We start from the raw sequence: 72,089 nt of genomic DNA, 5'->3' as shown, positions 1-72,089 counted from the left end.
GAGCTAGATGCAGGGCTCGATCTCACAACTGTAAGATCATGACCTGAGTTGAAATCCAGAGTTGGCAGATAAGTGATTAAGCCACACAGGAACCCCCTGAAATATTATTTTGAATTTGTTTATTGTTGATTTCTTCCCCTTCAACAGATGTTTCTCACATCATGGGCTTTGTCTGCTTTGTTTATTACACTGACGTTTGTTAGAATATTCCCCTATTACCTAGTGCTAAAAAATAGTTGATTTAATGAATGAAAGAGCTGATTTAATGAGTAAATGCAAGAATGTGAAAAAAGTCCATGTGCATGGTGGTGGAATAAGAGATCTTAAAACTTCTTTGCAGGGTAGTGTTCAGAGCAGTAGATATGTGTAGTTTTGTGTTTCTTTTTTCTATATTTCTGATATATTCCTATCATATTTTCATAAAGAATTGATCTTCTTCATATCTTTTCCTAATCAGTATAACAATAAAAATAAGACATATATCTAAGAACTGGAAAATGGTTAAATGAAGTATAAAACATGAAATTAATGAACTGTTTTGCGACCCTTAATATTGCAATTCCAAAAACTGTAGCATTAAAAGCAGTCTTTACTACATAATATTTTCTCATTGGAAATCAGGAATTATGTATGTGCAACCATGTAAAAAATTATTATGTAAAGCCAATGTGATTACAAATTTGAAAGAATTTAGTGTGAGAAACAGATCTGTAAAGTATTTTTGACCAACAAATACACCCCCACTGAAAATAGTTTTATTGGGAGACAAATTCTACTAAAGAAATCATCTGTTTTCTTTCCCTTTTCATGGGCCATTAATAAAAATAGTGGGAGAATAACTCTGAGGATTTGGTGCTATCTTCTGTTCAAGAGTCTCTGCTCCAGCATAGTTGGGTTCCACAGGGAATGCATGCACAGCTGGGCCACTTTCTTGGCTTCCCTGAGGCAGTTCTAGAACTATTAATATAGTTGTGGTTAGCTGAAAAGGCAGTAGATGATAATAAAGTCAGGTCAGCAGCTTCTGATGATACAGGACAAGTAAGATCAAGGATAATACAACCACTTCAGTGTCTCACTTCATCACTAAAAGTATGGAACATGGGACACCGAACACTTCATCAATGTCAGCAGGGTCAGAGAACAAAATAGCGTTGAAGATTCAAATGTTCTCTAAGGCAATAGGAGGGAGGAAATAATGGGATGCTGATTAGTATCTTCTATGAAGGAAATTCCTCATAAAATTGACAAGATGCCATAAAATTGTGGGTTTTTTTGTTTTGTTTGTTTTGTTTGTTTGTTTGTTTTGTATCTTTCTCCTTATTCTATCAATTCAGGTCCCAAGTGCCACAACACCTTACCTCTCTTTAGAATTCTCCTTTTCTCCAGCAGCTTTACACTATTCCCATCTGATCTTGTCTCTAGGAAAGGCAGGCAACCCACCTGAGGTTTTCTGAGGGTAAATAATGGCAGTGAAAACAAAAGACATAAAAGTAGCAGCCCCTTGACCTCCTATTTAGTCAAATCCTAGGGCAAAGCACAGACATCAACATTGTTATGTACAACAGAATCAAGGATAACCCAAGTTATTTAAATATTTTTTAATCAAAGATCTGATAATGAAGAATTCTAGGCTGTGATACAGAAACACCTGGAAAGAGAGGGGTTGTATCAGTTTACTCTCTTTATCCAATTCTGTATCCTCAGGAAGGCTACCTGCATATGTCATATCTGCAGTGCATAATTATTGTTGAAGTGAGAAGCAGGGACTTTGTGATCTACTGAAAAAAAGTCAGTTCCTATAGTGCCACAGTGACACAAAGAAAACAATTCCAAGCAAGTATTGTACCATGTGGCTTCTGGGGAAATGGACTAGATGACAATGTCCCAAATAGAATCCAGGCTGCCTGCCTCCTTCATGTTCTTACACCTTACTACAAAAAAATCTAGGGGCATCTGAATTGCTCATTCAGGCCCTCATCACTAAGTCTCCAGAAGAAAAAGAAGACCAAAAAATGGTGAGACCAAGGGTTGATGAGTATGGAAAGATAATCTACACAAAAGAATAACCTCTTGGTAGCAGAGCTAATGGGCCAAATAATTCTCTAATGTGAAATGTTATGTGGAATTTCATGCTAAATATTTTAATTGCTAATTTGTGTTTGTAAATTTGCTTAATTATCCATTTAGTTTTTCTTAACTTTGATAGAATCTTATCAGATTTTGCCCTGTTTTAAATAGTATGCTCTTATTTTTTTTAACTGTCCTGCCAGATTCCACTTTTTAAAAACTTTCATTATTTTCTTATTCCTATTTTTCTAGAGATTATTGTTGGTGTTATTTTGAAATTCTCAAAATACTTCTTTATTTATTTCTCTTTTTTATCATTTATATAATAAAACCAAAGAAGTCTATGATTTTACTACAAACTAAGAATCGGAATTGGCCATCCAGATGACAATGTTCTCATATTTTACAATTTCATAGGACTGTATTTTGAACTTGATTTACTCTTTCATTGAAGAGCTGCTCTGAAAAGCAAATTTAATTGCACAGCGATGGGTGTGCTTTACTTACCCTTTACATACTTCTGTCTCCTTTCTAAACTATTGTATTTGCTGAAGTAAAACTAATATTCAAAATACATATTGAACTGTATATATTCAGCCAATTTCCAATTTCATTACCAAGTAATTTGAGATTTCCTTTTTTGTCTGTTGTCTTATTCATTCTCAGAGAGAAAGATCAGCCTATTCTCAGTAGTTGCTAACTCCAAAATTGAGTGATATATTTATTATTCCCCCACCCCTCTCTTTCTGCCATCCTACAAGCTACTAGGGTCTAATGACAAAACTATTTTGGACATTATTAGGAATAATATAGATCTTAGAGAAACCATAATCTTTATATTATATACCCACAGTGACTTATCCTACCTGATATTCCATACAAATGTGAATCATTGAACTTCCAAATTGTTTTTAATTCTATGCTTTAACTTTTCAAGCTCCTCATAAGTTAACACCAGGGGAACCTAATCTCATGCAGGGAATTATTTTTTAAATGTCAGAATTATTTTCTGAAATTGCTACAGTCAATATCTCCATTTTACCACTAAGGACACTGAGGCAGAGAGCGCCATAACCTGAGGGGCAACACAGATTGTAAGTGGCTGTTTTAGGATTCAAAACTGAGCAGTATGACTTGAGAGTAGTTGTCTTAAATGGTACCATTTATTGCCTGTCTTAGAATTTTCCATATGCAAGAATATTCCATCTGCACCAAGACAGTGTGACATATAGGACAATAAAATACATTTAGACAATCGGATATATGAGCAAAGAGTTAACCTGGTGCTTTCAAAGCAGAAGGTACAAAATCACATGTCAGCCAACAAAAAGTGGTCATGTAGTTCCTGACACCTGACAACCCACTTGTTTGGAAAAAAGAAATAAAACAACCAAGGGAAAAACTCTCATGATCCTGAATAACGTCACATTGAGAGAGGTACTCTAGCTGCAGAAGAACTTGATAAAAGGCAGAGAGGGACGAAAAAGAAAAAGGACTCAGTTTTATAACAAGGCAGGTTTCCTGTAGCTGTCTTGGAAAGTAGCCCGGGGCTATAGCACAGGTTCACAATTGCTTTGTGCCATGAGTCAAACTGCAGGCCCCGTGAAGCTAGGCATTGGTGAAGTCCAAGTTGTCCTAGTGCAAGAAACACTCATGTTTAGGGGGAAAATAGTTCCTTCTATTCTTGAGCCACTCCTTTTCTGGCTCTGGCCTCGTCTGTGTTGTCACTCTCTTGTCCTTACCTGTTGCAGTCACTCCCACCTTTTGCTTTCACGTCTGTGCCAGCCTCCTGTCTCTCCAGAAACTCTTTCTGGCCACCATTCTTAGAGGTCTTTCTCCTGCCAGGAGCCTCCGGTTGTTCCCTTTCCCGACCTTACTTCATTGTCTATAGTCCCCAGTAAAGAGAGGAGGAGTCCCGGGAGAGTTGACGGTGTTTGGACTCTCCTTTTAGTAGTGTACGAAAGGATTTCCCCCAAAGCAGTCCTTTGATGAGCTATTCCCCCCAGCTATGGCCCCTTTTATTTCCACAGGCCTTGGGCTGTCAGCTTGCTTTCCAAGACCTTCCTTACACTCTCTCAGCAAAGATACAATGTTACAGTATTTATGTTGAGGGTCAATAAGGAAACTTACTATGCTATGTTTATGCAAGGCATTGAACATCTCTAAAACAGGTGATAGAAAATGGGAGCCATGGAGGATAAGCAGTATGAGTTGCACGTTCGTGCCCCCCAATGAGGTGTTAGTGTGCCAGCACACCCTCAGTCCTGGGCATGGTGGGGATCTGCTCTGTGAAGCCAGCCTGAGGAGAAGTGGTTGAGCTTTGGGAGCTACATGCCTGAGGCCTGTGAACTCCAACTCTGTTCGTGGTCTTTCCCTGTGGTTCACAGTCTAGCAACGACCTAGCATGTGCAGCAGCATTTACTGCAGGCAACATTCTCCAACCTGCAAGAGACCACCTGCCCTTCCTACTCATCCCATCCAACTGGGATCTTCTTCTTCTAGCTTGCTGTACTTTAGATACCATTAGGATTTACCACGTTTCAGTAAGTTCTACTACTGAGGCTGATGCATTTTTAGGAATCTTAGATGAGTTGGCAAAGGTTCATATTTAAATATGCTAATTACTGGATGGTGTAGAGAGTGGATTAGAAGGGTTTGTCAGATGGTCTGGGTTGCTGGGATCCTTGTTCACTTTTTCATGTATTTTTGTTTTTTTAGTAGTAAAGAAACAAGGTTTCTAGCTTATGCTTTCCCTTACCCACTTATTGAAATATATATTTTTTATGTTTATCTCCTTTGAGAGAGGAGAGAGAACTCACATGAGTGAGGGAGGGCCAGAGAGAGAAGAAGAGAGAGAAAATCTCAAATAGGTTCTGTACTTCAGTGCAAAGCCCAGTGCAGGGCTGGAATCCGTGAACTGTGAGATCATGACCAAGATTTCAACAATCAGCATGGCTTGACATGAACCATGAGATCATGTCAAGGTTTCAATATTCAACCAACCAAGTCACCCAGGCACCCGTTAATGAAATAATGTACTGAATATGTTCCTTTGTCTTCCCTCCACAATAAGTCATTGAGAGCCTTAAGAAGGTATTTCGCCCGTAATATCAAGGAGAAAATTCTCTCTTCCCATGTACTTTATTTTGGAAACAGACACAATTTTCTTATTCATCTAAAGAAACTTCTGAGCTGATCTGGAAATGAATATAAATAGTAATTCTTAGGCAAATAAAAACAAACAAAATATTAACATTTTTTTTTGTTGTTATTTTACTTGACCCTGGTAGGGACAGAGATACAGAACACCAGCCCATGGAACAAAATGTGACTATTTGGCCAGACTACCTATGATTCTCCAAATTCTGTGAGATCAAGAAAATTATGTGGTCCATCCCAGTTCATTATAAGATGGGAATCATTTACCTTGGATCAGGGACAAGTGGGGCCAGAAGACACAAGCACAAGCCAGTGTTCCAGGTCGCCACATCGACTATCACTCCTAATACCTCCACTTCTCCCTCAAGTCACATCTATTGTCCCATAATAGTTACTTATGACCAGCTAAAGGAGAAAGAAATAAGTCTAGACTGATTGAGTAAAATAGACTGCCTCTACACTACAGTAGCACTCAGGAGTGTCCTTGGCAGATAAAAGTGAAGGGAAACGCACCTGAGATTTGGAAGTTCCAGCAAAGGCAAATGTGCCCAATAGTTACAGCTTCAGGAGGTGTACCCGATCATCCTTTGGTGTTTAAAAAGAAGTGACCTGCGGTAAGAATATATGTAGACTCCCAGAAATTTATGAAAGACTAATTGGTCAGGAGGTTGGACAGAGAAGTAATGAAACACTGGACAAAAGCGTTCCGTAGAAGAGACATACAGCTGACCCAAAGCAGAGGACACCCGAGTAAAGGTGTTTGTGTTTACAGTTAATATCCACCAGAGAGCTTCAAGCATGGAAGGAGCTTGAAACAACCAGTTAGGCAGAATGGTGTGGCCAGAAGTCTTCCTGTCATCAGTCACCCTCAGTGTTGGAACAAGTGTGAAACGTATGCAGTAGACATGAGGGTAGAGATGGAAGTTGTGCATGAATCCAACTGTGTGGGTCCCCACTGTCATCATTGCTGCTGAATGTGCAGCCTTCCAGAAACAGAGCTGATGTGGACACCAACCAGCCACTTAGTGTCAGGTTAATTACAATGGACCTCTTTTGCCCTGAAAGAATCAGCAATTCATCATGATTGGAGATGATTGTATTCAGTCAGTTACTTTATGGAATTGCCTTCTCTGTTTTTAGGACCTCAGCAAACAAAAGTAACTGAAGGTTTACAAAGTAATTGATCCTCCCAGATAGGATCTCATCCAACTTTGTAGCGGTGGAGGTGCAACTCTGGGCTAGTGGTCATGGCACCTGTTAGTCTTCTTACATATCACATGACCCAGATGCTGTAGGCCTACAAGGGATGGAACAGCCTTGGAAGGTGCTGCTGAATTGCTAGTTTGGAGGTGATACCAGCGGAGATTGGGTGGCTTCCTCCAGGAGACGGCAAATGCCTTAAATCAGCCGATGGAGGTCTGTAGTGCCCCCAGATCAGGTCGGATTTTTTTTTTTTTTTTTTTGCTTTTGAACGAAACGTTCTTTTCTTGCCTCAAAATATCCTTTCCTTTGCTCCGAATATGCGGTCATATAAGAGGCAGAATCAGGCACTTGTGAAGTTACATTTTATTAACTTCAAAAATGGTTTCATTCTTAGCCATATCTTGATATGCTAAATATACTAATGATCTCAAAAGTCATACTTTTAGGTTTAATTATTAAATCTACCTTGTAAAACTTCTAAATAACTATTTCTTTTTTTTTTATTATTATTTATTTTTTAATATATGAAATTTACTGTCAAATTGGTTTCCATACAACACCCAGTGCTCATCCCAAAAGGTGCCCTCCTCAATACCCATCACCCACCCTGCCCTCCCTCCCACCCCCCATCAACCCTCAGTTTGTTCTCAGTTTTTAACAGTCTCTAATGCTTTGGCTCTCTCCCACTCTAACCTCTTTTTTTTTTTTTTTTTTTTTTCCTTCCCCTCCCCCATGGGTTTCTGTTATGTTTCTCAGGATCCACATAAGAGTGAAACCATATGGTATCTGTCTTTCTCTGTATGGCTTTCTAAATAACTATTTCTAAAGTTATTTTTATTGTTTTGGTTTCATCTATTTTTATCAGCATTTGTTCCTTCTCTAACTTTTAACGTCTTGAAATCTGGTATTGTATTTTTATTTCTTCTTTTAAAAAAAGTTTAGGTACTTAAGACCATAATTCTGACTGGGAAAAATATATCTAATTGAAAGCCATATATATTCACATGTAAATTTCAGTTTCATGAAACACATTAATTGATCTTTGCTTTTCCAAATATATGAGGAAGCAGATTCCAAGCTCCGACCTGTCAACACAGAGCCCGATTCAGAGCTCAACCCATGAACTGGGAGATCATGACCTGAACCAAAATCAGATGCTTAACGGACTGAGCCACCCAGGCACCCCGGGAATTTTATTTTTTAATAGATATGTAGAAAAAAGAAAACATGCCTGGGTTGGGCACTAATCTAAGAAAAATTTACTCATTAGTTTCAGCATGTTTCTGTGTAAAAATAATGAACTCTATAATGGAGAAACAGGTGTGATATTCATAACTCTTTGCTTAAGAACTAATAGTCCTTTGAGACTTAATGTCCTCTTAGCTAAATTGGAAATGATAAACCATATCTATTTGGGGCCATATTTAAGCAAGATAATGAATCTAAAACACTTAGCAAAGTGAGCTATTGCATCTTAGGCACTTAGCACAATGCAACTTTGTGTTTTCTAACCCTCCCCTATATCCTAGGAAGCTGTGTTTCTTTGTCCTTGGGGCTTGGTAACCTCATAGCAGGCAGTTAAGTCAAGGCATGTGCTTCAGATTCTGTGTCTCCCCCACTCTCTGTTCTTCTATTGCTTGCACTCTGTCTCTCTCTTTCAAAAAAATAAATAAAAACTTAAAAAATTCAGAAAAAAAGGGGTGCCTGGGTGGCCTGTAGGCCAAGCATCAGACTTCGGTTCAGGTCATGATCTTGCAGTTCATGACTTCAAGTCCTGCATCGGGCTCTGTGCTGACAGCTCAGGGCCTGGAGCCAGCCTCGGATTCTGTGTGTGTGTCTCTCTCTGGCCCTCTTCTGCTCACACTTTGTCTCTCTCTCTCTCTCTCTCTCTCTCTCTCTCTCTCTCTGTCAAAAATAAATAAACATAAAAAAAAGAAGGCAGGGCAGTAGTGGACTTTGTAAAAGGACAAATGATGACCCTACTATGGAAAGAGATCTTTGCCAGGATATTTGGAAGAACCTCAGATAGAAGCTTGCCTTTGCGAACTATGCACAATTTGTCCTTGACCACAAACCATCTCAGAGGCTTTTATTTGTTGGTTGAGGTATGATCCCAGTTACTGTGTTCATTCAGAGCAGAGCAAAAGGAAAAGGTTCCTTTGCTATTGACACTTAATTCCAAGGTATTTTCCAAATTCAATTTAATGTAACATTAATAATGTAGTGATTTTGCCCATTTTTTAAAAATATTGTTTAAGTTTATTTATTTATTGTTGAGGGAGATAGTGCAAGTGGGGGAGGGGCAGAGAGAGAGAAAGAGAGAGAGAGAGAGAGAGAGAGAGAGAGAGAGAGAGAATTCCAAGCCGGTCCTGCACTGTCAGTGTACAGCCTGATGCAGGGCTCGAACCCACAACTGTGAGATCATGACCTGAGCCAAAATCAGGAGTCCGATGCTTAACCTACTGAGACACCCAGGTGCCCCTGATTTTGCCCATTTTATTCACATTGCTCTATCCCAGTGTTTTTACTGTGTCTGGTAGTAAGAGGTGAATAAATATTGAATGAGAGTTATTAATTTGCATAATATAAAATGAATTAGTTTCTCCTTTATTTGGAGATCTTGCAGTAAAGGTCATGTAGAACAATTTTACATCTGAAGAAAGACATAGCACAAGTTCAATTTTAATGAAATTCAGGATGAGTTCTTACCATTGCTATTGGAGAATTAATAGAATTTGTTCAGTGGTAGGTATCTTTATTTACAATCAGATTGTTAATCTTTTAAGACATTGGCTTTTTGAATTATTGATTCTATAGCACAGTATATATAGACATACTTCCTCTTCCAGATTTTCTTCTTATATTTTATTGTTTGGCCTTTTGGATTAAAATTGAAAATAAATCTGCAGTCTAATTTTTGTATATGATGCGATGTTGGCATTAAGATACACTTAGGAGTATTTTTCCTCCATACAAATATCCAGTTTACTCAACAACATATGTTAAAAATAGCATTATTCTCTATTGCACTGTGTGGCACTTTGACATATCTAGACAGTTGTCCATTCTAGATTTCGTGTTTATCACATTGGCCATTTTCAGAATATTTGCATCAAAACCACTTTGACAAAATGGATACAGACTTTTGCGTGAAGCACAGTGAAGCCTAGTAAGAGTACAGAGGTTGGCTTTAGTCATTTGAGGACCTGGAGGTATATTACAGAGTAAGGGAATAACTATGTACAAAACTAATGTCCTCATACTGAAAACACAGAACACTTGCTTCAGTTAAAAATCTCCTAAAGACATGACATAATTTATATTAGTGTGTCTGTTCTTCTTAGTTGCTACAACTCATCAGGGGTCTTTATTGGCATCCTCTGTGTAATCTCTGTTTGAGAAGTTCAGAGAAGATAGAATTTACACCTAGGACTAAGTGTTTCTTTATGGGGAGTCATGGAACATTCTGGCTAACATGATTGTCTTCAATTTGCTTATATTACTGTTGTAAAGTTAATTGCATTTCAAAGGGATTTTTGGAGATATGATAATGTTCTACAACCCTTTGAACACTGACCAGAGTTATAGATTGACCTGGCAAAGTGGCTGGCTTAGAGGAAGAAATCAGATGAATAAATTTAGGGCAAGAACATTCCAGTTCTAGAAGGTTAAAGCATCATAGAACCTGCTTGGGATTCTCTATATCCCTCTCAAAAACAAATAAATAAACTTAACAAAAAACAAAACACTTTTCCATTTGGATTCATTGACATCATACTTCCTTAATCCTTTTATTGCTTCCTTTTCAGGCTATTTTTGGGGATTCAACTGCACCCTGTTTTAATGTTCAGGGTTTTTATTTAGCATACTTATATTATTTCCTTTACTTACTCAAGTTGTCTGCTCTCATAATCTCAAACACCATGTTTATGACCTTGATTTGCAAATTCAGTATCCAGCTCTACTCTTCTCATCTGATACCTGATACCTATATCAAACCCCAGGCTGGATATCTCTCCTTAAATGTACCTTGGGCAGATCACACACGTAAAAAAGAATATTTCTAACACAAATGCCATTCACCCACACCTTCCTTATAACAGGACATTGCTATAGGATCTCTGTAGTTTCTCATTCCAAAAACCTCAACATGATTGCCACTTCCATTTCTCTTATCCCTGACAATCACCAACCTTATGACCCCATCCATTAAACACATTTTATATACACTCACTTCTTGCAACTCCTGGAACTGACCCTTGCTCAGTCACTACTCTATCCTTTTATTGAGACTCTTTTATCTTGTCTTCTGCTGTCAAGTCTTGGCCTTCTCATTATTTGGTACAGGACTGATGTTCTTAACATAAATGATTGATGATTTCACCATTCTAATTGCAATACATTTGTAGTCACATGTTGCCCTAAGTATTAAAACTAAATTACAATCTCATCTTTTCTAACCTCGTATCTGTCTGCTATTCAGTTTTTACAGCTGAATCTCTTAGCCATTTATTCACCTGTTTTTCGTACAGTCCAGTGTATTCACAATTTTGTTTTTCTCTTTGTTTTGCCTGAAAATTCTTTTTCTTATATTCCTCAGGTTATTTATCATCAATCTTCAAGCCTCAATTACATATTACTTCCTCAGGGGAGTCATTACTCAAGTCCTTGTATTAGATTACCATCCCCTGTCAGGCTGCCTGTGCACTCTTCATTTCTGAATAGCATTTCTCAGGATGTTAATGTCAAAGTTTGCTTAATAATTTTTGTCTGTGTCACCTGTTAAACTGAAGGCGAATTGCTGATTTTGCTCCCCACTGTTTTCCTGTACCTGAGCAGTGTCGTGTCTAGCATTGTGTATGTGACATTTGGGAGTACTTACTAAACTCAGTATTTTCAATGGATATTTATCAAAGTTCCAGAGATACCTCAAATGCAGTGTGTTCAACATAGCTTCCACCATCTTATCACATAAATAATATTCTTTCTTTGTCACCATCTCATTGTACAACACACCATTGACTTGACTTCACAATCCAGAAACTTGAGCATCAACTATGAAACCACTCTGGTCGCCAAGCCATAAACAATTATTAGGTGTGCTCATAGATCCTAAATATTCTCATACCCCTTATCATATTTCAGTTCTCACAGGCACCATCAGTTCTTAGTTGTGCTTTTGCTATAGTTTCTAAACTGTTCTCTTACAGATTTATAAAGAATTTAAAATGCCATGAAGAAATGCTAATGATAGAATGGTACAAAACAATGTAAAATGAAAAGTTTATATGCACTAAGGTCATGTCTTCATGGCACGGACAGACTCTAAGAAATAAACACTTGGAATAGAGGGATTATATATCTTTTAATTCCAAAATTCTTTAATGGGCTTGCAGTAAGTCACTAATGGGGAAAAAATAATAAAAGTGGGGGAAGGCTCAGCATCATAGTTTTAGATATTCCTCAGGTCACCTTTAGGAATGAAGAAAGTCCAATTTCATTGTGTCCTGTATTTTGATATAATGACCAATTGACAGAATAAACTAAACAATAGTCATGATTCCAAAATTTTAGGTAGACACGTGTCTAAATGGATGGACATGTGTCTAATGCATTAGAAAGCCTCTTGAGTTCCTTAATAATCAGGTATCATAAAAGACCATAAAGTTATAACATTATTATTCAACTTGTAAGTTGTTGCACACATGGGAAGTAGCATTACTCTTCTGATCTTAAAACATTCTTGCTGGTCAAACCCAAGGGTTTTACTACATTTTCAGGGAACACCACTTCTTCATCCTGCTTCGGATCTGCTGGGTCTTTACACTGTAGATGATTGGATTCATCAGGGGTGGAAAGAGAATATAGATATTGCCCATGAGGACATGGACCGAAGGGGTGAGATGCTTTCCAAAGCGGTGCACCATGGTGAGACCAATGATGGGGATGTAAAAGACCAGGACAGCACAGATGTGGGACACACAGGTCTGCAAGGACTTGAGCCTCTCCTCGCGGGATGCAATTGCCAGCACTGTGTGCAAGATGAAAACGTAGGAGATGAGAATAAGCACAGCGTCTAACAACAAGGTACAGATCACCAGAGCCAGGGCATAGAGGCTGTTAAAGCGGATGTCAGAGCAGGCGAGCCGGAGCAGGTCCTGGTGCAGGCAGAAAGAGTGGGAGAGGATGTGAGGGCGGCAGTAATGGAAGAACTTCAGGCGAATGATGACGGGGAGAATGGACAAAGCTGCCCTCATCAAAATGGCCACCATGAAGTGAATGACTCTACTGTTAGTCAGGAGGGATGTGTATCTCAGAGGATTGCAGATTGCAGTGAAGCGATCAAAGGCCATGGCAAGAAGGACCCCAGACTCTATGGAGGACAGACCGTGGATAAAGTAAGTTTGGGCAATGCAAGCATCTTGACTAACTTCTTGGTTGAGCCCCCACAGGACCCCCAGCACCGTGTGCACTGTGGACAGCCCCATGCACAGGTCAGTGAGGGCCAGCATGGCCAGAAAGTAGAACATGGGCTGGTGCAGGCTGGGCTCTGTCCGGATCACATGCAGCACCATGCAGTTTCCCAGGAAAACCAAGGTATAGATGGAGGAGAAGGGAATGGAAAACCAGGGATGGTACTGGTCCAGGCCAGGGAACCCTGTGAGAATGAATATTGAGGTATTGATAATGGAAGCAGAAGAAACAGGCATGATTATTTGAAGGTAATGTTCAAGACGAGATCAATATTTACTGACAGTTTTGTCAAACTGTCTGCTGTGTGGGGGCAGTTGAGTCTAACACAGGTCCTCACACTGTAGCACAGGTCAAGCTAACGTAGACGCCAGGGAAGCCCCCTCTCCAGGAGGAGCTACAGCACAGGACGGTCTCACAGGGAAGCTCCTTGGTATCAGGTCTCAGGTTATGGGAGCAAATCAATGTCCTGACCGTTGTGGGCAAATCAGATCATGCCCTTCATTTGCTTTTAGTCCCTCTGAGCCGCTTGCAGGACACACAGCAGGTGACAGTGGCAAAGCTATTGAGAGCATAGGGCTGCTCCTGCTCTGCTGTCCCGAGGAAGCCTCTGCACGCTGTCCTGTGGCCAGTGCTTGTGGCACAAGGAGTCAGAAGGCTCCGGTTTATGAGGAAGGAATGAGAGGATTGTGTGGACCGGGTGGACCCAGGCTCCTGGGAGGCACTCTTCCCTCTTGGTGGCTGATGCAAGTGGAAGATTCCACCTGGTCACTGCAGGCTAGTGGCTCCCTGGGATTGAGAGGACTGGGTAAATGGCAGAATTTTCCAGATCTTTGTCAGGGAGAGAGATTCACTGGGTCGACTGAAAATTCAGTACCTACTCTAAAGGAGATGGAACGAGGTAAACAGGGAGAAAGGGTGTATCAGTATACCAAATAATTTTGAGTCTCCATATCTATCTGAATCAATAAAAATGTTTATATAAGGCTTATTTATTTCTTCCCCAAATTTCACCTTTATTTTTCACTGAATCCTTAGTAAACATTTCTCCATTTTCTGAGCCCCTCAGAAAGGGTAACAATTGTGAAATATACCTAGAGGACTCTGTATAACATAGACCAATGATTTTGAGGAAAAAGACTGCCTCAACCTTATCCCAATTGAGGGAAAGGAATACTCTTTGGTCCAGCTGTCTCAGAATTCCTGTCTCACCTAAGGACAACAGGGACCACCATTCAAAGATTGTGCATTCTAAGCCAGAGAGGGAAAAAAAAGGAGCCTGGTGGTGGTAGAGGGGGAGGAAGACCACTGTGGAAATCCTTGTGGAGGTCACTCCTCTGAGAAACAGACCCAGTAAAATCTCAGATGCACTAAGATGTAGTTAGAAGATTATTGTATGCTTGCCTTCTCCATCTAAGGTCCCTTATCAGCAACCCAACAGTGGCCCAATGAAATAACAATTGATCACAGCTAAAAGATCTGAAAAATACAGATTTTCTCTAAGGAGGAATACATTGGAAAAATTAACGTCACAAGGGGTACGAAGAATGGGGACAATAGCTTCTCTATAGCTACAATAAACACAGCTCAGCTTCTAGCTGCTACAAACCTTCAGTTTGTAAAACACACATTACCTGCAAAGTACAATCAAGAGAAGTACAATAAAAAGAGGTATGCCTGCATATTGGTCTATATTATCCTTTTCTTGTAATGTCTTTGTCTGGCTTTGGTAGAAGGGTAATGCCTTTTCATAGAATGAGTAATAAAGTGTGCCCTCCTCTTCAGTGTTTGAAGAGTTTGAAAGGATTGGGCAATATAATTTTTAAGAGTATCAAATTCGGTTTCAAACTGACCTCATTACAAATCCCAGTTGTGCCACTTTCTAACAATGTGATCAATTACTAAATATCTCTAAGCTTCAGTTTTCACCTAAGAATAAAAAGTATTAGATTTTCATCATTTGAAAAATATAAGAAATATTTATAAATTACTTGGTATATTTTTGCCATTTATTTAATTGCTCAATAATTGATTAGTTGTCAGAATTTTGTCATGCAATTCATGTGACAGGCAATTCAGAAATATACCACTCATTATTTAATTTATCACCTCAACAATTTGTTCCTAATTTTTTATATTCCAAGCACAGGGAATGGAGCAATGGCCATGTTCTTAATATATCTTCTCTAACCCTTCTGTTCCATCTAATTAAAATTAAAAAATATATATTCATGTTGAATGTTTTCTCTGTCCATTTAAGCACAATTTGGGTCATTAGTCAACTAAATATGCTTAATTAAGTTTTAAAATAATTGCTTTTTAAATAATTTTTTAAAAAATTTCTAACAAGCAAACATGTCTTCAGTCACCTTACATACTTGCTTTTCTGAGTTTAGTTATTATCCTCAGCTTTCTAATATTTTATGCCTAAGAATGCTTCATGGCTCTTACCATATGAAATTTAACACTTGTCCTGTGCCCATATGAAAGTGGAGGAAAGGAGAAGTATAAAAGTTTTGCAAAGCAACTATTATTTTTTGGGGAAGATAGCCAGTTTGTCTCAGACTAAAGAGAGATAAGTATTATCCTCTTGTCTGGTACTTCTGTAGAGCTCCTTTCTTCTCTCATTCTCTATCTGCTCTCTTACAAAGGGTGGCTCATGGCACACCTTCCTGAAGGAAAACTCAAAAAGTCTCAGCAATTTCCTCACTTGGTGAGTTTAGGTAGCTTTTATCAGTGTGCCTTGGGCTCCTTTTGGTACTTTTTTAATGTATTCAGAGACAAAGAGAATATATGCTAATTCTTAATCTACCTGGAGGGAATTATCTGAAAACTTTTTGCAATATACCTTTGAGGGAAATCTAAATATCTGCACCATATAGGTCTACTGTTCTTGTTATAGAGATTTGGGAAGGGAATTTTTATTTCCATACACTCTGACTTCAATTACAGAATGACTATTATTACATTGTGTTTTCTTATATCTGTCCATCTATCATCTATCTATCATCTATCTATCTATCTATCTATCTATCTATCAAACAGATCCTTCTGTTCCTCACATGAATCTCACTTCTCTGCCTCCCATTTTCAGTTTCAATAGTGACTAATCACCCCAGATCAGAGTCCATGACATGGAAGGGTGCTTTGCTATTGGGTGATTTCCAGTTATAATCAACTATTTGAGCCAGGAATATTGTTCCAATGGTCTCCGCATTGTCCAGCTATTTGACTGTAGAAAATTAGTTTCTGAGACTTTTTCTGCATGGCTAAGCAGACACTTAGCTATTGGACCAACAATGAGGCCCTTACGGCAGCAAGGGACCATTCTATGGACAGGATTCTGTAATTCAGGGTGGTGTGCTGATAGGAACATATACCCGCATTAGCATGACTACTACTACTTTTGCATTTGAAGTAGTAGAACTGAGCTTACCTTATTGAAACTATCTGTTATGAGACTTGTGAAGGAACAATCTCTTCACTCCCTTATCCTTCTTGGAGCCCATTAAAAGCTAAATACTTTCTCATTGACTTAATCTTGATTTCTTCAGTGTTTTATTCTCTGGCCACTGCTTATTCTTGCTTCCCTTGAAATCCTTGGGCAATAAAGTCCTTGTCATTGTTTTAGCTATCACCTGTATACTAATTATTAACACATACGTATTTGAAGTTCTGACCCTTTCCTGAGCTCTAGTTCAGAGCTATATATTTAGCTATTTTCTGTACATAATTGTTTAATTACCTACAGAAAACTCACATTAAACAATGCAGAATAGAACTCTTCATCTTTTTTTTTTTTTAATTTATTCACTCTGTGCATGGGGGGGGAGTGCATTATTTACTTTGTGGGGAGGGGGTGAGACACAGTACATGGGAGGGGCAGAGAGAGAGGGAGGGAGAGAATCTCAAGCAGGCTCCACTCAATACAGAGCAATGAGGGGCTAGAACTCACAAACCATGAGATCATGACCTGAATCAAAATCGAGTCCGATGCTTAACTGACTGAGCCACCCAGGTGCCCCTGAACTCTTCATCTTCTCATCTATCTTTATTTATAGTGCCAGTAAAATATGCTATCATCTATGGTGAGGAAGCATAAGGCAAGCTGACACCCTGCAATCCACTCCCCACCCCCAGGTGGGATAAGTGTGATATTCCTCAGGCACTCTTGGCTGCCCAAGAACAAAGGAAATGACAAAAACAAATGGTTAAACTGATAAAGTCTCCATCAGTTTACAAATATTTTAGTAAATTACAAGAAAAAGGCGATCTTATCAATAACCTAATCTCCGGAATCTCTCTACTGCTAGAGAGAAAAACAACCTTAGCTTGACAATAGCTAGGCCTCCAGTAATCTGTGAGTCTTCTTTAATGGAAATCCCTTTAAGAAACATCCTCTTGGGGCACCTGGTGGCTCAGTCAACTAAGTGTCCCACTTCACATCAGGTCGTGATCTCATGGCTGGGCTTGAGAGTTAGAGCCCTGCCTTGGACTCTGTGCTGACAGCTCAGAGCCTGGAGCCTACTTCAGATTCTGTTATCCCTCTCTCTACGCTCCCCCCCCCCCGCCCCCCCACTCACGCACTGTCTCTCTCTCTCTCTCTGTCTGTGTCTCTCTCTCAAATAAAATAAACATTAAAAAAAGAAAAGAAACATCCTCTTGACTTCACTTCCTCCAACTCCAGGGCATATAAACAGTCACTCTTCACAACCCCAGTGCAGCTCTTTCTGCCCAAAATTATAATTTTGTTGTTTTGTATTTTGTGTTGTAACATCCATCCACTTACTACTTCCATCCCCCACTGTATCTCTAAGTTGCCCTCTTAATCTATTGTCAGTGCAAAAGCTAAAAGGGAAGGTTTTACAAAGTATGCACAAAGAAGTAGCCACAGCATTCAGTGCACAAGCTATAGCAATGAAATTCACATGTTTTATTTTCAAAGCATCCTTCATTTACAGTTACGTTCAAAACTGATGAGATTTTTAGAAAAAGCCTACAGAGAAGATAATTTTGCTTGAAATTTTTTTCATTCTTGGTATTTAAAAATATGTGTTGAAAAAAATATGTGTTGGTAACTGTGACCAGTTTAAGAGTTGGATAACCTTACCATTCTTGAAATTTCTATTGAGATGAGAAAAACAGCAAAATCCTAAAATTCCCTAAAAGCAAAATTAAGAAGTCCTCATAGGTTTGATTCTCACATACCTGGAATTACATTCATTGCCTGTGAACATTTCACCCTTGCAAGTGATACAGGCTGGCTTTGTCGGAGGACTCAGAGAGTGGGTCCCACAGTACCAGCCAAAAGGGTCATTGGCTTTGCACAGGATAGAGATCAAATGTGAGCTGGTAGGAAGTGAGAGCAGTTTATTGAAGACAGAGAGAGTGCAGATACAGACAGAACTTCTGGGAGACTCAAAAAGGAAAGGAAAGTGAGTCTCCTTTTTGCTTCGGGTGTGGGTTTTTATTGAGGGCTGTGCTTTGGTGCACGTGTCTTCTCAGGCATCTGGAGTGCTTAGGGGTTCTCCATAAATCATTTATGCCCTGGAGCCAGGCATCTTGGTGAGTCAGTTTTCTTGGAAAACGTTCATGACAACCCACCTGGTCACCCCTTCGATGTCATCTATTGTGCTGGAAGCCTCCAAAGAAATCATTAACTCCTCCTTTACAAGGAGGATCTACATTATCTGTTTCATAAAGTGTGTGTAAAGTCGGGGTATAGGTCCTAGCAAGAACAGAAGCAGGAAAGGTAGCAAAAAAGCAATTTTTGTGGAGTCCTTTTGGTTTGCCTGTTTCACAAATGTAGCCCCCCTCCCCCCCACAATCATTCATTTATTCAGCAAATACTAACCAAGTACCTAATGTATAGGAAAGGGCTACCTTCAGGAAAAGGGATGCAATCTTTAGCAAGAGAGAATGAATGCCTTTCTTCGTGGGGATTATTTTTAGTGGGGATTTTCCAGAATGCTTCTAATATAACTGAATTCCAAATATACCCATCACTCTATTTGTCAAAAATTCTTTCTCCTAAACTCTGAGGCAAAGCCCTCATGTGCATTTTTATGCATTTGTAAAGTTCCTAAGTTGTTCTTTCAAACGTTTTCTATTTAAATTGGTAGTCCCCTTCGAGTCTTAGATATCATGAGGTTTTCCTCTAAAACAGTGGCTGTATCTTAAGTTTCATTTGTATTTCCAAGGTCAACAATAGTGTATTTTACAGAGTAGGTGCTCAGTGAATTTTTGTTTTATTGGAAATAAGTAAAGGAGAATGTGGTTATTTTTTTCCCATGCGTGAGAACTTCATAAAAAGACTGTGCTGTCTCCTTGTTACATTATTCTCCTCACAATGGTATTTTATATTAAATGGCTCATTACACAACAACGATGACTTTCCCTCTCTACCAAAGATTTAATGAGCCTGAGGGTCTCTGATGCCAGCCCCACCCAGCCAGAAGAGGCTTAGCATCCTCAGCCAGATCTGCTTGGTCTTAATGATGAAAACCGCTGGATTGACACCGAAGGCGTGAGAAAATGAAGATAAGAGAGCAGCACACGGCTGGAAGGGGAAGCCCCCTTCCCAAATCTGGATCACGGACAGGCCAATCACAGGCGTGTAGAAGAGCAACACAGCACAGACGTGGGAGACACAAGCATTGAGGACTTTGAGGTGCTCAACATTGGAAGCAATGGATAGCATTGTTTGAAGATCAGCCCATAGTAGAGCACAATGAGCACCACAAAGAGACCATAGGCACTGTTGATGTGGGTTTCCGCACAGGCCAGCTTCATGACATCTGGGTGTAGGCAGTAAGAGGGGGAAAGCAGGTGATTCTGGCAGTAAGGCAGCTCCTTCAGCATGATGGGGGCAGGGACGTGGAGCCCGATGCTGTGCACCACACTGGCCAGGCCCAAGATGGCAATGTGGGAGCTGGTGAGCATGGTGCTGTAACGCAGGGGGTTGCTAATGGCCACAAAACGGTCAAAGGCCATGGTCAGCAGCACAGAGGACTCCATGATGGAGAAAGTGTGGATGAAGAAGAGCTAGGCCAGGCACATATCCACCACCACCTGTCTGAGACCCAGCATGTAGAAGGGGAGCATGGTGGAGGGGAGCGTGGAGGCAGACAGGCCCAGGTCAGTCGCTGCCAGCATCGACAGGAAGTAGTACATGGGCTGGTGCAGAGTGGGCTCTGACTTCACCACCTACAGGATCAGGCTGTTCCCTGCCAGAGAGGCTACATACATGGCACACAGAGGGATGGAGAGCCAGCTGTGCACAGCCTCAAGGCCTGGGAGCCCTGCTAGGAGGAAGGAACTACCAGTGTGGTTGGAGTCTGACATGGTGACCCAGCAGGCAGAGTTCCAGGCAGAAATGCCACTACAGGCCCTGAAATCAGAGGAGTTGCTGCGTCAGAACCTCCACCATGAACCAAGACCTTGCAGTGACTCCCCAGAGTGTTTCCCTGACAACCCTGGCCTTGTGATTTCTGAGGTCTTTCCCCCAATTCCTAGATAAGGGCCCTTAAGCAAAGGTGAGTTTGAATTATAAAAGGAAATCTTATAATCATGGTGAGCCTGGCTCGGGAACCACACAGCAAAATTTACCACAAAAATCAGAGTTTGAAACATGGATCTAGAAAGGGTCTGAGACAATATTGGTCTCAACTCTTCACTATATACATCCTGGGATGTGAACTCTAGATCCCTATGTAGTTAGTGTGTCTGATCTGGGAGCAGAGTACAGGTCCCTCACTTCCTGTCAAGTTCTCCTTCACACTGTCTTTAAATAGGTACTTCAGGGTGGTGAATATCCCAATCTTGCAGACTGACATCTTGTTTTAAAATTAAAACAATTCAAAATAATTCCCTTTCACATGTTAGCCCACCTGTGTGAGCACACAAATACAACTTTATCACCCACATGGTTTAAAGTGTCAAGCTATGGCAAAAATTCTAGATATTTTTCCAAATATGAGTCATTCTCCAATCGACCTGTGTCTGGGGAACATTAAATAGTATGATCTCTAACTCATAGAAAATTAAAACTACCTTGAAGCTTATCTGTAATTTTTTCAGCATTATATTGATGAGCATATAGAAATCAGAAAAAGATATTATGTGTGGAGGAATCAGAACTTAGATCCACTGATAAAGTGATTTCTGGAAAAATACAATAATGGGGGACTACATTTTCTGTCTTTGCTGTGTTCACTCCCATGTGCTTTAGCTCCTGTTTCATTCCCTGCCAGTTGGGCTCCCTCTTATTCCATCCATCATGATTTCCATTTTCTGAGAAAGCACTCAAAGGACTGTCTAAAAGCTTTTGCCTTTCCTCCTAATCATAAACAAAGGAGGGAGATTTCTGGAGTATCCCAGGAGTACAAAACTGAAGAATAATAGCCAACAAGGACAACTTAATTTTTAGGAATCTTAATCATACATTCAGAGATTTGTTATGTTTGGTCTTTTTCCAATGATATGATTTTTCATTTTATTGCTTTTTCTCTCATGTATTTGAGAATAATCTAGTATTTGTTCCCCTTTCTAGGATTTCCACATAATAATGAATTATGTCACTTTTTCTTCAGCAGGTAAAAATGTGCAAGTGTAATTTATTGCTTCCATATTTCACCTAAAGTAATTTACAGAATGTTCTCTGATATTTGATTATAAAGCATCTCAACCCTTAGAAGTTAGATCAGTTTTTCCAGATTAAGAAACTTAATCCTTAAGAATTCAAGTGTATAACTTTACTCAAGTCCCATCAATTGTAAAGGAGAATCTAGGACTGGAAAAAATTCTCTCTGACTCAGTATCTTTTACTCTGGATATTATTGTTTGAATGTAAAGACAAATGCCAGCTATTAACAAACATATCAAGACATTCACAAACCTTATCCTTACATCTAAGGAAATAAAAAATTCCCATGAATTTCTGTGCTTAAAAATTTCTTATTAGGTGGCCATTTCTGGTTTTCCTCTTAAAAATTTCCTATATGATGGCCATTTCTGGTTTTCTTCTTCTAGTTTACTTTATTTCCTCCAGATTAAATGCCCTCATTTTCATTCAATAATTAAACCATCTAAGGAACTGTTCTAGACACAGATATTAATAAGATCCCAATAATAAGGGAAGCATGAATCAATATTTCAAGTATGTGAAGAAAATAAAACAGTGTGGAAAGAGAAGGGCATATGATTTTCAATAGTGAGTTTAGGTGAAAGTTCTCTGAAGAAGGGAGAATTGTAGACAGGGCAAAACAGAAAGAGGGAGCAAGACTGTACCTGTCCGGGTGAGTGAGTTCTGATTGGCAGGGAATGTATGAAGGCACATCACTAGAAACCTGAAGTTGTTAGTGCACAAGGTAGCTATGAGATAGGTATTTGTTAAAGCTGGAATTGTGATAGAAATAGGAGAAGTTAAGATAATAGAGATAACCTTCCAGAACCAACACGATTACTTAAGAAAACTGCATTTCACTTGACTGGGAGTGGGGAGGTATTTTCTTCCGTGCTTCAGCACATACACCTAGTGGCTCTGACAGTGTGGACTCTGGGCTGGTGGCATCAGCAGCACAGGACAGCTTGTAATAAATACAAATCATTAGGTTCCACCCCCAACTTACATGCCCATCAGGATATCTCCAGTTGAAGTCCAGCATTTGGTGTTTTAACAAACTCTCCAGGTGATTCTGATGCAAACCAAAGCCTGAGAATCACTGAGGCACATCGTTAGTTATAGTATTTTTTTTGTAAGCAGATGAGTGCTGTCGGAAAAGCAAGGAAGCAGGAGAGAAGCAGAGGTTATGAATTAACAGAAAAGGGACATTCTTAGACAAAGAAAGAAACCTTGTTCCCCAGTGCTAAGAAAATCTGCAGTCTGCTAAATTCTGCTGCTGTTGGAAGCTGAACAGACTGTTTTAGCTCTCTATATACAGATGTATGAATTCCTAGTCAGTTACTGACAGAGGAGCGAGCGTGAAATAAGACGGAGAGATTTTTGAGGACACTGGGAAGAATTGTGTGTTCAAATTAAGTGTTTGAATGCCACGTATGAATTCTTCATCCTGTGTTCATGCTGCACTGTTTCTTTAAAATTAGAAAACGATCTTTAAGATTTTTTTTTTAACAGACTGAGAGTTCTCTCCCTTAACCCATAGATTTCAAATGTGGAGATAGAAACAAAATGAATGGACATAGTTTAAGCATAGTCATAACTTCTGGACATTATTTCACTTAGCATTTGAGAAAATGGACTTATTAGAAAAGGCCCTGAGGTGCTCATATATGTGGAACATATTATTTTTGTATACTGCATTAAGCTGACTGTGCAGAAGAAGAAGAGTTTGGTGAATTCGTGTGTGTGTGTGTGTGTGTGTGTGTGTGTTGTGTGTGTGATAGTTTTTCTTAATTTTTAAGAAATACTTGTGGAATGAAAGGATTTTGTGGTAAGAAACAGAAAAATATAGGTGAAAAGGCAGGGCAACTGGTTTCTGGTCCTGGCTTCAGCACGAAACACTGGAAAACAAAAACCAAACAAACTTGAGCAAACTTAGACTTAAGCAACAGCTATTTATCCAAAAGTAAGAATGCACTACGAGAGGGGTGCTAGGGTGGCTTGTCCGTTAAGTGTCTGACTCTTGATTTTGCCTCAAGTCATGATCTCACAGTTCATGAGATCAAGCCCTGTGTGAGGCTGTGTGATGACAGTACAGAGCCTGCTTGGGATTCTCTCTCTCCCTCTCTCTGTCTCTACCCCTCCCCTGCTCCTGCACACATGCTGTCTCTCAAAATAAGTAAATAAACTTGGGGAAAAAAAAGACTGTGCTGTGACCTCCTTTACAGAAACTGTTCCTTTTGGCTTGCCAGCAGATTTTCAATCAGGTATCAACCTGCAGCATCATGGAATAAAGTGGGGAACTATGGAATAAAGTGGTGGTTCCTAACACCAATGTGTTTTCTTCTGGAGTCACATTTGGATTCAGATTAATACTAAGTGTTAACAGCCAATATTCTGCAACGCCATTAATAAGAAATAAGAGAATAGATGTACACAAAGGATTCTCCTCTCATACCATATATCTACACTTACATATACAGTGCTGATTTCACTTTTCCTATTGTCTAAATAATGGAATAGGGTGAATTGTACCAATTCTCACAGCATACCAATCTCGTAGGTTTCTCTGATGATAAACTAAGACTGGGTGGATGAGTTCCTAGTATTCTGTACAGCACTTAGAAAATAAATAATCATTGTTAATATGTGTGTGTTCTTTAGTTTTTCCTACCTTTACTTACCATGCTCAGAATTCAAGGAGCTTTTCCAAATAGGATTCTTCAAAGATTTAGAAGTAATTGCAATTAACCTTGATCACTCTGGATTTGTCTGTTCACATCATCATTCTGTTACCTTCCATCATACAAATAGAAACAGACTGCCTTTTCAAACTGTCTTCACAAATGAGGAAATTTCCATTCCTTTCTGCTCCTCAAACTTTTCCTCATCTCAGCATGTCTCCCTTAAGGGGCATAGAATCCATCTGCCTAAAGTCTTAGGAAAACATAAATCAGGCTGTATTTAAGGCATTGAAGATATATGCTCGTTACCAGCTCATCTCCTAATTTTCAGCCGATCTCCTAATTTCCCATTTATTTGGTTTTATCTATTGTGACAGCACATTTGAGGAAACTTATCCAGTAGCTCCCAGATGGTACCCAAAGATAAAGAATATTTTTTCTCCATCTAAATCTTTAATACTGTACTTTTTCAGGGTCTTAAAACATATTAACTCTATTCTTAGATGAGCACTAATAAGGAACCTTGGCAAATGGCTTTCCTCCCAAGCCCCGTGTTCCTGGCTCACCCACAAGGAGGACATAAGAGCTGAAGACATTTCTCACCCTCCTCCAGGGTACATTCCTGGATATCATCCCTTGATGAACACAGTGGGCAGCATGGGCTTTGGAGTGCAAATACCTTTAACCATGTCACTGCCAAAGAAGTTTTGCATTGCCTGTAAAGAAACTCCGTCGTGATTGGAAACTCTTTGGTCCTGTCCAAGTCTGTCTCAGTTTCTGACTCTACTTGTATTGTGACTAAAAAGTAATTAACTGCTCGAGAGTGCAGGCTTCAACATCAGAAAGACCTGAATTGAACCTCTCAGTTTCCTTACCTGTGAAATTGAAATAGTGAAAGAAACTAATGTACAATGTTGTTGTGAGGATTAAATCAGGTACTCCCTTAGAAAACTTACAACAATGTTTCTCAATACTCAAATAATTACCTATTATTTTATCATTATTTTTCCATAATAACATTGTGGGTATTTAATATGATAGTATATGCGAACCATCCGCTATCATTCCTAAAAAACAAAACAAAAAACAAAACAAAAAACAAAAAAAAAGCCCGCACATTAAGCACTTGATAAATGTGGTGATGCTGATGTTGATGTACATACAAATACAACAAAGAAACTTTCTCTTGTTGCCACAGAAATAATAAGAGTTGAATGCAATGAAGGACTTTCTATCTTTGAGGAAAATAGAAATAGAAAATAGAAATAAACAGAACAGAAACAGGTTTAGCCACAGCATTGAAAACCAAGGCCGACAATTCATACTTGACCCAAAAAATGTTTTGTAAAATTCTTTGTTTCACGATACAAGTGCAAAACAAAAAATTGCAGTTCGTTGTGAACACATTTGTCAAACCTTTGAGTATGAATGAAAGAAAATCGTGAGGTTCCCAAAGCTTTCAAACTCAACATTATAGGTCATAAAGAAGAACTGGATGTTGAACATATTCCAACAAATAAACAACTGTAACTCTGGGCAAGATATATAAAATATGTCAGGCATTGTAAAACAGACAGTGTAGAGCTGTGGTTCCTTGTGATAAAGGAAACAGGAAGTGAGCTAGATATCCATGCAGGTTCTCTGCCAGATGGTGCTTTATAAGCTCAGCCAAGGAAGTTGAATGCAAATTGAGGGCAGCTCTCTACCTACTGGAGGGAGAAGACCAAAGTGATTTTAGAGAGTGTGAGGGGTCAAAATTTGGGGCACCTACTGGATATAAAGAAGTTGAAGAAGGAAGGAGTCCTAGAAATCTACTTAGGTATCCGTTTGAGGTTTTCACCAAGTACTAAGCTGCAAATTCATGGGTCAAGATTCCAAAAAGCTTGGCAGAGAACATCTCTGAGACAGAGTGGGCTGTAAGTTGCATGGAAATTCTGGAGGTCATTCAGTATTGGGACAACTGGAGTTCCAAAAAGGGAGAGTGGACAGAGCTCTTTGAACACCTTGGACATTGACATGAAATCCTAGAAGGGCCATACCATAGGAATAGGAGTATATGGTATGGTTTCTGATTTCATGAAATTGATTCAATATCATGTGTTCCTTTGACATCTGAAACTGGGAGTGCATCTAAAAGCCTAACAATAGCTGCCCTGCTCTTCCCAGATATGCCCCACATCCAGTGGACAAGGGTCCCCTCCCAGCTCGTTCCCCTAACAATCAAATATGCTGCACTCCAACTAATGGCTTTCACCTGCATGTAAACCCATGAAATTATTCAAACAAACCACTCACATTCTCCTTTGGGAATGAGAGGAGTAACCCCATCTAACTGTTACTACCGAGCCTGCCTCTCATGGCCCTTTGTTTGTTTGCTTTGTCCCCAAGTGTAACCCAGGTGTGCCCCTGGTGTGCAGTTTCCTCCTTCCCCTAGTCTATGAGTATCTATGTCTAATAAACTGCTATCAATTCTATCTTTCCAGCATCAAGTACCATGCTTTCATCTATTTCCATAACCCTACAGTAGAAATCCCTTTCTCACCAACAAGGCGAATAGCAGGAAATTAGGAGAGAATACTGTAACCAAAGAGTGAGGGCTAATTAGCATCAACCCTAATAAGGCATACAGTCAAGATGCAAAAACATTAACATGATCCTGCCTGCCAGCTCAAATCAGATTCTCTTTATATAGGATAATGTGACCCATATTCTCAATAACATAGCATATGCAATGCCTATGGGCACATTAAAAAAAGGCAAATAAAAAGTAGGAAGATAATCAGAATAAAGTAAAACAGCTAATAAGAAGAGATTCAGGATGAACAGCGATTCTAGAATTGGAAGAAAAGAGCCTTAATAATTTTGAAACTAAATTTATGTATATAAGGGATGAAATGATGAAAAAAATATATTATAGATAATGGTATCCAGATTTCTCACTGCCAGAGAAAGAAATTAACAAATAAGAAATCATATTTTTAAAGTCATATGGGAAAAAAATCCTTGAAATTTACAATTCTAAACTACTAAAATTTTAGAGATAAAATATTAAACATTTTCAGGCTGAAAGAAAATGATGACAGGTATAAATTTGCACATATGCTAAGGGATACAGAGTATTACATGTGGCAAATGCGAAGGGAAGTATATGCAAATTGTGATATATCCACAGTGAAATATTATTCAGCAATAAAATGGAATAATATAAAAACAACTCAAATAGAACTCAATATACTTATGCGGAGATAAAAAAGCCAGACTGCTAGCAAAAAAGCATATACTTTATGAATACATTGATGTAAAATTTTAGAAAGATGTACACTAATCTGTAATAACAAAATCATCTCAGCCTTTGACGGGTTGAGTGGAAAAATGTACCGGGGAAGAAAAACAACAGGAAACTTGGGAGTAGTGTGTACGTTCATTATCTTGAGATTGGTGATGATTTCATGGGTGTGTATGTGTATTAAATTTATCAAATTGTATACTGTAAATATGTGCAATTTCTTATATGTCAATTATTCCTCAATAAAGACATGCATGTGATATTAATAGATTTTGAGGAGGGTTACCCAACATAACAGAAAATGTGGTGGTATGCTAACAAAAGGCATCTTCAGGGGCGCCTGGGTGGGTCAGTTGGTTGAGCATTAGACTCTTGAGTTCTGCTCAGGTCATGATCTCAGGGTCATGGAATTGAGCCCTGAGTTGGGCTCGCTGCTGTGCATGGGACCTACTTAATACTCTCTCTCTCTCTCTCTCTCTCTCCCCCCCACCCGCCTCCGCCACCCCTCTCTACCATTCACTCTCTCTCAAATTAAAAAAAAAAAGTGTCTTCAGCACCTTGACAATAGAGCTATATGTGTGGGGTGGGAGCAGTAGAGTGGTAGCAGAAGAGGAAGAGCATTGGATGTTGCGATTAGAGTTACAAAATGAAGTAACAGTCAGATGCCAGGAACTGCCAAGTGTTCATTAGGCGCTTCAACTTTTATTGTGTTTCTGGAATGCAGGATCTGTTGAGAGATGAAGTCAAATCACAAGGGCTTTGTATGTTGTGCTTATATATTTCATCTTTCCAGTCCCCACTTAAAATTCGTAAGTTCAAAGAAGTATCCTGAAACTTCCATCATTCCAATGGACCCATCCTTCTTGTGTCCTCACCGGAAGCTGTGCTGTCTGTTGTCAGAGCACCTGTGACTCACTGGGGAATTATATGCTTACAATTCAATTTTCCCTGATGATTTAAACTTTTCACACTGAGCTAGAAATATTCTATTTTGTTTTCTTTATATTTTGAATAGGAAGTGGCCTAGTATAGATGAATAAATAATACCGAAATGAATGACTCTGTAGGAGAGAAATAAAATACTGGTAGTATGTTTCTTTTCTTTTCATCTCAACATTATAAATAACTTTACAAGGTGTTCTGATCCTAAATACTAGCACTTAGGTAAAAGTCTTAGTTGACTTAGCACTGGTTATGTTTTTAACAGGGCAATTCTATCAGAGAGGTTAGCTGAAGATTTAATCCAGAAAGAAAAAGACCATGATAAAGTGAACAAATCAGTTTCTCTAGCTTTGACTTGTTTATGAAAGCCTAGTCAGTTCTTTTAAGAATCATCTTCCAGGAGGTCTACTTTGCTTATTTTGTCTAATATTCCCTGAAAGATTGAGAAAAAAATTAAGTTCTACATGATACCTATCATTCAAAAATTATAGCATGCCATGGTAAGTTTATGAGAGCACAGAATATCTCTTGTATTTATTAGGAAGTGAGGAACAGCTTTCACTTCATTCAGAGAGCTGAAGAATATTGGAAGCTGTGTCCACCTTTCATGTATCATGGAGCTTAAAAAAACCTGAACTGCCAAATAGTCACATTGTAATACATTTTATTATGGTAATTCAGGTATTTGTTTCTTTAAATGTATTTAAAAGTTCTGTAGCTCATTTGGTGTGTATTTTCCAGTGTAACACACATCTAAAGTTATTACATAATTCATAAAAAACATATTTTGATTTTAATATTTGCCAAATTTTCAGAAAATATACAAAGTAAAGCCCTCTTGAGCTAAAGTTTATAAACCTCTAGATTTTTAGTTGGAAGATATTTTAGATGTCTTTGAATTCCACTCTTCTAATCTGCTTGCTTTTTCATGTAAATGATACTCTTTCAAGGGGCTGACAGTTTCCTCTGTAATAATCTGAGTCTTTCACAGGCTGATATTGATTTTTGCAGAATGAGCAACATGTTTTTTCTCATTAAATAGGTGCTGTTTTAAATGGTATATATTTAAATACATAATATATTTCAGTCAGTTTTTTAAATAATTAATCAACATCAGATGGAAGCTGTATACTCTGTTTCCTCTCAGAGATGGGTTCAGTCAGCAGGCTGATTACCAAACCAGTATTTTATCTCTGTGATTCAGAGTTTTTTTAGGTGGACATCTTCAGAATGCATGCCCGAATCTCTTTGGTTTTAACACTGTAGACAATTGGGTTGAGCATTAGAGGAACAAGAAAATGTAGATAGGAGAGAAGCATGTATATACCTGAGCTGGTAGCTTCTTTTTCCCAAAGTGATGGATCATAGACAGGCTGACCAGTGGCGTATAAAATAGTAATACAGCACAGCTGTGGGAAATGCAGGTGTTAAAGGCTTTGAGCCCCTCAGTGTTAGAAGAAATGCTCAATACTGTCCTCAAGATTAGCATGTGGGAGAGGAGAATGAGTACAGCATCCAAAGCCAGTGTGGAGAGCATGACAAAGAGCCCAAAGCCACTGTTCACAAGAGTGCTAGAACTGGCTAGCCTTAAAACATCAGGATGAACACAATATGAATGAGACAGAGCATTCATAGGCTGAAATTGCCGTCTTCCAAGGATCAAGAACAGGGGCAGATGGAGAGCAGCACTACGTATCACAACGGCCAGCCCAATGGCCCCAATGCGCTTGGTTGTGAGAATGGTGGCATAGCATAAAAGCTCTCGAATAGCCACATGGCGGTCCAAAGCCATGGCCAAGAGCACAGATTATTCAATAACTGAGAAAGTATGGATGAAGAAGAGTTGTGTAAAGCAGGTTGCAGCTCCCACCTCTCTCTGGCCCAGGAGAAAGACAGCTGTCATTGAAGGCAATGTAGAAGCTGAGAGGCCCAGGTCTGCCATTGAAAGCATGGACAGGAAGAGGTACCTAGGTGTGTGGAGGCTAGAGACAGGCTTGACAATGTACATTATGGTGATGTTGCCCAGCAAAGACACAACATAGATAGAGCAGATAGGAATAGCTGTCCAGCAATGAGAGGTCCATCAGTATGAAGATGAAGCTGCTGGCATTATTGTTGTTAAGAACTGCCATAACTTTGGGAAGAGCTTGCCCTGGAAAAATTATGGAGAAGGCAAAAAGTTATTCTTTCACAGCATTTTCCTAGCATCTCATCCCACAACGCCCATGACCCATGCTTGCAGAGTAATATCACTCTCCTCCTCTTTTTATAGCTCTGAATCCCATTCCTTTAGAAGTTCCTCTAGAGTACAATGCTGGCTCTTTTCTTGGCTGCCACGAAGCCTAGTTTTCAGAGGCTTTTTGTGCCTTTCATAGACAGAAAATTCCTTCCTCATTTGAAGATATGTCAAGTTTTGAAAAATGGAAAGGGAAACTCTGTGGTGAGAGTGCGCGGTACAGATGCATAAACTAGATTAGTTTTAATACCAGAAAATCGGGCTCTAAAGAAACCTAGGTAAGGATAATTGTATTTAATGGCTGCCTGGGAGTTAGAAAATAAAGTGTAAGAATGTTAATACTGACTCTGAACTCCTGATGTCACCAGAAATATCTTTTTCTCTGAAAAGGATTCAAAAGTAATATATGTGACAAGAAGACAAGCCCAAGGGTTTGGGCTTGATGTGTATGTCTACTGGGTTAAATCCCTTCTCAATTTTTGTTATCATTCTCTGAAAAAGTGTTTGGATAGCTGGTTCAGATGTATGAGACGAAGAAGATGAAGACTAGATAATATTTGCAGCTAAAAATACATGTATTCTCAATGGCATCACACATTTACTGAGCTCCTACTACTTCATTTAAATAATATAATGACAGGCAATCTATAACTTATGCCTTTGAAGGTCTAGTAATCCACTGGTCAACACAGAACACATCCATGAGGGCAATGACCATGGGACAGATAAAACATCCCCGCTGGGAATCTACATTACGCTCTCCACAACTCACCTTTTTCATTTTTTTTTTTAACTTTATTCAGTTTTGAGAGACAGAGAGAGACAGAGCATGAGCAGGAAAGGGGCAGAGAGAGGGAGACGCAGAATCCAAAGCAGGCTCCAGGCTCCGAGCTGTCAGCACAGAGCCGGACGCGGGGCTTGAACTCACGAACTGTGATATCATGACAAGAGCCAAAGTTGGACGCTCAACTTACTGAGCCATGCAGGCGCCCCAACCACAACTCACCTTTTTAAAGAATGATCCTGGTACTTTCAAAGACAATTATTAAAGAAAGGAATACAGTGTGAAAACTGAGTACATTGAGTTCAAAAGAAACCTTGGTCACATATATGAAGTTCACACTGAATGATGATTTTCTTTGCTAATACCTTAGGAAAATTCTCTTAACAAGGGAATTTTCAACATGCTCTGGGCAGTCATGACCAGTAGGGGGCAGCCGTGACCAGTAGAACAATCACTGTATTCCACTTTTTCATACGCTAATTATAATGTTGCCCATAAAGTCATGAAGAATACTTTCAACATACTAACCATTAGTCTAAGGAAAACCTAGAGAAGAAATTCTGTGAAGAGTGAACAACGTGTCAGAATCAAAACAACATGGCATTTGAACAGTAAACAAATATTGGCAATTATTATAGGGCAAGTTGTGGAGGAGGAAGAAGAGTATAACCACGCATAAGAAAGGCAAAAAGCAGAGGCAAGCCTATCAGATTTGAGAAAGGATCTGCAATGGAAAGGGGAGGACTGAGTTTCTGTGTGTTTATGCCCATGGAGAAGTAAGGGTAGCTGAGTACTAGTAGTCATCTTTGTTCTAATAAAAACTCCCTCTGGTTCCAGAGGGCAAGGTGTGCAATGCATACACTTGGTATTCATTAACTTGCCTCAACAGTTTTTCTTATAAGCTGTTAATCGCAGTGTATTTTCAAAAGAAAAGAAAAGCATCCCCGTCCCAAAGTCATATACTAAAATTCTCATGAATGCAGAGAAGTTATAATTATTAATCAAAATAAAACATCTGGGATTCAGCATTAATATTCCTGGGAGAATATTTAACAAGCTGCTATAAATAAAACAGCAAATCCATTACTGAACCATGACGAGTAGGAAAGAGGACAATTTTATATCCAGAAGACTAGATAGTATGTGACTAACCAGTGATCAATTCACAAGTAGGAAAAGTCTCAGGGGCTACTTGGAAGTCTTTGCCTTGACTCTACCTTCTAAGAATGTCGGGAAAGAAAGGCTGCTACTATCAGGCTCTAAAGCATGGTGTATGGATTCTATCTATGTGTCTCATTCTGTCCAGAATAGGTATTGAGCTGTGTAGGAACCAGTCATGTCAGGAATGCAAGCTTCCACCCTCCAAGGATTGTGGATCCTCGCCAAATATAAAGCTGAATGGGAAGAATCAAGGACACTAGGGATTTGGGGAATTGCCTGAGACAGGAAAGCAGAGAAAGAAAATAGTACCAGACACTCTATTCTGTGAATAGTATGAAGTAATTGTTTTCAGTATATTTCGATGTATATTATGTGTCAGGCACATTACTGGACTTTGCAGAGAGGTAATGGTGTATATAAAACCTAATTCTGGTAGAGAATAATTATCCAAAGAGCATCATTTCATCTGAAATAGTTGTGGCAATCAGTGAGGAGAAGAGGGAGAGGTGTTTCTGACAGGCCCAGTCATGATGCCAAATGTTTAAGGACCAAGGAGATATAATCAAGCAGAAGTTAGAAGCATGTATTTCTCTGCTTATTTCTCCTCGCTGTCCACTTCTGAGTATGAGCATATGGGAGAATTAACCCTCCCACATGAACATTTGACAGGATGTTTATGGTCACAAAGTGAGCAGCAAAAATGCTATCTTCTTTATTTGAGCTTTACCAGGAAAAAGAAAAAAGAGAGAGAGAGAAATTTTGAAGATTTTTCAAAGTCATCTTGTCCAATTCCTACTAAATTGTTACTGCAATATCCATAAAATAAATGTGAAACTCTGTCTCAGAAAGTAATCCATTCTATAGTGGTATTTAAGTAACTCACGAAAGACATCTTTCTGTGCTGCCTTTTGTGCGAATTGGAGACGTGTTCTAAGCCCTTACTTAGTAATTGACAGTCTAGATTGTACCCGATGAAATGAGCCACCTGGATTTCCTTTACTCCCATAGTCTGAAAAGATTTTTGTATGTTTAATATTTAGTAAGGAGTAACTATAAAATGTTGTTATTCTTTTACTCATAGAGAAGGGGTGCATATACAACTCCCTGGATTTGGACTCACAAAGAAATGCTAAAATAACAGGAATTAACAAGGAGTGGAAGGCAGGACACCTCTGGATAAAGGCTATGACTTGCAGTGAAAGCCAATGTTATGCTTGTCTCTTTTTTTAATTTTTTTTGTTTTATTTTTTACAGTTTATTTATTTTGAAAGGGAGGAGGAGCAGAGAGAAAGAAAGAGAGAGAGAGAGAGAGAGAGAGAGAGAGAATCCCAAGCAGACTCCACACTGTCAACATGGAGCCTGACTTGGACTTGAACCCACAAACCATGAGATCATGCTTTGAGCCAAACTTGGACACTTAACCGACTGAGCCACCCAGGCTCCCCTATTATGCTTCTCTCTGGACACAATTCACTCCTCAGTTTCTTCCCTAAGTGTCTCATCATTATAAACTGAGGGGCGTTGACATTTTGTTGAATAGTGCCTAATATTCGTAGAAGATAGTGGAAATTTGAATTCCAAAAATCTTATCTCAAAAATATACAACTTTCTGAGAAACACTGCTGTATTGCCCATACCCTATGGGGCTCTTTGGCTTTACAGACTTTCAAGTTGTTAATGCTGCTTCAAAGCACTAGATGGACAAAGATGGAGTCCTGGAACTGTTTGCACCTGCCCTTGGAAACACTACATGAACTAAGTCACATCAGTTCTTCAGGGAGGAAAACCAAGAAACAGACTCTTAACCACAGAGAACAAACTGATAGTTACCAGAGGGGAGGTGGGGGGGGGGATGGGTGAAACAGGTGTTAGGGATTAAGGAGGGCACTTTCGATGAGGACCTGGTGATGTATGGAAAGGTTGAAACTATAAATATTGTACCCATGAAACTAATATTACACTGTGTGTTAAGTGGAATTTCAATAAAAACTTAAAACACCCCAGCATGAATGCAGAGTCATTATGCTTTTTAAAAAAATCTCATAACCTAGGTTCCCTTTTATCAATCCTTTAAATCATTTCTTTTAAGACAAGAACTCTACATAGCTTTTCATCCTGGGAGATTTATTAGTAAATATTTGGTGTTGCCTCTGTTATAATATTGTGTGAGAATTATGAATCATATTTTCAGATTTCCAGTTTCCCTCCTTCCCCCCTTTGCTTACCTCTTCCCTCTTGTCTTTCTTACCTAAATTATTTATCAATTATCTAATATGTGCCTTACATAAATGATGTTTGGGTTGGTGGTTGATCTTAAACTTTACGGGAAATAATTGAGTGGTTGTTGGGTAAGGAAAGGGGGCCGGGGATTATTCCCCAAAACTATAGAATATATCATATAAGAGGATTAGAGGCACTGTATACCTCCAGTAAATGTTTTTCTTGTCTCAGAGATCCTCACACCGAGTTTACAACCATATCTAGGATAGCCCATGACTTTTCTTGACTTCCATCCCAAGTATGCATACAACATGATTTAAGGTAAGCTAATGTCGTTCGAGGAGTTTCTATCACTCACCAGACCCCAGGGCAGGGACACAAGCTCTGTGGATTGTCATGCAGCTGGGGGCTCATGAGGCCCCCTGCCTTGAGCATAGTGCCAAGTAAGCAAGTTTATAAAGCATTGGTTCTGGAGGCTCACAACCAATCCCAGTGAGACTCACACCCAATCCTTGTGGTATAGGATCTCAACAAGCATCAGATGTTCATGTGCTAATCTTAGTGTGTCTTTGCCAGGCCTCTAGGTGAGGTATGATTATACACTTAGAACATGGAGCCAGTCCTTCTTTGAACTTTCTTTCTTCTTTTCCCACTCTAAGACATCCTTAGCCCCTTATAAGATATTTTTTTAATGTTTATTTTTGAGAGAGACAGAGAGAGACAGAGCATGAGATGGGGAGGAGCACAGAGAGAGAGAGAGAGGAAGACACAGAATCAAAACAGGCTCCAAGCTCTGTGTTGTCAGAACAGAGCCCAATGTGGGGCTTGAACTCACCAACTGAACCGTGAGATCATGACCTGAGCCAAAGTCGATCGCTCAACTGACTGAGCCACCCATGTGTCTTAGCCCCTAAGAAGTAGAAGTTATCACATTGATCCTAGCTTTTTTGGGTCCTGGAAACATCTTGCGTCATATTCTGATCTCCAGGACATACAATCTTTATATCCTCCCTGATCCCCCAATTCAGCAGGTTTTTTTCCCCTTCAATTGTATATATCTTGGGTGGTGAGAGTTGAATATCTGCAGCACTATTTTCATGAATGAAAACATGACCAAGATTATTTTGCACTGATCGGTCTTTGTTACAATAACATACAGCTAACTTTTCCCTAGTGCTGCCCCCTTTCCTCCTCCCTACTTCCTCAAAGTGAGTTTTCAAACTTACTGAGGAATAGGTGAAGGAGATTAAAAAGGATTCACCAGGAACATATGAAAGGGTCCTGGATTTTGTTTTGAAGGTAAAAAGAAGAGTGATATAAGATGCAAAGTTTGGTCATAGTAGGCATGGAGCTGGGCAGGAGTGGCCTGGGAAATTGAAGTAGGGACCACACTGGGCATGAGGCAGAGGAAACATCCAGGGGTACCACAACCACTTGCTAGTTCAGTGGTTCACCAAAGCACTCATACAATTCAACAGAAAGTTATACTCACGGCTAAGATTTGACACAGCAAAGGACACTGTGCAGGAACAACAGGAAAAAGGTGTCCATTGTGATGTCAAGAGAGGCCACATACAGGCTTCCAACTGTTTCTTCTCTTTCTGCAAGGGTCACTGTAGCCACAAACCTCAGGGACACATGAGAGATGCCTCTATCCAGAGAAGCCTGCTTGAGTTATGGAGTCAGTGTTATTAAAGCAAGCCAGTTACATAGGTACACATCTGTTGCATGACCAGTGTGTGTAGACCCCAAACCAGGCAACAGGTACACATAATAAATTCTATATTTGTCTAACATATGCTACCAACCTGGTTCATATTGAACTACTGCTTGGGCATACATAATAACACTACTACTCAGTAACTATGTGAACATTCCAGAGAATTATTTTCAGAGTTTGGTCAAGGACCATTCATCAACATGTCTACAGAAATATGCAAGAACTGAGTAAAATGGATCTGTTGCATTAACTCTTTTCTTGGAGGTATCTTCTGTGCATTTGCAGGAGTATGTCGTGACCATGACCACACTGAACATGGGTTGGAAATGTTTTCACTCAGCATGTGTGAAATATGAGTAACTTTTAATGTGACCTAAACATAATTCTAATCCTAGACAAAATACAAAAAAGACTAGAAATATTAAATCAAAACTAGGTGGATTCCCATTGTGGATCCTTAAGTGACAAGGAGAATATTTAAGGAAGAGAATATAGCTGGAACAATTGTAATAATTTGCTAGAGAGACAGCAGGTGGTTAAGTAAGAAGGTCATTTATTTTAGGGCATGGAGCATATAATCAGCGACAAAAATTTTGAGCTAGAAAATTGTCAAAAAATAATAGTGGTATCTGTGAGTAAAGACTAACCTGCAAGTGAAGAGGAGCAATGGAAAAGTTTAAATGAGTGTGCAACATAATCTTTAGATTTTGAGAGCTATTTTCAGTTCTGCTTGGAGTTGTTTGAGAATGAAGACAGGGAAGCCAACTAGCAGGATCGCTAAATGATCTACTTAATCATTAAGGTCTAAACTGAGGCAGGAGGAGTGGAAATGTAAAAGTGGTGAAAAATATTAAGAGAGTGAAATCTACAATATTGATAAGGGATTGGAAATTACAAGTGAGGGAAAGTGAGAACCATGTGTGGCACTTGGTCTGCATTTTTGGCTAGAGTGAGGGAGTAAAGGGAAATGCCACCTACATACATGGAGAACACAAAAGTGGAAGCAGGAAGAAGTAGCATTCGAGGTTGGAGCAGAATGAGTAAGTTCTTCTTTGGCCTTGTTGAGTTTAAGATTTCCATGTAGCATACAAAGGGAATTATCCCAGAGTGACATGTGAACGTATCTGAAATTCAGGAGGGACGCTGAGTTTGAGATTGATATGGCAACATTCATATTCAGGGGGTTAGCAAAAGAAGTGAAAACAGAAAATGCAAGGAGTCAAATTATTCCCAGAGATCAGAGACTAAGCAGAAATGAGGGGTGTTAGAGAAGCCAAAAAGTACAGATATTGAATAACAAGTGAGTGGCCAACAGTGTCAATAATTGATGAGAGGTCCAGGGCTGAAAAGACAGATTTGAAATACGTTATTTGATTTGTTATTTAGATTTCTTGATGACTTTTGCCCAAGCAATTTCAATAGAACTGTAGAGGCAAAATTTTGTCATAATGGCGATGAAGAGGAAATGATTTCTACTTCAGTTAAATTGTTGGCAACTATGTTGTTTGAGGATGCATACTTAAATAGCCCCACTATAAAGAAAAACAATGAAATGAACAGTACAAAAGTCAGCATACTGGTTTAATGCCCTGACAGTGGTGAGGTTATGTTCAGGAAAGGCTGCAGAGAAAATTTAGGTGTTGAAAATTTATTATTTCATTCCTTAGGTGATATTTATACAGATGTTCATTTAATAAAAATTTATTGAATTGCACATTTATTTCAATGCAACTTTCTGTATGTACTTTATATTCCACCATAAAATATATTTAAATTTGACAAGGGGGAGAAAATTAAGACAATTAATGCATATTTTTTCAAGTAGCTTATTTATGCCAAAAAAATTTTATTGAAGTGAATTTTATTGAAGTGAATTTTATTGAATGGAAGTCAAGGGATGAGATAAGAGTCTTATATAAATAAGGATAGCATGTATAATGAAATTACCCCAGAAGGTTTCTTACAGAGATTGGGGTTGAGTCTGACAATGTTATGGAGATGGGAAGTATTTGCAGAATTCTAGAAACCCCTGCAATACTATTAATGATAATATGTAGGTAAAGCAAGAGGCAGAATTACCTGGAGGAACTGAACCTCTGGAGCTCCCTTTTATCTCCTAAACAACACAGGAATCTTTACATCAGTGAAAATAAATATATCCAAATAACATGTATCTATATGGGCAAATCTCAAAAGCATACATTTGTGACAAAGAATAGTGATTTTTTTTTTTTTTGGAGAACATTTAAAACAGTGCTATAAAGCACATACATGCTTATCGCATACTTATCGCATACACTTTTGTGTATGCTTGTTATATACACACACATCCATTTAACATAATAAAACATGGAAAAGAAAGATAAGGAACAGAGTAAAATTGTATGATTACTTTTGGATATTGAGTTTAACATCTATGATTCAGAGAGATGGAAAGAAATTTTGCCTTTATTGTAATTTTTTTTACTTAAAAAATTCTGACTCAATTGAGGCAAAATATTATAATTCAATAGAACCATATAGAAATTGTATGGCTTCTGTATGTTTTTTGTATTATTGTTTGAATCTTTTCATCCTTGAAGCATTTCATAATAATCATAATCATAATATAAACAAAAGGGGAAAAGAGAGTAAGGTGGATGGCAAAATGGAGTGTCTCAGATAATATTAAAAGAAACACATTTACAGATGGACATGTTCGACCATCTTTGAATAAAAGAGATTACATTCTTTTTCTAATATTGGAAGGAAGAATTTTGATGGCATTTCTAGATATAGATTCTTTTATGTATGTGAAAGTGAAGAAAGGGTCTGGTGTGAAGCATAAGTGACTGGAAGAAAGTTGCAGGTTTTTGAAATGGCAAGTGTGGATCATGAAAAATGTCACCGAGGGTTTCAAAAATATGCATCCAGACACTGAAAAACCAAATGAATTGAAGATCATTAATTTGTAGCCATTACAGTATGAAAATTCTAGTGTTATTCTTAGGGAAAACTCAAAAGCACAGATGTAAGACTAGAAAATACAAAATATTTAAATTGATTCCAAAGTTAAGTTTACAGTTGAAAAGTATTAAAAGAAAAAAAAAATGAGTGCTGATGGAGCTTTTCCTGGAATATGTGTGGTCCATAGTGAATAGGAAAGTCAATGATAAAATGATGGCTGTCCTGGACTTAGAGAAGGTGAGATATTTGGGACTAAAGATCTCAAGCCCAAAGTCCAAATGCAGTGAAGTCAAGGAGTGAACATTCTTGAAAGACAGAATATGATACTACAGATTGACATACTGGATTTAAACATTATACTTTTTCCAAATGATGATGATTTTTAGATTTATTTTACAGTGTGGCAAGAGAAGTTTCATACGTCCAATATAGGTAGAGATTGTTGGTATTGTAAATTTCATGATTTTATAGTTTTTTTTAATAGCAATATTAGATATTCACTTGTTTGCTTCTTTCCTTTACTCCCTACTTCAACAACAATATCATCAATAAAACAAAGCACTATGCAAGCAAGAACTTTGCTTAATTCATATTATATCTTCAGCTCCTCAAAAAGTCAAGGATAAAGTAGGTATTCACTAAAAAGTTAACACCATGTCAAGGTATATATACAGATGATAAGACGAAGTACTTTGTTCACTCTGTCCAAGATGAATTATAAGACTATAAACTTCTCTAAGATATATGAACCAGTGGACAAAGAAATAATGCAAATAGTTCATTATTTCAGATTTTTACTTCCTGAATAAATTTTATTGTTCAATGTACATTTGTTCAAATCATAGAATAGAAACAGTTTTAAAAGTTACCCAAACCAATATACTGTATAATTCAGAAGAGTCAAACAGAATCTTTGTGGGCTTTTAGAATATCAGCAGCTCTTTGCTTTCATGAAGCATTCTTTCTCTTTTAGGATCGTGCTCATTTATGTTATAAATGTGACTTGGGATTCTCCTGGTCTTCTTTTGGTGAAGAGTTTCTGAATTTTATCTCGTATCTGCTTGGTTTTCGCTACATACACAACAGGGTTCATCACAGGGGGAATGAGAAAATGCATGTTAGCCATGGTCACGTAGATACATGAGGGAAGTTTGGGGCCAAAGCGGTGCAGTATGGACAGGCAGATCATGGGTGTGAAAAAGAGAATCACAGCACAGATGTGGGAAATGCAGGTGTTGAAAGCCTTGAGACGGCCACCATAGGATGCAATGCTCAGTACAGTTTTCAGTATCAGGACATATGAAAAGAGGATGAAGAGAAAATCAAGTCCCATAGTGGATAGCACCACAAACAGTCCAAAGATGCTATTGATCCTGGTGTTGGAACAAGAGAGCTTTATGATATCAGGATGCAGGCAGTAGGAATGAGATAGTACATTGGAATCACAGAAGCACAGCGTGCTCAAGAGGATGGGGAGAGGCACCTGCACAGTGAATGTTCGCACTATAATGGCCAAACCTATCCTGGAAATTACACCGTTGGTGAGAATGGAAGAATAGTGCAATGGACGCGAAATGGCCACATAGCGGTCAAAGGCCATTGCCAGTATGATAGCTGACTCAAAATCCTGGAAGGTGTGAATAAAAAACATTTGGGTGAAGCAAGCAGAGAAGGTGAGCTCTCGAGCATCCAGCCAGAAGATCCCCAGCATTGTGGGGAAAGTGAAGAGGGACAGACCCAGATCAGAGACAGCTAGCATGGCCAGGAAGAGATACATAGGCACGTGGAGGGTCTGGTCCTTGCAGATAACTGTCATGATGGTCATGTTGCTCATCAAGGTAATGAAGAACATGGCACATAAGGGTATGGAGATCCAGATGTGCACAGCCTCTAGTCCAGGTATGCCTGTCACCACAAAGGTGGAGACTATGGATGTGGTGCTATTGGTGGGCAATATAATGCCAGAGGTGCATGCCTTTCCTAGAACAAAATTTATTGACTCAGTCACAGATGTTAAAATTTGACTTGAACCTTTGACAACTCATAATACACCTTACTTTAAATTGACCCTGAGTTGTCTCTAATATGAGATTAAATGCTGTTTCCTGACACAGAGCATCTAAGCCTCTAGACTAACAAACAAGACCTGTTTTTTTTGATCAAATTCCCTAGATATTGTAGCTTTATGAAGGAAAAATGAGGATAAAAAGTATCATTGGTATTTAGTTTATCTAAGTACTTTAACTGATATAATTGTTATAAATAAATAAATAATAAAAAATCCAAAGTATATGATATGTTCAAGTAAATTCTTTTAAAAATCCATGCAAATTCATACTTGTTATTGTAATTACAGTGGTACATCATTCCTGGGTATTTCTTACTGCCTTAGACTACCTTGATCCATATTAGACAAAGCTACTTAAACTGTAGTTCTTGGCACATTTTGATATCCTATTATTTCTCCAGTGAGATGAGTGCAGAAATTTAAATAAACCTTTGATTTAAAGGTTTAATTTAAAGCCTGGGTGGCTCAGTCGGTTAAGCATCTGACTTCAACTCAGGTCATGATCTCTCAGTTTGTGAGTTCGAGCGCTGCAGTGGGCTCTGTGCTGACAGCTCAGAGCTTGGAGCCTGCTTTGGATTCTGTGTCTCCCTCTCTCTCTGCCTCTCCCTGCTCCCTATCTGTCTCAAAAATAAATAATAATTTAAAAAAATTAAAAATAATAAAAAAGTAAAATAAATCTTTAGAAACTTTTGTATTAATTGACATAATGTATCTATGCTTTAATTTAAATAATTTAATTTAATAATATTAATTATTATTAGTATATAATCACAGGGTTATTATTGCATGTATTTTTCATTTAATTTCCATTAAACATAATTTTAGTTATATTTATGAAAGTATTTGGTGATTGAAAAATTTTAAGTATACCTTCACTTCATAGGTTATGAAGCACTGTTTCATGATAATTCATTATTGAATGTAAATGTGTTTTTTTTCAATTGAACATGAACAAAAACAGCAAGAATTTAGTTCTATATATTTAAAAATACTAAAATTTTGAACAAATTGTTTAATTTTTTTAATGTTTATTTATTTTTGAGAGAGAGACAGAGTGCAATCCGGGGTGGGGCAGAGAGAGAGAGGGAGAAACAGAATCTGAAGCAGGCTCCAGGCTCTGAGCTGTCAGCACAAAGCCTGATGAGGGGCTTGAACTCACGAACTGTGACATCATAACCTGAGCCGAAGTCGAAGTGATTGAGCCACCCTGGTGCCCTTAGATTGCTTAATTAAAAAAAAAATCATGTTCATGGTTATGTTTGACCATGTTTGACCAAAGTATTAAAATATTTTGAATTTTAATTAAAAAGATCTAGAGATATTTTGCATAGTTACTATGTACTTGTGTAAGCAAACAGTTCATTTTTAATGATGATAACAAAATGTTATACAATGCCTATTTTATTGACTTAATTCAATATGGGTATGGTTATTTATTCATCCAAATATTCAATAAATATCAATTATTTTTCTCCATATTCTTATTGGCTGTAAGCTTAAATATTATAACAAAGATCTGGGAAAGTAAAATTAGCAAATTCTTTGAAGAAGTGACAAGCTTATTTAATAATCAACAAAATGCACAGTATGTCAGAGATGAGACCGTTTTCATAGTCTTCATTACCAAAACTTATTTATTTAAATAAAACAATGAATCTTGTGATACACTGAATCTCTTTCCCACAGACAGCAAAGTACACATTTTTATGAGTTCACCTCTCACCGGATTCTGTTTTTATGGAACTACATACACATTGCATTTATACTTATATACCCTTCCTATCGTAGCAGTCATCTCACAATGACAATAAGCCATACAAATATTTGCACGTATGCCTTTCCCAACCCCTCATCTACCCTCACTCACCAATGTCATCCTTGGATCATCTGTGGGCCTTTGTAGAGATGTGCACTTCTAAATCACCATTCCCTGGGTGGAGCTGATGGGCCTTAGCTGTGGTGGCCTGAGTATTTCCCAGCTGTTCCTATTTGAATTCTCCCTTAAGTCTAATCTTTGGTCAGATTAAGAGTCTCAGATAATAATGGTTTTTTAAAAAGTTTTTCTATAAAGTCTGACTACCTAACTTGGTTGGCATTGTGGATAAGAAGCTGGAAGATCCAGCCCATTTGTCTCTGCTTCCATTTGACAGGTTAGTGAATTTTTCAAAATCTCAATTCAAGTCAATTTGGATCAGACGTTTAGAAATACTAACAAGGGATTCACTAGATTTCTATGCATTGTGTTTAAAAATTACAATAATTGGAATTATCTTCAAGAGGTTTTATTAGTATTTTTTTTAATCTGGAGTTTTGTTGTAAAAGATAGAGAATGGAGGTAGAATGGCTAGAAAACTCACTCTTTGTTGGATAAAACTCATTCTGCTTAGTCAAATCATTGCACCTTCCAACATTAAGGGTCTGGTGCCATGTTTATTCACAATGCCTTTTATTATGCATGGGTTTTGCAAAGCATTTTCAGAATCCAGAGTCTACACTTGTTGTTTTCAAAGGATGTCCATGTTTAGATATGAGGCTGAATCTCATGGTCGGTGTAAACACAGGCATGGGTAGTTGTGCACTTCTCTAGTTCAGGAATACGTTAAACCCATTCACTTTTCTTTGGCTCAATAGCATTGTCCAACTGTTTCAGGTTCTTGAGGGAAAACAAATTAGAGATACTTTCACAGAAAGAAACACCTCTAGATTCCTGTAGTTCTTCGTATTACAGGCTAGAGTGTATGTACTCACTAATTTATCCATAGTCTCTTTGTTCTTAGTCTTTTCCAAATGCAAGTAAACAATATCTTCTCTCTTACCTGACATCTCAAGGTAGAGTGTTTGCTAAAGTCCTGCAGGGGCAGCTTTCTCTTCCATGTCCAAAATCAAGAGTCCTATGACCTGGTTTGAGCTTCTTTATTATTCATGCAGCTATCTCACGAGGATATAATCTCCTAGGAAGCCCCAGTCTCTTCTTGATTTATTTATTTTGAAAGTTTTAATTTATTTATTTTAAGAGAGAGGGAGCACGCACAAAGTGCAGAGAGAGAGACGGAGAGAGAAAATCCAAAGCAGGCTCCACACTGTCAGCACAGAGCCCGATGCAGGGCTTGAACCCACGAAATGTGAGATCATGATCTGAGCCATAATCAAGAGTCTGACAGTCAGTTGACTGAGCCACCAGGTGCCACTTTTCTTGATTTAAAGTCCATTCTTCATTGTTTCCTGGGGAAGCTCCAGAAATAGCCCAAGTACCGGGTACTTTTTTTGCATCAGGTTAATTGAAAGCCTCTCATTAAGTCTTGGTGTCATCTCATTTCACTCTGAAGCGAATTGTTTTAATGTAGTATCTACATCTTGGGATTGTTCATGTCTTCTACAATATATTTTGAGATTTCTCAAAATTTAATTGCTTCACAGACATCTGTTTGAATTCTGCTATTGTTCCATTTATACTATATGTTTCAGAAACCCTATAGAATATATGTAGAAATTACCTTGGAATTCTGAAATTATAAACTATATAAACTTTCCCATCATCATTCCACACTGTACCCCTACACACACCATGCACCTTACACATAACTGCATGTCAAGGACCTTTTTTTGTCATGTAGTTTCACATAAACATATGGACTTTCAGGCTAGCAGAATGCACAGATTCAATGGTATTCAACAGGAGTAGTCAAATTTCCACAAATTCCACAAAATAGCATTAGACCCTCCTTGTGATGAGTCATGTTAAGGAATTAAAAAAAACACTTTTATGTGTCTTTTATTATTTACTTTCTCACATAAAAAGCCATATATTCTCATCATTTCAATTAGCAAATCATGTTCAGTTTGAACAAGCTGAAATTCAAATATATTAATTTATCAAACCCCCCCGTCAGACAACTAATATGTAGCCAATCTAGGATTCAAAGGTAATTCATGGTCCCCAGCATGTTCTCCCTTTATCAAAATATACTTCAAAAATAACATGAAAGTTATAATTTTTATAAACCTGACTTGTATTGATAAAGTACCTTTCTCTGATGAAAAATGTTTATTTCCCCTTCTATGGAGGAAAAGCAATCATAATGGAAATCACTTAAGTGCAAAACTGGTTGATCAGCTATTTCCACGGATTCTTCTTGTCCTGAGGCTTTCTATATTCATAATAATGCTGTGAATTGAAGCCACTAATATATATAAATAAAATACCACTGAGAATGATATATTACCCAAAGTAGCTTCCTATTTCCCTGGGTGTTTTTGTCATTATTATTTTTTTAATTTAAAGATAGAAATATTGAAATATAGATCATAATTAATAATCCTTTACTCATTAAAATTTTTTGTGTGACTTAGATTAAAGTAAAGTAGGTAGTTTCGTGTCTACTCAAAGTTGTGAAGACCTATGACCTTTGAGAAAAAGTATAAGTTAAATGTGGGACTGGGAACCAGAGAAAGAGGTCTTGCATAAATGATTCCTAACATGTGAGGACAGATTCTTAGATGAGGTGTTCAAACTGAAAGTTAAGTCACCTCCAGGAAAAAGAATATTTCTTTTTTTGTATTCTCCTGTTGATTTATCAGATATATCAAGGCCCAACACAGAGGAGGTGTTACATAAATGTTACATTAGTATTAACAGATCCAGCAATATGCTATTTATTGAAGATATGCATTGAACAACTTTGTGTGTTAATGTGTTAATGACGGTAGCTGTATTCTTGAGATATAGCTGTGAGAAATGACTATATAAAATGTCATTATGGAATTCATCAATTTAACCTCTCAGGAGCCTTTGAGAATAACTAAAGATAATACATAAAGATGTGTAGAATCTCAGAGTACTAGGTAGTATACACCATTTAACTCCAGCTTTACTAAATGTAAAAATTCCTACTATTCCTATCAGTGAAATGGCAAACAGAACCAAGAACACCTGAATAAACACAGAACATATCCAGACTGTGAACTGAGAATACTTATGTCAACTCTCTTACTTGTGCAGGAACACTTTTGCACAAGGAATTAAAGATGTAAAACAGCAAATAAACCCATCCTTTGTTTTATTAAATTCCTGAAAATAAATTTATTCAAATAATCAATAGGCAATCTGGGAAAATGGAAATTATTTGAGAGAAATAGATTGCTCACATAGAAAAACAGCTTAGGTCCTTTATCGAACAACAATTTATTTATCAAGATGGCTTTCACTTTCCATACCACATTATTTCTACCCTAAACTATTATGCCATAAGATTTATATATTGCCATTCAGTTCCAACCTTCAAAAAGATATCTCAGATCTTGGGTCCGGATCCCAAAACCCTAGAAATACCCCAACCTGACCACTTTCTTCTGAAGTACTACTAGAAATATGTCAAAGTAGTGTTCTCTATTAGTTCAATTAGTAAGTTATGGATCTAGTTTATACTTGGTGTCCTACCATGGCTTAAGACCCCATAACTCATGAATCTCCTGCTTGGAGATATCCAAGATGCAACATGAGGTAAACCTCATGTTGTGCCTGGTCTCCAACTTCTTAATACCGAGTTTCAAATTACTGAGATTATATTTCATCATGAATAAAGAGCAGTTGCTTTTATGCAGTCCTTTCACATTTGCTTCCGTTGGTGCAAATTTGCCTTATTAATAGACATACTTTTGTTTGTCTTTCTGTTGTTATTGCTAATTTGTGTGTTTAAGAAGTTTCACGTGGGTGAAGGCAAATCCACAACTGATAAGTCTGTCCTTGAGATGGCTCCAAGGACTGATGAAGACAGAAGGCCTCCACAGTACAGCAGACTTAAAGGAGCAATTTTGCCTTTAGTGACCAAAAGGATTAGGAGAACTTGTCTCAGCTCTTTTCCTATTTACCATGGGAATCTGGTTGGGGGAGAGAGAGCTCTTCTCTTAATGTTCTATCTGCCAGGAATTGCATATTTATTAAATCTGCAGTTTAGATAGCCAGTAACTAAGGACCCAAGACCCCAGGTGCATGAACAATTTAATTTCCCAAGTATTATCAGGCATGTATTGATTTGTCACATTCCAAGTGTTTTCCTCTCCATGACAGATTATGCATCTTAACTGTAGCTGTGCTAAAACTCTCATTAGTGCGCCTGTCTTTTCAAATGGCATATTTCTACCAAATATAATTTATAATGACTTTGGCCTCTTTGGGAAAGTCTCAATGTGAAGAATTGTCTATTTGAGAAGTTCCCTAAAATAAAAAAGAAGTAAAATGTGAACTTGTGACTTGTTTAAGGAAGCTTCCAAAAGGAATTCAGGCAGGATTGTTAGACTAGGTTACTAGCATAAATAAGTAGACAAAATTTTACAGAGAACTTTAGTTTATGAAAATATGATCTAGTACTCCCATATACATCAATCAGTTGATATATTGGTAGAAATTACAGTTGAGAAATTTGATTTTGAAAAATTTGAGTTTTACTATCTAATATTACCCAGAATAATCTTAGATGCAAATATTTTGACACAGTGAAGGCAGAATCACAGTGGAGGCAGGACAAGGATATAAAGACATGAAAAGGTTTTGAGGGTGACTCTGAATGGGGTCCTGGTTTAGAAATTTGGATTTAATGATGTTCCCCAATCAAGTGCCTACATGGACTCAAATTTTCTGAAAAATAGTTTGCCTTTATTTTAAATATAAAGATAGAACTGAGATAATAGGGACTCTAAAAGTATCTATTTGAATATTTTGAAATATGAATTTAAGTAATTTACCAAAGAATTTGCACACATGTCCAATAATACATAACAAAGATCATACCTTACTAATAATCAATATAACTATACAAATTAAGGGAATAACAATACACTTTTTTTTCCCATCTGGTCTAGTATGTTAGGAAATTTAAGAGATTAGCAAGTGTGAAGGAAAAGAAGTCAAATCTTTATACTTCTCTGGATGTATATTTATTTAACATTTTTGAAAGGAAGCTAAACAGGAATTAAATATGTACTAAGATGGTATAATTATTCATATTTGTGAAACATAAGCAGTCTAAAAATCAGAGAGGTGCTTAATATATTACATTCTTATTGTGCAGTATTAAGTATCATTTATTTATTTTTTAAGGAGGCTTCATGCCCAGCATGGAACCCAGTGTAGGGCTTAAACTCATGACCCTGAGATCAAGACTTGAGCTGAGATCAAGAGTGTGACATTTAACCTACTGAGCCACCCAGGGTCCCCAATATGAACTATCTTTTAAAACTCAGAGGGACATTTTTTGTACTGTCATGGAAATATGCCTTTGATAAATCCTTGAGAAAAAAACCCACAAGATATAGAAAGATACAGTCTGAAGTCATGTACTAAATAACTTTAATATATTTTCTTTTTTTAATGTTTCTTTTCTTTTTTTAATGTTTATTTATTTTTGAGAGAGAGAGAGAGAACTTGCCCATGTGAGCACACAAGTGGAGAAGGGGCAGAAAGAGATTGGGCAGAGGACCCGAAGCAGAAGCCTGATGCGGGGCTCGTGAACTTAGAAATCATTACCCGAGTTTAACTTGGATATTTAACTGACTGAGACACCCAGGTATCCCGAAATTTTTTTATTTTTTATGCAGAAAGATAAAGTTAGACAGTTTTGTTTTGTTAACTCTGGGGAAAATAGTTGTTGCAATAAATTACATGGAAAAAAGTTTTGACAGCATGCAAGTATTTATTTGTATTAAATACTTTTTTTTAAAAAAAAATAAAGTTTATTTATTTATTTTGAGAAAGAGATAGAGAAAGGTAGAGAGAGAGAAGGAGAGAGGGAAGGGAGAGAATCCCAAGCAGGCTCCATGCTGTCAGTGCAGAGCCTGAGGTGGGGCTCAGGAACCCATGAACTGTGAGGTCATGACCTGAGTCAAAATCAAGAGTCAGATGCTGAACTGACTGAGCCACCCAGGAGCCTCTGTATTAAATACTTTTAAGTAGTTATTATTCTATTTGCTAAGAAGCTTAACATTTCCTAAACAGCCGATCTTGTTTAAACATAGTTCTGGTTTACATGTTCTCACTCCAGCTTGCTTTTCATATAACAAAGGAAGAAATTGCTCAGATCCACTGTGTTCAAATAAAAATGAAAGCTTTTGGTTTCTCCAGTACAAAAAGATGCTCTATGGTGTAGAATATCTGAAAGATGCTTCCTCCTTTCTCAGATCCCTTGGGGTGAAAATAAATTTAAGCTTCTTAGCTAGGGGTTGGGAGCCCACAGTGCCTTTTAAATCTCAGCAGAGCTTTCTGGGTACTTGGGAGACCTTCTCTTGTTGGCCTGTAAGCTACCATTAAACGACCAAGCCTTTGAAGTAAAACTGCTTCCGCACACAGAGCTGTGGGGTTTTGTGTCTTCCAGGGAGGGACAGTCCTGCCAACAGACACATGGGAAAGTGAAAAGGCCATTCGCCGTGTAGTAAGTGAAGTATTTCAGAGATAAATAATAGCAACTACCATTGTAAATGTCCTTTCAAGTAAATTGGTTATAATGTTCTTTCAAGTAAACTTATATAATAATAACCAGTTTTCCAGGGTAAAGGGACCCATAGGAATGGCTAGTGTTGAGTTAGGGTATGTGAGATTTGGGGATTAAATTGTTCAGAGAATCCTGCGTTTGATAAACTATACATTTTAAAGTTAAATGTAAAGTTAAAGTTACATGCTTGTTTGAATTTCATCTGTATTTTTTTCTGAGTACTAATTGGTGTAGTCATGATCAATTTAAAGAGTATCTGTTAATGCTACCTGTGCATATTGTGGTTACACAGCTAGTATTAGATTCCCAAATTACATGGACTGCATTTCTTGATTTGATAGCTTTCCCTGGAATCCTGAAACCTGTGCCTCAGGAATATATTTTGCAACATGAGTTAGATTTGACTCAATCAGCATGTTCTGTTTTTAGGTGCTGTTTTTAGGTTCATGGAGAGATCAAATATTTTTGCAAATTTTGGGACTTTTCTCCCCACCTTGTTTAGCAAAAGTGCTTTTCCCAATATAAATGTTGAGTTCATGCCTACTAGTAATAATAGTCATCTTCTTTACAAGTTTCAAGATGAAGATTTGTGTTTTGGGGAAATGACAATTTAAAACCAAACTTAGGTGTTCAGATAAAATATAAACTTGACCTGGGTGAAGAGCTGTTCTGCTAATATTTAGAGACTTGTCGGTCTGCAAAGTCACGCTGTATTGATAATACTAAGCTGCCATAATATTCCTGATCTCAGTTCTCTGTAAAGCCACTGTAATTTTGCAGAATTACACAAGGAATGTTGTTCCTTTGCACAGGAAACATATTTGCTTTTACCCAACTGATGCTTCTTTAGAATCCTCCTTAAATTCAACTGATCATTGGAACCATCTGCAATATCCCTAAGTTAAAATTTATACAGAATGAAGTAGATATGGGTATAAATTTGATATATACCTCTCAATCAGACCTCAACACAGTACTACACAGTGACTTTCGCAAGCTTTGTTTTTCAATTCTGTCAGCATTATAATAACCTCTTTTACTGTTTTCTGTTTAATCTTTCTAAATACCCGTTAAGAGGTATGATTACCCATATCTTGACTGCAAGGAATATTAGTTCTTCGAAAGGTAAAATGACCATTGTGATTACATAGGAGGGAAAAGACAAAGCCAGTTTTTAAACCATAATAATTTAGTTTCTTTCATAATGCTGTTTTACTTTAATGCTTTACTTTAATGCTTTACTCCAATGCTTGGAATGATACCTGACAAACAACATTCTTGTTAAAATGTGCATAATTGATATAAGGTAGTATGACATGACATGACATGACATGATGTGACATGACATAAAATGACATAGTGTAACTTCAAAGGGGAAGCAAGTAAAATAAAATTTTCCTTTCAGCAGCTGATATAAGAATGGATTTAGAGCTAGATCTTTTCTTATTTTAAGTTTGTTTATTTTTTGAGAGAGAGAGAAATCATGAGCTGGGGAGAGGCAGAGAGAGAGAGGGAGAGAGAATACCAAGCAGCACAGAGCCCCATGCGGAGCTCGAACCCATGAACCATGCGATCATGACCAGAACTGAAATCAAGAGTCGGACTCGGTTTAACTGACCGAGACACCCAGGCACCCCAAGCCATATCATTTCTTTAACCAAAAAGATGTTTATTATATTCATATATAACATATTATAATATGTAATGTATAGTTACATTATAAATGCATTTATATTTAAGTATATATTTGAATAATTATTTATATTATATAATTACCTGTGTAAAATATTATAAATAATATTTACATATATGATATATTTATATGTAAAAATAATAATCAAAGAAACAGGGCTAATGGGATGGAATAGAATGAATTATATTCAATTTGTTGTTTGAAGCTGGAGTTATAGTAAAACAAGAAGCTTTTATGCTAGTAACTAAGATGTATTCATAACAGATACATGTATGTGAATGACTATGTTTATGTATGTGTAAGTGCAGGATATTTTTATAATCAGATGTTTTATGTGTTTTTAGCCCACTGCTACCAGGGGCATTTCTCGTTTATACATGTTTAAGATAGAGCCTTTAGTAAATCAAAGTGAAACTTTTTTAGAAATTTGTGTAAGAACATAGCTTTTGGTTGGATTTTGAAGGAAAAATACCCACACGCACACATACACACACATATATATATATATATATAACACACTCAATATCCATATATTATTTTGGTGAATTAATATTTATATTAATTAGTTTGTTTTCTTATAGAAATTCAAGTACTAGGATCCAGGAAATGTATATTGACTTCACCACTAGTATTTGAAGATGGGCCAGGTATCAGCTATTCTTTAATTAATTTTTTCTAGAATTCTCTTTCTTTTATTCTTTCCTCCCTCTCTTCCTCTTTTTCTCTTCCCTTCTTCTTTCCTTCTGTACCACTGTCTTTTTCTGCCTTTCCATCTCTGTTTCTCTTGCCTCTTTTCTTTCTCCAACACATATTTAAGTTCCTCATTCACCTGGAATATTGGTTTGATCAACTTGACCTTATTTTTTTTTATATAATGTATTCAAAAATATAAATAACACATGGGAGAGGTTTGATAGACACACTAGATAGATACTCTGACCTATATGTATATATAACAGTTTATATATACATATCACTTCTCTCATATACTTTGATTTTTAATAAAATCCATTCATGGTTTTAATATGAAATCTCAGAGTAAAAGAATGTGAGAGTATATTATTTTGTAGAAATATTTTAATATTTCCTAACAATCAGTGTGTGTCCTAGCAAAGTTAATAAGGATTTTTATAATGTTTGCAATTCACTTAGACATACATTTGTATTGAATTGAGTATGATAAAGGCCAAGAAACAAATGTTGATTGGTAAGGTTTTAGGCAGTGAGTGTGCAGTGTGCTTTTGCTCTGTCTCATACATTTAATCCTCACAGAATTACTTAATACAGTATCATTAATACAAATTTACTGAAAAAAACCCTGAAATTTAGTGAAATTAGTGAAATCAAGCAATTTACCTCAATCCTTATTAATCAAGTCAGCCATTTACCTATACAAATTGTTTATCATAATATATAAGGTTTTTCAGGAAAAAAATCTCATTTAGAGAAATAACCTGTAATCTCAAGTACTTGCAGATTAGTCGACAGGGCAGAAAAATAATAAAAAATTCAAAAGTTTATGGGTGTAATGATAGGAGCATTAAAAGTTACCAAAGAAGGAAGTTTGTTCAATTATTTTGAAAGGGGTTAGGGAATACTTTTTGGACAAGATAAATTTGAGATTTATTTTTAAGACTGAAGAGAAGTTCATGAGGTATGTAAGAAAGAGGGATATTTCTGGAGAAAGCACAAGAAAAAGTTGTAAGCATCGATAAGGGTTAAATTAGCCCTTATGCTTAGGGTACACATTTGAATTTCCTTTGAAGCATATGGGTAGAGATATCTATGGGTCAGCTGAATATATATTCAGAAAAGGTATGTGGGTTGGATATGGAAATTTGGGAGTTAACTAAAGTCTTGAGAGTACTCAAGTTGCTCATAAATTTTATATAAATCAGAAGAGAAGAAGATAAGTAAATCAATTTGAACTAGAGAAGCCATGCCTTTTGTTGAAAGCCACCTTTAGATTTCTAAGGGATATGATGCATGTAGGGTGTTATAATTCTTTAAAATGGAGAAAAAATGAAAGACACTGTTGACAAAAATATTAAAAGAGGACATAGGGATTTTTTTTTTCAGTGTGGATGTGCACCATTTAGATCAGAGTCAAATAGGTAAATGTGTAAAAAAATATAACTTGGCACTCATCCTAGATACAATAAATTTCTAGTAGTGGGGTCAAGTAATTTCACAAACTACAGTGACATTTTCTTTATGAATGAGTTGAAAGGAAGGATTTGCAGAAGATATCCTGAAGAGATACATTTTGATGAACTACAGATTTAGAATAATTAAAAAGCTATTTCTTAGACAAAAATCTTATATTTTTGATTAGCTTTATGGAGGTGAAAACTACCTAGAATAAAATTTACCCGTTTTAATAGTACAATATGATGAATTAAATATATATATATATACATATATATATATATACACATATATATATATATATGTATATATATACCATTCAATCAGTACATTAGCCATGGTATGGGCATTTTCTTTAAAAAAATTTTTTTAAATGTTTATTCATTTTTGAGAGAGAGAGAGACAGACAGACAGACAGAGCAGGGGAGGGGCAAAGAGAGGAGACACAGAATCTGAAGCAGGATCCAGGCTCTGAGCTGTCAACACAGAGACTGACATGGGGCTCAAACTCACGAACCGTGAGATTATGACCTGAGATGAAGTCGGACGCTCAACTGACTGAGCCACCCAGGCACCCCAGTATGGGATGTTTTCATCTCCCAGAAAGATAGTTCTGCCTGTTTGCAGCCAATCTCTTCATACTCCCTGTTCATCTCTCAAACCTCTGAGCAAATATCACTATGACATTGTGTTTTCTAGAATTTCATATAAACGAGGTCATACATCTTTGATCTTTTATTTTTGCCTTCTTTCACATAGCATTAGTGATCCATTCATTCTGTTGCATCTATCAGTAATCTCTTCCTTTTTTAAAAAAAGTTTATTTATGTATTTATTTTGAGAGAGAGAGAAGGAGAGAGAGGGTGAGAGAGAATCCCAACTAGGCTCTGCACTGTCAGTGCAGAGCCTGACACAGGGCTCGAATTCATGAACCACAGGATCATGACCAAAATCAAGAGTCAGATACTCAACTGACTGAGCCACTCAGGCACCCCCCTCTTTGATTTGAATTGTGTGGATTTGTCACAGTTTGTTTACTCATTCAACAGTGGTTGTATATTTTTTTTTTCTGGGTTTTTTGCTAGTATGAATAAAAATATTATGGATAAATGTGTACAAGTCTTTGTGTGAACACGAGTTTTCATTTCTCTTGGCCCAAATTTTTTTTTTAATTTTATTTTTTTAATTCAAACCCAAATTAGTTAGCATATAGTGCAACAATGATTTCAAGAGTAGATTCCCTAATGCCCCCTACCCATTTAGCCCATTCCCCCTCCCCACAACCATTCCAGTAACCCTCTGTTTGTTCTTCATATTTAAGAGTCTCTTATGTTTTGTCCCCCTCCCTGTTTTTATATTATTTTTGCTTCTCTTCCCTTATGTTCATCTATTTTGTGTCTTAAAGCCCTCATACGAGTGAAGTCATATGATATTTGTCTTCTCTAATTTCACTTAGCATAATACCCTCTGGTTCCATCCATTGTTGCAAATGGCAAGATTTCATTCATTTTGATTGCTGAATACTCCATTGTATATATGTACCACATCTTCTTTATCCATTCATCCATCGATGGACATTTGGGCTCTTTCCATACCCTGGCTATTGTTAATAGTGCTGCTATAAACATGGGGGTGCATGTGTCCCTTCGAAACAGCATACCTGTACCCCTTGGATAAATACCTAGTAGTGCAATTTCTGGGTCATAGGGTAGTTCTATTTTTAACTTTTTGAGGAACCTCCGTACTGTTTTCCAGAGTGGCTGCACCAGCTTGCATTCTCACCAGCAGTGCAAGAGATCCTCTTTCTCTGCATCCTCGCCAATATCTGTTGTAGCCTGAGTTGTTAATGTTAGCCATTCTGACAGGTGTAAGGTGGTATCTCATTGTGGTTTTGATTTGTATTTCCCTGATGATGAATGACGTTGAGAATTTTTTCATATGTTGGTTGGCCATCTGGATGTCTTCTTTGGAGAAGCATCTATTCATGTCTTTTGACTCTTGGGCCAACTTTTAAGAGTGAAATTTCTGGGTAATTCTAACTGTATGATAAATGTATGTATAACTTTATAAGAAACTGCCAAACTGTGTTCCAAAGAAGTTGTACCACTTACATTCCAGGAGAGAGAGTTCCAGCTGTTCATATCCTCATCAACACATGGCATTTTCAGTCTTTTTAATTCTAGCCATTCTAATGGTATCCTATTGTATTTATTTACATTCACCTAATAAATAATTATGTTCTACATCTTTTCATGTACTTAGTTGCCATCCACATATGAAAATAGTTATGAAGCTAAAAATAGAAACTCAATTTTTCAGTTCTCCATATTTTAATTTTATATTCTGTGCATCAATAACCTATTTACTTTAAATTTGGCTTTCACATTTCCTGACACATGATTTCTCTTTTATAGGTTTGCAAGTATCCTGAACTACAGTCCTATGTGCATCTTACTATGTTGGCTTTTAATAACACTTTCTTTAATTGGCCCACTTTCTCCTTCATTGGTATTCCTGGTCTGGAGGCTGCACATATATGGATCTCCATCCCCTTCTGTGTCCTGTACCTCATAGCCCTTGTGGGTAATGCCATTCTTCTTATCCTAGTTAGAGCAGAGAAGAACCTTCATGAACCTCAGTTCTATTTTTTGGCTATGCTAGCCCTTACTGATCTAGGCCTTTCATTGTCAACAATGCCTAGTGTCTTGGCTATCTTCTGGTTTGATGTCCGCAACATTGGCCTTAATGCCTGCCTAACTCAGATGTTCTTCATCCACACCTTCTCCTCAGTAGAATCAGGTGTCCTGGTGGCCATGGCTTTTGATCGTTTGGTAGCTATCTGTGCTCCATTAAACTATACCAAGATCCTTACCCACTACACCGTTGCCTGCCTTAGTGGAGCTGCCCTCATACGAGGTGCCACTCTGCTGGCTCCTCTGCCTTTTTTCCTTAGGACTTTTCCTTTCTGTGGGGCCAATATCCTCTCACACTCTTATTGCTACTACCCAGATATGCTGAACTTAGCCTGTGGGGACATTACCTTCAGCAGTGCCTATGGATTGGTTTTTGTTCTCTGCACATTTGCAGTGGATGTTGTTTTCATCTTAGCTTCATACATGAAGATCTTGGACACTATTATGAAGCTGGAGACTCAAGACAGAAACTGGAGGTCACTGCACACCTGTGCCTGTCACCTATGCACGGTGCTTGTGTTCTACCTGCCCCTAATCAGCTTGGCAGTGCTGCATCGTTATACCCAGGACACTTCCCCAATTCTGTATACCACCATGAGTAATGCCTACCTCCTCATGACACCACTGCTTAACCCTCTCGTCTATAGTCTCAAATCCCGGCAGATCCAGGCTGCCCTGCGCAAGCGATTTTGGGTGCAACGTGTCATTGCTGGGGAATGATATTTTCTCTATATTAGAAGAGATAACCAATTTAAAAACTGCTATTCAGGATCTACTGTGTGCCAAGTAATATGTTAGGCACCATGAATTCAAAACAATAAAATACTTAGGTTTTCTCAAGAAATGTTTAATCTAACTAATGAGGGAAAGAGAGGCAGAACGCTTAGATAAAAGATCATAACTGTGATCATGAATGATGACTTTGGTAGTGGTAGGGAGAAATGACAACAGGAAGCCAAGCTCAATGTGTTTGGTGTGTGAGTTGGAGGAAAATCACATTGCCCCACGTGCTAAACTGAGGAGTCCAACTCTGGATTGTAAAAGATCAATGAGGGATTAATTTTATAGAGAAAACAAAATGTCTCCTAATTCTTGATTGGCAATGTTGTTTAAGCTGAAGCACGAAAATTCAAAATTGATGATAAATTTATGACTGTATGTTTATTATTTCTGACTACTTCTTATAGTTGGATATTAACTAATGTCTGAACCTTCTGACTTTTAACAAAAAGTAAAGGAGCTTTCTGAAAAGAATAATATATAAGGATCTGATAAATAGTTATTCTTACTCATTTTGCTACTTCATTCAGAATTCATGCTTTATTTGGATATTGTTTTATTTCACATTCCATACTGAGGGTAGATAGGGTTATATTCTGACTGTTAAAGCAAGGCTACATCTTTTTTTTTTTTTTCGCCTAAATTTCCAAGAGGAAAAACAAATTAGTTTATTCTCTTCTAGGGTCAACTCTTGAAGTTAGAGTAAGCAAAGGAAGAATTGTCCTGCTAGGATCAGCATAGGAAGCAAGTAAAGAGAGAGACTTAGTTGTCCATGGGAATGAATAAACATGCAGTTATCATTAGCAAGAATTTCAAACAACTTTAAGAGAGATTTGAATGAATTTCTAAAGGATAGCTCAAGCAATCAACTGGAAAATATTTTAATGTATGTTTGACATATTTGGTAGACACCAGAATCATATAAAAGACCTAGATTTAATATTCGTATAGCTTACATTCTACCCATGGAAATCAGGAAATAGCAGCAAAACCATGTTACAGAATGTAATTAGTAAGGCTGAGGCTTGCTTTGAATTGTTAATATGAATTCAGAGGAAAGTAAGCTAGTGAGGACTGGGGTTGCCAAGATCTTCTGCCTGCAAGACAGAGAAGATCAAGAGAATAAGTATTATGGAAGCTGGAAATCTATCTCAATTCCAAAAGCATTCAGTAAGCTCTATCTGTTAGGTATTAACAACATAAAGGGAGTTATTTTTTTTTTAAGTATGGTCTTTACCTTTATGGAGAGATTATTTGAGAAGTATAATTAAGACGCTGAAAAAATTAAATAAAATTCTAACTCTTAAACTGTTTCTTCATCTTTTAAGGCCTAATTTAATCATGTTCTTTATTGTGAGTCTGGCCAAAAGCCTCCTAACTCTGACTTCCCTGAGCATGAGTAGAAGGAACTGGGGATCATTTTTCAGCAACTGTTTCATTGTCTTAAAACACTGCACAATTTTCCTTTGAGGAAATCCTTACTTGTCTGTAGAGTTTGAATGAGACCAATAATAACAAAATTCTACCATATCCCTCCCCTGATCTTTCAGCTATAGATATTAAAAACTGAGGAAAGAAAATCTCCTTCATGTTTTATGCTAGAGTTAGTGTGAAAGAGTCTCCTTTCTGGAAGGCGATCACATCATACGTGGTCATCATGCTCCATAGCTTTGTGGAAGCAATACCTGTCTACATTAGGAGAGCATGAGTATGGAGGAGAAAATAAGCAGATATAAGAGGATGCCCCAGAGAGGAAAAGTGACATGACAGTGTTGAGTCCTTAAGCTTGAGTCCCTGAGATCCTTCCTTTAAATCTGTGACCTATCCTGATAATTTTGTTTTACATTTCTTCACTTATAAATTAAATGATGAGGTAACTTAATGACATATTCTGTCTGTAATGAAGTGGATTGGATACTTTATTTGATTCTGTCTTAAAGTATGCCAATGTATTCCTGTCTTGTCTCACTTACTAAGTGGTACTTCCCTAAATGATGGCATTTTTGTCTGATTCATCTGTCCCATACAGTGTGGTATATAGTGAACCCCAGAATGGTTGTGTGAAGATGTAAAATAAGGAGTCACAAAGGACAAAAGGTGAAAATAAAAGAATTAAATATTATTATTGAATCAATAAATTAATGAACCATGAATTCATGTCCACATAACTTGATTAAAAAAGGATGAAGTAATAGGGCACCTGGATGGCTCAGTTGGTTAAGTGTCTGACTTGATTTTGGCTCAGGTCATGATCTCAAGGTTCATGAGATAGAGTCTCACATTGGGCTCTGTGCTGACAACATGGAGCCTGCTTGGGATTCTCTCTCTCCCTCTCTCTTGGCCCCTCCCCCTGCTCTCTCTCTCTCTCTCTCTCAAAGTAAATAAATAAACATGAAAAAATTTTAAATGGATGAAGTAATAATGTCTAGCTCTGCTGTATTATAGTTATTTTAGAGGCATCACTAGTATATATAAAGAATTTGATGCCTGTCTCTGATCTGCAATGATAATACTGGGCATATAAATATGATACACACAAATATGAAATATATAAACCTGGTCTGAATCATTTTACATATTTGCAAACAAACATATTTTATAAAATATATATAAAAAGAGAACTCTAAATAAGTCTTTGAACAAACTGTATTATCCTCTGGTCACCTTTGATATCACCATCTGAATGACAGAAGCCTTTATTCATTTGTATTTATCTTTAAATCCTGGCTTGGCCTTTGTCCTCTACCATATTTTTGGTTTATAATAAAATTATTCATATTCATTGAACATTTGCAATATACTCTTCATTGTTATAGACATACATAACTTATCACATTTCTTCTTACAGTGTCCTTACAGAGTAGATACCATTATTAACTCATTTTCACTGATAGAGACACTGAAGCACAGAAATCAGGGTCATCATGTTCCCTGGATACATAACAGATAAGTTTCAGAGTCCTGATTTTAGCTTAAGCAGTATATATTTATATCTTCAACTAAATATGAAATCTAAATTAATACAACCTGAGAAAATCAAGAATACATTACATAAATGGAAGATTTTAGGTACACTGCTTTGTTATATTTTCATTTTAATCTCTCACTGAATTTTCATGTTATATGAGGCTTAGATTGAGATGGTTTCAGCAAAGGAATCATAAAACATAAACATATTTAAATAAAAATTATGAAAGTGAAAATAAGCCTTCTTTTCTCTCATTTGGAATATTCCCCTCTATAATATCTCAAACTCCCAAAAGATAGTATATGTCTGTATAACAATGTAAATATTTTATTTTAAATAATATTTCAGCCATATAGCTATACATGTGGGAGTCTCAGATAGAAGTATCTGTAGGACTCTTTAGATTGAAATGGGCTCATAGGTGAGTGCTGTAAACACCAGGAATGAGAAACATAACTGAAGGTGAAAGGGGTTTTGGGCATCTTTCTTGATCGAATATTTAAAACCAGAGAGGAATACAATATTTCTAGAAAAATTACAATAAAACCATACAGAGATGTACTAAAGGAAGTACCTGAGCACACAGGAAAATAATGTCTGTTGGTTCTTCTTTTTTCAATATCCCTGGTAACTTTCAGTCAGTCCCTCAAAGGGATCTTACTCTGTTCCATCAACCTACTTAAGTGCAAACAGTCTACATTTTGCACTTCTAATTTGTTTTCTTTTCACACTAGAAACAAAAGAGTTGAGGACAGGTGTGAGGAAAAGGATAATGTTGGACATAGTGATGTGGGGTAAAGGGGAGTTGTATCTGCCTGTCCTGTGGATCAGAACTAAGGCAATAAGTGGGACCTAGACAATGAGGACCATGACAATGTGGTAGACACGTGTGTTGAGTTTCTTAAGTCATCCTTCCCCAGAAGCAATGCCAAGAACTGTCTTCAAGATCAAAGCATAAGACAGAAACAATAAAGACAGAGTCAACACCAAAGGTGCAGAGAACCAATGCCAACCCATGGGTGATGTTCACATGAATGGACACACAAGCTAGCTTCATCACTTCAGGGTGGAAGCAGAATGAGTGGGATAGGATGATGTTCTTACAGAAGGGAAGCCATTTGAGCTGGATGAGCAAGAAGGCCATCAGCGCCACTCCTCGAGCCATAGCAGCCAATCCCACCTGAGTAATGCGGGAATGGGTCAGGACCACAGTGTAGCACAGTGGGTTGCGTATGGCAACAAAGCAATCAAAAGCCATGGCTTACAGGAGGGCTGACTCCACGGAAGAGAAGTGTGGATGAAGAACATCGGAGCTAGGCAACCATGGAACTCAATCCTGTGGTTAAGGAGAAACATATTAGGTACAGTAGGCAGTGTAGATGCTGACATGCCTGTGTCGGTGGCTGCCAACATGGATAAGAATACATACTGAGGCTCATGAAGGCTGGGATTCTTGTGTATTATGGTAATTATGATGCTGTTCTCCAGGATGGCAATTATATACGTGATGCTCAGTTGGATGGAGACTCAGATATGAGTCTTCCTGAAATAAGGAAGAAGGGTGGCTGGTAGTAGGTGCCATTGAACATAAGCATGATGCTAAACCTAAAAAAGAGAACACGTGTAGGAAAATCAAGTGGTAAATTAATTCAAGTTCATTCAGTGGTTGAAGAGAGAGTCTAGAGGCAGAAACAAACTAAATATCTGTTGCATGCCAAGCAAACTGAATAGGGTAGAATGTAGTTTAATTCAGAAGGCCTATATGAGTAATTCTTAGATGATTTGTAACTGCTATCCTGTGGGCAATTTTGTGGATGCAATGGTAGCCTTCAAAAACACTACCAGATAAACTAAGGAAGTTTTGAACAGAAACATTCACAGAACAAAGTAATATTCACAAATCACATGATTAACTTAGTTAATTTAAAACACACAGTGAGAAGCAGGAGGACAGAGATGGGGTTGTGTTAATACACATAGAATTGCATCCAAGTAGGAAGGAAGGCCCACAGTATCTGAATGCTAGATTATGAAATATTTCTCTGTCCTGTCTCTCTGCTGATCATGTTAGAAAGATCACCAGAGTTGAGGTTTGAGCAAAGGGAATCCTACAGATGAAAGGTACCTGGGGTCAACTCACACTTTATCAGGCACACAGCATCATGCATGCATGACCACAGCTGTAGCTCATCAATAAGACTGCGGAATATATATGAATTTTACCTGTATTTCTTATGCTGAGAGCATGTGGGACCAGGACAAAACCACAACGGATGTCATTAATAGGTGACTGATTTAGGTATCACACAGCCGCCATTCTAGACATGGCATTATCATGCCTTATGACTTTTTTTCTATTCTTCTTATCTATAAATAAAATTTTTGTTTATCATAGATTCCATATGTTTTATCTTTAACATGTTGTTTAATAACTCCTATAACTTACCTACTATCCATATTTACCATAATTGATGAATGATGCCTATATCTTAGTCATATGATATCTTCTAAGCTACTTATAAATTTACTCCCTATCTATGTTTAACGTATCTCATGAGTTTAATCTATACTCCATTTAACATCTTGTTTTTTGGACTCAAGTTAAATATTCTTAAGTAATACAAAAAATACACATTACTACTTTTGGGGATACAAAATTTACTAAGATATGATTTCTGCCTACATATAGGCTACTGTTTGGTGGTGTGATATACAGATACAAACAAATAAGCAAATACATATGTAACACAGTAAGAGTGATATAAAATATATCTATAAATAAAACAAGAACTTAATACATGAATTATAATTATAATGAATTGATTGTGTGGGACAGACCACAATCAACACAGGACACGCTAGGCTAAAATAAACCACACAGGGGTGCCTGGGTGACTCAGTCGCTTGAGCATCCGACTTAGGCTCAGTTTATGATCTCATGGTTCATGAGTTCGAGCCCTGCATTGGGCTCTGTGCTGACAGCTCAGAGCCCAGAGCCTGCTTCAGATCCTGTGTCTCCCTCTCTCTCTGCCCCTCCCCCACTCTCACTTTGTCTCACTCTGTCTCTCAAAAATAAATAAATGTAAAAAAAAAAAAAATTTAAATAAACCACACAAACTTGGCACCCAGGACACCAGGCTACCTTAACACATTTCTGTTGTAAGCACAGCCATGAGAATGCTTTCATAGCATTTTGGGGAAAAGTGTGTCTGTATAAAACCAACAGTTGCTGTGCAGCGAGTTGCTGGGCAGGATTATCTGACATAAGTTTATTGCCTTAATGGCTATGGCCACTGGCTATTTATAGCTCCCAAGCAAGCATTTATCTCCAGTACCTTAGAAGCAAAACAGAGTTCTCTGTCACTTTAGAGGCATAGGAAGTAGAAGTCACTTATTTAAGAATCAATTGCTAGTGGCTAAGAATCATTTTCAAACCATGTGTCCTACATCAGTATATATTACATCAAACTTCCTGCTTAAAAAACAGAAGTAGAATGTTAAATAAAGGAAACAATAATAGAAGATTAATGTAATTAATAAAAGGAGTTAAAAAAGAGGACATTAATTTTTTTCAATATATGAAATTTATTGTCCAATTGGTTTCCATACAACACCCAGTGCTCATCCCAAAAGGTGCCCTCCTCAATACCCATCACCCACTCTCCCCTCCTTCCCACCCCCCATCAACCCTCAGTTTGTTCTCAGGTTTTAAGAGTCTCTTATGCTTTGGCTCTCTCCCACTCTAACCTCTTTTTTTTTTTTCCTTCCCCTCCCCCATGGATTTCTGTTAAGTTTCTCAGGATCCACATAAGAGTGAAAACATATGGTATCTGTCTTTCTCTGTATGACTTATTTCACTTAGCATCACACTCTCCAGTTCCATCCACGTTGCTACAAAGGGCCATATTTCATTCTTTCTCATTGCCACGTAGTACTCCATTGTGTATATAAACCACAATTTCTTTATCCACTCATCAGTTGATGGACATTTAGGCTCTTTCCATAATTTGGCTATTGTTGAGAGTGCTGCTATAAACATTGGGGTACAAGTGCCCGTATGCATCGGTACTAAAAAAGAGGAAATTTATAAAGGACAACTGAAGAATGGCAATTATCGTGACCCAGACTCTTGTACAAGTGCAATGAGAGACAGAACAATAGAAAACTGTGAGACACAGTTGCCAAATATTATTGAACCCTTAATATGTACCACATATTGTTCCATGATTTGCAGTTGATAACAGATGCTATGCAACTTATGATCCCTGTTCTAAAGTTCCTGATGGAGTACAATATATTTGGTGGAAAGCACATCAGTTCAAAACTATGAACAAGGAAAGGCATTGTATAACGAACTCTCACAATGAATAGAACTTCACTATTTTTTTCTCAAACATTATTTTATTTGGTTATAATTTCACCCCAGCAAGGAGGAAGCCAGCCTTACTATACCCAAACCAAAATTGGGGCACCTGGGTGGCTCAGTTGGTTAGGTGTCTGACTTTAGCTCTGGTCATGACCTGCAGTTCATGAGTTTGACCCCCGCATCAGGCTCTGTGCTGACAGCTCAGAGCCTGGAGCCTGCTTCAGATTCTGTGTCTCCCTCTCTCTCTGCCCCTCCCCAACTCTCTCTCTCTCTCTTTCTCTCTCTCTCTCTCAAAAATAAATAAACATTAAAAAAATTTAAAAAAAAACACAATCAAAATAAACAAAACAAAGAAAACAAAGAGAAACAAAAACCAAAAGCACACTAAACCTTAAATTAGGCTTGGAAGGGTAAATAATTCCTAAGGTCACATGACTTTCAGTCAGCCCTTAGAAAAGCCTAATTTTTCTGTCCTATTGTGCTCTTTCAACAACACTCCTCTGTTAAATTATATAAAACAAATATGCAAATAGCAGGCATACATTGAAAGAGAAGTAAATGAGGACTTGAAAAGCCATAGAAGGATTCAAGGAGAGAATGAAATGTAACTTGTCATTGGCTGATGAAGAACTTTAACTGGAAGAGGCAAAATCAGAAATAATTGCAGGCTGATTGACTTCAAGAGCAAAGGTGTGGAATTCAGAATAAGGCTTATAAGGGAAGAGCACTGAGAATATCCTCCTGAATAGAATGAAGAGTTGTAAAAAGAGGGAAAGTTAAATAAGATAGAATAGGTAGAATGGAGTCTTGTTGGAAACCATAAGGTCGGGGTAAAGAGGATGCGGTATGCATAATGAGACTTCTACCAAGTATCAGAACCCAAAACACATTAGTAGGTAAGGCTGTGTGGTCTCAGGACAAACCCCTCAGCAATTCTTATAATCATTAAAAGGTCAAGTGGTAAAAACCTAAATAAGAATATTTGATTCACTAGGGAGAAATGGAGGCAAGGGTGTTTTGGGGGGGAAAAACAACCAAACAAACAGGATTTAGTTAACTAGATGTGTAGCAAGAAGTCCCCCACTCTCATTTTATGCTAAGATTTTGAGTCTGAGTTCTTGGCTTAGATATTGACAGGAAAAGTTATTTCAGTTCGTTTATAGCTATAGTTTGGAATAGATGATGTCTGTAATGGGAAGGATGGCCAAAAGGTGTAGAGCTAATGAGGTTTATTTGATGTCCATACTCAGGAACTTGGAGGAGGAAAACAAGCAAGAAAGCACAGGATACACAAGAGTAGATTAAGAAAAAAAGAGAGCGGAAGAGTGGACTGTCCTGGAAATAAAATAATGAGAAGGTTTCAACAAATAGATAGTCAAAGGAAGTAAATAAATGTTCTGTAATGGAAACACGAGAACTGAAAAATCCCCTATGGTGTTCTTGGTGATTAGAGAGGTTGTTGTTAAAAGTGGTTCTAGAACAGAACACCAGAGGTGTGTGGGTGGCTTAGGTGGTCAAACATCTGACTTCGGCTCAGGTCATGATCTCACAGTTTGTGAGTTCGAGCCCCACATCTGGCTCACTGCTGTCAGCACAGAGCCCACTTCAGATTCTCTGGCCCTCTCTCTCTGGCCCTCCCCCTCTCCCCCTATCTCTCTCAAAATCAATCAAACAATCAATCAATCACCAGAAAGCAAGACTGACAGGAAGCATCTAGGAGTGAATGGGTAATGAGAAACTGGTTGTGAAAAAATATAAACTATATGTTTATATTTATAAAATCTATAAAAATGTAAGTTACACAAACATAGCATAAGATTTTTCACAAAATAACAGAGATAAGAAAGACTATTTAAAATGGGGTTTAAGACCTTACGCTCTGGAGTCAGAGAGACTCAAATCAGAATCCTGCTACCACCTCCCCTCCAATTTACTAGATTTGTGATCTTGGACCAATTGCTTAACCTTTCTGTTCCTCAATATTCTGTTCTGTAGAATGGATTAACTACAATCTATCACACTGCCTTTGATAGAGAAACTTCAAAATAAAAGGACAACAGAGTGTGCACCGGTGGAAGTAGGGAACTCTAAGAAAGGAGTGAGGTGGATAGGTCTTAAGAAAATCAGGTGGGGGGTAGGGGATTTGGAAAGAGAACACCTACCTTTCAAAGATCAAAGTCTGTACATTCTTTCAACTGTAGAACAGCATTATTTTTTAAATGTTTATTTATTTATTTATTTATTTATTTATTTATTTATTTATTTGGGGGAGGGGTGGACAGAGAGAGAGAGAGAGTGAAAGACGGAGAGAGACAGAATCCCCAGCAGGCTCCGCACTGTCAGCATAGAGCCCGAGGTAGGGCTGGATCCTGTTGAACCCTGAGATCCTGACCTGGGCCTAAATCAAGAGTTGGTCACTGGACTGACTGAAGCACCCAGGTGCCCTTGTAGAATTGCATTATTAAAGTTACACACTGTTTTTCATCACTCTGCATGATACATATACAAAGAACTTTCAGCAACTGCCAGGTGGATCATATGCTCACTGTGAGAGAGTCTGGCAAGGAAGGAGCTGTTCAGGTACAGAATCTTCTTTTTTTGCAAGTCAGTTGAGGGCTGTGGAACAATAGTCTCTCTTAATTACTCCTGGGTTGAGGTGGGAGGATGCTTTGCTGGTTGTTCAAAGACTCCACAGATCAGGTGTGAGGAGCAATAAGAAAAAATTATCTAGTAACTCTCATCCCATATGTTCTCTTCAAATATTCCAACAAAATAAAGTAGGTTAGTTTCTGTTCTAGTTTCTCAAAAGAGGATAAACCATACTGTTGTAAACTATGTATGACATTGACCACTTAGATCATTTAGTAAAATGGTTTAACTCACTAAGGACTTAACTATCAGAAAAAATTGAGAAAGAGAAAATGGATAATGAGTATATGGAAAGGAATGAAAAGTAAAGGCTAACACTGATAAACAAAAGAGAGAATCAGCAATCTTAATGGTTTGGTTGCCTTAAATTCAGCCACTATTAGAGTATTTTCATTTCCAGTGTTAATCAACCTGTACCCATCTTGAGCTGTAGTAACTTGCTGCTTTCAGGTCTCCATACATAAAGTCTAGTCAGAAAAGTCCTTGGTCACATTTGGGACCAAGGCACCTAGGAAAGACAGTAGCATCTGTTGGACCATGCATAATACTTGGGGCATTTTTCCCTCTTTCAGGTGGAATAGCTAAAAGGCAGTAAAAGGTCTTCTGTCTCTTCCACTTCCTTTGAGGATTGACCAGGCCTGTGATGTCCTAGATCACAGAATCCCTAAGGGAATAAGGTCAGGAAGTAAGTAGTGAAAAAACAAAACAAAACAGCTCAGCAAAATGTCCCTTCATTGTCCTTGTACAGGGTCATTTGTAGCAAAAACCACTTTTGTGAATAAATAATGGAAGTAGCTAGATCCATAGTGAGATTTTTGTGAAAGGTGAGATAAAATGGGGCAACTTATGTCAGTGGGTTTGAAAATTGAGGCAGGAGGCCATTGAGGAGGTAGGTGGACCTTATGCACGTTCTCACCCACTGGAACCTCGAACTTTTGAACTGGGCCAAACCGAAATATTCCAGTGCCACAGTAATGGACTTTTGCTTTCTGATAGCCTTAGCACCCAATTGTTTAGCAGAGATTAGTTTTCTCCTCCCAACAACAACAAAAATTCTTTAACAATGTATAAGGGCATTGCCTTTTGTCTTTAAAAAAAAAAAACCCTGGACTTTGGTTCCCTGAATTGGAATTCTGAGACCCCCCAAATAAATGCTTTCATTTTATTTCAGTTCTGTGTCTTTTCTCTGTTGAAAATTTAGTGTCATGTCTGAGTGTGTGTGTGTGTGTGTGTGTGTGTGTGTGTGTGTGTGTGAATTATTAGAAGAATATAAGGACAAGGGATTGGAATTTATTATTTTTAGTTAAAAAATGGTTTTTTAATTTTCAAAATGTCAATCTGAATCATACTCATCATGGTTGCCTTAAATTCAACCACTGTAAGAGTGCTTTTATTTCCAGTGTTAACCAACCTGTACCAATCTTGAGCTGTAGTAACTTACTGTTTTCAGGTCTCCATACATAAAGTCCTTGTTCACATTTGGGGCCAAGGCACCTAGGAAAGACAGAAAAATGCTGTCACCTATTTGAGAGAACACAAGTACACAGATGTTAGCTCAGCCAGACCAATTCTGAGACGAAATTTAAAGCATATTGTTATAGTTTTGGATAAATGAAAAGACTGCAAGATTATTGAAAGAACACTTCCCCACAAAAACAAATAAATAATATGTCAATTCAGTTGTTGATGAGTCCCTTCCTCACAGATGCTGGAATGAAAAAGGATTATAAAGACCATCCTGATACATTATTTTATAGATGGGAGACACTGAGCAGGGGTGTGAATTGTCCAGGTTCATCCAACATGTTTATACAGAAATTAAAAATGTAATTTCAGGGCGCCTGGGTGCCTCAGTCAGTTAGGCATCCAACTTCAGCTCAGGTCATGATCTCACGGTCCGTGAGTTTGAGCCCCAAGACGGGCTCTGTGCTGACAGTTTGGAGCCTGGAGCCTGCAGCCTGTTTCAGATTCTGTGTCTGTCTCTCTTTCTGCCCCTCCTCTGCTCGTGCTCTCTCTCTCTTCCTCTCTCCCTATCAAAAATAAATAAAACATCAAAACAATTAAAAAATGTAATTCCAAGTTTTTTTGACTGTATTTAAGCTTAAGGGTCACTGAATGTGAAGACTAAAAGGTTCTGCAGTCAGAATGCCTGGAGACAAAGCTCCACTGGACTTGGCCACTCAATTTGGTGTCCTTTAACAAATGGCTGAAGCTCACTGTGCCTTTATTTGCATGCCTATGAAATGGGTATTTGTATTAATGCATCAAACATATAAAGAAAATAATACAATTGACAATGTTGAGCTGTACCTGAGCCCCTGTCATCCTGGAAAACAAATGATCAAGCTACCCCACACCCTTTGTATTTGGGAAAACTGCTTTCTGCAAACAACCTCCCTTCCCCATATGACAGAGATGAGACTCATGGATGCCCCCCTTTTTATCCGTAACAAGACCAGACAAAGACCACTCATATTCCCCTTGTCCATTTTTTTTTTTTGCCTCGTATATATTTAGCTAAACTGCTTTGTCCCCACCGAACAATCAGAACATATTAATGCTTGTTCAACAAATGGTGGTTAAGCTGATCTCCTCCCCCAGGCCTCTGAGTTTTGATAGCCCCCTGGAGAATACGTGGGCCTCAGGATAAAACACTTTCTGATTCCCTATCCAATCACACCACATTTTCATCTGCACTTCCCCACACTTCAGTCTTCCTAGTCTAGCTCACTCCTGTCTATAAAAGAAAATGTATTGGGGCATCTGGGTGGCTCAGTCAGTTAAGCATCTGATGTGGGCTCAGGTCATGACGTTATGGGTTCATGAGTTCCAGCCCAGCATCAGGCTCTGTGCTGACACCTCAGAGCCTGGAGCCTGCTTCGGATTCTGTGTCTCCTCTCTCTCTAGCCCACCCCCAACTCGTGCTCTCTCTCTCCCTCTCTCTCTCTTTCTCAAATAAATAAACATTAAAAAAAAAAAGAAAAGTAAATGTATTCTTGGGGCATTTGGGTGGCTCAGTCTGTTAAGTGAAGGACTCTTGATTTATGCTCAGGTCATGATCTCATGGTTCCTGAGATGGAGCCCAATGTCTGGCTCTGCTGTAACAGCATGGAGCCTGCTTGGGATTCTGTGTCCCCCTCTCTCTCTGCCCCTCCCTGACTCCTTCTCTCTTTTTCTCTCAAAATAAATAAATATTCTTTTTTTAAAAAAGAGAATATATTGCCTAATCCTTGAGATGCTTGCAGGTTTTAGTCACAGCCCTCTCCCTCTTGCAACAGTCTGCTCCTCCCTTTGCAATAATCCTTTAAAATAAATTCCTTACTAAGCTCGAATTTGTTTTGTATCTGAAAATTTCATTGCAGGTATTAAGCACTATAAAGTCATTACTTATTACAATTTTTACTATGTGATATTTTATTAGAAAAAATGAAACTTTGTAAACTAGTTTCATGGACTTTTAACCTAAGCTATTTAATGTAAAATAAGAAATTTTATGGAATATTTAAATTATTTAAAATAGCATAAGATAAAATTTTAGATAGAAAATAATGAAAAAATACACGGGCATATCTTGGAGATACTGTAGATTTGGTTCCAGACCACTGCAATAAATTGAATATTGAAATAAGTTGAGTCAAGAGAATTTTTGGTTTCCCAGTGCACATACAGGTTATGTTTACACTGTACCTTAGTCTTTGTAGTATGCAATAGCATTGTGTCTAAAAAAATGTACACACATTATTTTAGAATATTTTATTATTAAAAAGTGCTGACCATTATCTGAGTGTCAGCAGGTCGTCATCTTTTTGCTGATGGAGGATCTTGCAAATATTGATGACCTTTGTTGTAATTTTAGGTGTAGAATGTGGATATAGAATGAAATGGTATAAATTATAGCTTTTATAAATAAAGATATAAATTAGATAGTCATAATATACTATGCGTTCCCACTTCTTCCTTCACATGCGGTTTCAAACATCTTGAGAAGAAAACGGGGACAGATGAAGGATCCTTGGACAGTGTTCATGACAACCCCACTGTCACAGGCAAGTCTAGTATTCTTCCACTTCCAAATGCAGTTTCTAACTCAGCAAGTTTGTGAGAAGTCAAAGAATTTGACAAATCCCCCACCCTATTCTCTAACTTTCTAGTTTATCTCTCTTCTTTCCACTATGTTTTATTAATTTTATTTTATTTTTTTGTCTTCCTTGTCTCCTGCACTGAAATCTCCTTGAGAATATTTATATCTGCTACACTACTTTAACTGTGTCAAATTGCCAAGTTCCTGAATCATAGCAGTAAGTTCATAGATAATTTTTTTTTTATTGCTCATTTACCCAAGCATTGGCTCAATTCAAGAAAACTCTTCCCATTCCCCCTAATATGTGAAAATTGGGGCTCTGCAGAGAAGGACGTTTGCCCTGGTTTTCAATAGATTCTACTTTTTTTAGTTTATATATTGCTTTTAACATAATTACTGAATACATTTTATTAATCATTTCGAGAAGTTTTCCACTTCTTTTTGATCTCCAGATAAGTGTATGTACGTCGATATGTTCATCATGACAGCAGTCTTCAAATTCATGAACTTCTGCTCCAAATGTTTCTTTCTTTTAAATTCCCTTTGTACATAAATTGGAAGTTTTATTTTGTTATAGAGAAGATAATGATCCTATTATCTCTCTATAGTCCTCTTACATTTACCCACATTTAATTTTCATTAATTTCATTCACTCTACCAC

General features: G+C 37.7%; 3 protein-coding genes and 3 pseudogenes across 3 annotated transcripts; 1 reads left to right on the top strand and 5 right to left on the bottom strand.

Moving 5' to 3' along the window:
• Positions 1-12,197: 12,197 nt before the first annotated feature.
• LOC132662387 (olfactory receptor 51V1-like) lies at positions 12,198-13,142 on the bottom strand. Its single transcript, XM_060607861.2, has one exon. The coding sequence runs from the start codon at positions 13,137-13,139 to the stop codon at positions 12,198-12,200; it is 942 nt and encodes a 313-aa protein (XP_060463844.1). The 5' UTR covers positions 13,140-13,142.
• A 6,170-nt stretch (positions 13,143-19,312) lies between these two features.
• On the bottom strand, positions 19,313-20,244 carry LOC132660606 (olfactory receptor 51G2-like; annotated as a pseudogene).
• Positions 20,245-29,643: 9,399 nt separating this feature from the next.
• LOC132660607 (olfactory receptor 51G2-like) lies at positions 29,644-30,564 on the bottom strand (annotated as a pseudogene).
• Positions 30,565-40,484: 9,920 nt separating this feature from the next.
• Positions 40,485-44,390, bottom strand: LOC132660608 (olfactory receptor 51G2-like). Its single transcript, XM_060604414.2, has 2 exons — positions 44,384-44,390; positions 40,485-41,479 (listed from the first exon to the last, which is right to left on the bottom strand). Exons 1-2 carry the CDS (start codon positions 44,388-44,390, stop codon positions 40,485-40,487), a joined length of 1,002 nt encoding a protein of 333 aa, XP_060460397.2.
• Positions 44,391-56,347: 11,957 nt separating this feature from the next.
• Positions 56,348-57,304, top strand: LOC132662388 (olfactory receptor 51I1-like). The gene has a single exon (XM_060607862.1). The coding sequence runs from the start codon at positions 56,348-56,350 to the stop codon at positions 57,302-57,304; it is 957 nt and encodes a 318-aa protein (XP_060463845.1).
• Positions 57,305-61,007: 3,703 nt separating this feature from the next.
• On the bottom strand, positions 61,008-61,927 carry LOC132660609 (olfactory receptor 51I1-like; annotated as a pseudogene).
• Between the last annotated feature and the right edge of the window lie 10,162 nt (positions 61,928-72,089).

Source organism: Panthera onca, chromosome D1 (assembly GCF_046562875.1).
Source record: "Panthera onca isolate mPanOnc1 chromosome D1, mPanOnc1 haplotype 2, whole genome shotgun sequence".
Lineage (NCBI taxonomy): Eukaryota > Metazoa > Chordata > Mammalia > Carnivora > Felidae > Panthera > Panthera onca.
Note: the sequence above shows the minus strand (reverse complement) of the source record. Positions and strands in the feature narration are given on the sequence as shown.

Excerpts from the sequence above, each read along its gene's own strand:
- LOC132662387 (XM_060607861.2), bottom strand. The coding sequence starts at position 13,139 with ATGCCTGTTTCTTCTGCTTCCATTATCAATACCTCAATATTCATTCTC.
- LOC132662388 (XM_060607862.1), top strand. The coding sequence starts at position 56,348 with ATGTTGGCTTTTAATAACACTTTCTTTAATTGGCCCACTTTCTCCTTC.